Below are 69,702 nucleotides of genomic sequence, written 5' to 3'. Positions count from 1 at the left end.
TTGTTGTCAACTAAATTTTATTTTGGAAGCATGGTGGGTTTAGCAACTTCACTGTGTGTAGAAAGTTTGATAACCTTTAGTTACTTTTAGCCAGTATGATTCATATTTGAAAATCTTATCTTCAACCTTCTGTAAGACCCCATTCCCACATCAGAAAGGGACTAACACTTTAGGGTTAACTCGGGTTAACTTTGCGGTTCTGGCTCTGCCCCAATTGTTAGGCTAGTAGTCCACACAGCCCTAGGTCTTGACAGTGGAATCAGAGTAACCTACCAGTCTGAGTGCAGAACTAAGTGCTACACTGTGGAAATTGGTGGGATCCACCTCTAGAATCCATGGCTTGCCTGGTGGGCCAAGATTATGGGCTATTGACCTATGGTCTGGCCTTGGTGAACGGGATAGGTGATGACAGTTCGTGAGTTTGCTATCATGCTGTAGTTTGAAAAGAATGAAAAACCTTGTCATTCTTTCTGGGATTTTCCTTTGTTTGACCTTCCATGGTGGGACAAAAGGGTGTTAAAGTACATTGAAAACTGTTGGGGAATTATTCTAAACTATTTATTTAGTAGTATGTTTGTAAGTGTTTCACGGACTGAAGAATCTTCATGGTGGCTCTAAGCAGTATTTTATGGTAGCTAACAAGCAAGTAGCTTTGTTTCTTGGGTAACTTATTTTACAGATTGATGAGCAATGGCATGTTCATGATCGAAGTCTTGAATGACTAATGTCATACTGTCATTTCAGTTTTTGCCAATGTCCAATGACAAATTCATGATCGAAGTCTTGAATGACTAATGTAATATTGTCATTTCACTTTTTGCTACTGTCCTTGGGCCCATTAGTAGTGTAACGTATATAAAGCATGATATGCAACATATCAAATAAACATGATTGGCATCATCACTGAGATTTCATGGTGATATAGAATTGTAATTTGGCGTTGTATGCAGTTAATGCAGTTTGCATATTTCCTTAGTTTTCCATTGAGAACTTCATTTAATCCCAAAAGTTGCTAAAAGTGAATCAGAATATGACCAACAAATATTGAAAATAAAATTTGTATCTGAGGTTAAATTTATTGAATTTACGACGGCAATCATACTATTGGTTTACCCTGAGTATTGATTTGTTGGGGTTATCTAGGATGCATCAACTAAGAGGCTGGAGATTACAGCAAATACTTGCCAATCTTTTTCATCTCTTGACCTTGCTTTGATAGAACACAAGAATAAAGAGGTATAGTTTAACTCTTGTGATTTTTATTTGATTAGTGTGGATGAATCTTTACGCATATTATAATGAGACTTTGTACATATAAGCGCCACTTTAAAATTTAACACGTGGTGTGTATTTTCCTCATGCTTTTCTTCTTTTCTTTTAGGGCTAATGGAAAAATTAATTCAAAACTTTAGTCAATTTTTTTTTTTCAATTACATACACCAACTTCAATGTTTTAGCCAATAGTGGCATCCTGGAGGACCCCAACCTGAATGTGTTAATTATCAGGTTAAAAAAAAACACTTTGAACTTGCACCCTTGTATGTCCCGCTCTCTTGTACATTTGAATCTAACCCTGTACCAAGTCTCCCTAATCCACTTGCATCTTTCTTTCTATTGCTTGTTTTTGCCCATACCATTTGCAACTCTAGTTCTACCTCTCCTCACCTCTCTATCTACAATTCTGCGTCGCTTAATCCAATTGCACTTCAGTTGTGCTCCACTTGCACTTTAGGTGCGCAATAATGTGCACTCTGCTTGGTTTTGGTATTCTTGATCATAGCTGATTTTCTTAGCATAAACCAAATTGGTTTTCAGACATTTTTGTGTCAATTCTTAATGTACATCTATACATAACATAAATTGAATTTCTAGTATGATTTTACTAGGAGCTTAATGATGCAGTCAAGGAATATTCAATTCAGGAATTATTTTTATTTAATTTTTTGTTGTAAAATTAGGAAATTTAGATTTCTATTATTTAGGATTATTTAAATCTATTAGTCTTGGTATTTTCCTAGTTAGTATTAATTTAATATTTTCTTACTTTGGGATTCCTAATCCTAGTACTAGTATGTCTAGTTATTATACTATAAGTACCCATGTCATCTAGGTATTTTGGGAGAGTCTATTATGATTATTATTTATTTTAATGCAAAAATTGAGAATTGTTCTCATCCCCTTTTCGAGTATTCTATTGTGTTCTACTTAACTTACACTCTTATTTTGAGTATATATTACATCAAGCAGTACAAGATGAGGGAGGTTCAGCTTGGTTCGCATACCGTGATGTCCCATGGAGTTACAGTTGCTAGGACACACATGCATGATTGGCTTATACTTTTGGTTCTTGTGGTGATAGAGGTCATTCTATATGTTATTCATCCATTTTATCGGTATGTTGGGAAGGATATGATGACAGATCTTAAGTACCCCTTCAAAAGTAATACACTGCCTGTTTGGGCTGTCCCAGTAAGTTCCCTGTCAAATGTGAATGAAAACCTAGATTTACAAGCAAGCAACGTAAGCAACAAAATTGATGGGGTTTCTCTTTTTTGGATAATTAGATATTCGCCATTCTTTTGCCTATGGTGATTTTCCTCATTATCTATTTTCGTAGGAGAGACATCTATGATCTTCATCATGCCATACTAGGTACTAATATCTTCGGTTTCCTTATTTTGTATCTCTCAAAATTTCCATCATACATTCAGTTGTGGTTGTCACTACATAACTGATGCACAAGATTTGTTTACGAATGCAGGCCTTGTATATTCTGTTCTAGTGACAGCTGTCATTACTGATTCAATAAAAAATGCTGTTGGTCGGCCTAGACCTGACTTCTTTTGGCGCTGTTTCCCTGATGGAAAGGATGTATGGTTTTATGGACCTTCTGCTATTTGGTTCATTTGGATTGCAAAAGCTAATATCTAATCATTTTTAGGTATATGATCAATTGGGAAATGTCATATGCCATGGTGATAGAAATGTTATAAAGGAAGGGCATAAGAGCTTTCCAAGCGGACACACGTCATGTAAGTCTATTTTTCACCCTTTTGTGTTGACCAAAAGGAAAAGAAAAATTATTAACAATAAGAGGAATTTTACTCTACTTGGGCTATTAATATTATTATAAACTGAAAAATAGAACAATATTTGTGTATGGATATTGGCATTTTTTTGCTTGGAGAAGCCACTTATAAGTTGAATAAAGTCATGCTTGCTCAACCTTTTTGTTGTTCTGTTAACTTTGTGGCAATTATTTCCATTGTCAGGGTCCTTTGCTGGCCTGGGTTTCTTATCTCTCTACTTATCTGGAAAAATAAAAGCATTTGACCACAGAGGCCATGTTGCAAAGCTATGCATTGTCTTTCTTGCACTAGTAGTTGCTTGTCTTGTTGGCATTTCTCGAGTGGATGACTACTGGCATCATTGGCAGGATGTCTTTGCTGGAGGTCTCTTAGGTTTGTGCCTTTATGCTTTCATTTTAGTCATTCAGATGAAAGTACTGTCCTGTCAAATATGAATCTTAGTGACTTTTGAAGTGGCATCTTTTGCAGGGCTGATAGTGGCTACATTTTGTTACTTGCAGTTCTTCCCTCCGCCATATCATCCTCAAGGTGTGCTCCTCAAGACTCCCTCAGTTTTTGGTGTCCAATAGATTCTAGTATGGTATTGCACTATTTGCTAAGTGCATCATTGATGTCCTTGCAGCTCTTCATTTTATAAGAATTATGAAACGTGGTGGAACAATGAACCTGTTTATTCATTCTTCCCCACCTTTTTCCTCCCAGGAAAAAAATTGGTGAAGAAGTTTTCATGAAGTAGATTGAAGCTATATCCTTTTATCTTGGCTGCACAATTTCTTCAACAATGTAGTTTCCCAACATTTGCATGGATATATAGCAGTTTCCTTAACTGCATCAAGTTGTATGCCCTGTTCATTTTTTCTTCTACTTTGACATAGGTCATTGGTTCTTTTGCTTACCCTTTTGGCAATTTTCAATATGCTTAGGACACATGCAATTAGTACGTGAGAGTGTCAATGAAAATTTGGTATCTTGCACAGATAAATTGAATCTTAAATAGAGTTCTGTTGAATTCTTGCATGGTAAAGTGACCATTCTCTGGTGCCTAAATTTGACAACCTCCCTCTAGCCCCTTTCACATATATAGGCCTAGTTGAATGAACATGTTTGATAAGGAACAAAGCTTTGATTGAACAAATCCATTTGGTATCATGCATCTTCCCTGTTACAGTTTTCTTGTCACTCTAGATGTTGGCTATTATTACATAGGCTACTGCATGTATGCTTTTTCTTGATCTATTTAACATTTTAACATCAAATTAAGGTAATGGAGACCAGGAAATGGCTGATTCATTTTTTAATATTCTGTGGTAAAAGATGTGCTCATTACTGAGAGGTTCAAGGACTGCAATGAGGGTTCTAATGAACCAGGATTCAATCCTTGACAGATATGCCAATATGGCATGCATGTAAAGCAAACTGGCCTGACGCTGCATATTGGATTCCCATGTTTTTGTCTTCAATATGCGAAATTGATACATTCCCAAGTTGTCGTGCAATATTTTAAGTTATGGTATATTCAGTAGTGGTCTTAGTGCTCATGACATGATTACACGCCGTAGACAAATCACCTTGTTGATTCACACAATGATTGTTCTTAAATGGAGATAATCTGAGATTTCTGTATATATCTGTCTGTAGGTTGGGGGCCTTATGCTTACTTTCAGGCATTGGAGGAGTCACGCAGAAGTACACAAGCATCCAGTGCTATAAATCTGCTAAATTCAGAGACAATGGAGGCAGAACCTGGGAATGAAGAAGATGAAAGTAATGGATTTATGGGACTACATCTGGCTCGTAACTCTAGTTTGCCAATGGAAGACGTATAACGTGGAAGTAATTTTCATTAGTGATGTAAAGGCTCGGGATATGGAGTTGGCCAAGACTCTTCTTGTTGACTAGGCGGAGGAAGTTCATCATCGTGAGTTGTTTGCTATCACTGTCCAGAATACCAGTTTGATGGTAGTTCCAAAACTTTCGGCAGCCATAAAAAGCAACAAACGTACTGCAGAATTTCATTTTAATCCAACATTTTGGTTATTTATAACATGTTTGATAAGCAATGCAATAATCGAAGTTTCCATCCGAATTACATATGCTATTTGATTACTTTTTCCATGAGCAATGTGACGAGAGATTACATCATACCATTGTTTTAGTGGTAAACTTGTAGCGATGATTGTATAAGTGATCTAATAACCATGGGTAAATTGCAAAGTTGATGTCTTTTGCGGGATTAATTAAAATTTATATTTGCTTTTATAATAAAATGAATTAAAATAATCCTTAACTTTTGACAGTTTAATCTATTCGTAAAATTTAGCATTTTTTTTCAAGTCTATCACAACTTAGATGAAACAATATGGGAAGATTTAATTTTTCTTTTTCAGTTTTGAAAAAATTTATAATTTCTATTTTCATGGTTAACATCAAGTAATTTTAGATTGCATAAGCCCAGCTAAAGGTGTATTAGTTCATCATCATCTTTTAAAAAGTTTAAAATCAGATGAACCAATTGAATCAATCTATCTGAACTCCCTTTTTTAAATATTTCATTTACCATTATATCACAAATGCGCATTAATTTAATCAAGTCTAAATTCTAAAATCCATGTTATTGACTTTTATGTTCTTGCTAGTCATATCCTAATACCTCAATTTCATTTTCAGACAAATGGATGATGAACAACTGTGAAGAGTTAAAGAAAGATTGCCTTTAAGATTTCCTTCATAAAGAGAGAAAAGTTTGTTCAAGAAAGGTTATGGGTTAGCAACTCTTTGTGAGATTGATTTATGCATTATCGTCTTAGATTCAAAGCAAGGTAGCAAGCATGTCTAGCCAGAGAACTGGCCTGTGGATCCTCAAAAGATTAGGCATAATTCTCAAAAGCTACCAAATGAGAAGCAAGCAAAGAGACTCAATCGACAGTCATATCCTTGACAATTCGGAGGTAAGCAGAACGAGGTTGTTGCTGAATTCTCAGATTTGCGCAAGCAAATATGCCTAGCTGAATATCCCCCATTGGATGAACGCATCAACAGTTACTCAGAGAATGAATTGAAGCTACTTGTTGGCAAACCAGACTCTAAATTGCATAACCATGATGAAAGAAACACAAATTGTGATGCAAACATATCCAAGTCAAAATGGCGTGGAATCGTTTCAAAAAACTCAAAACATTGGTGATAATGTGGAGGACTACAAGCAAAGGAACAATAGCAATCTACATTCAACTGGGCACAATCTATTCCTGATACGAAGCAAATAGATAATCAAGTGCCCAACCACTTCAAAGATGTGTTCATAAGGGTTATCCTTGGATGCTTCCATCCAACCCATATTTTTGGGGAGCTGGCCGCTAACATTGTTGACTGACACCAAAAATTTCATTGAATCTTACTATCTGAGGCTGCACAGAGTAATGATAATCTCCTCAACTGAATGGACCTATGCGCTTGGGACCAGCACCCTGAAGTTGGGAGAATGATGTTCAATAATTTTAATCACAGGTTGAGCTACTTTCCTTCGCCCATGCAACCTATGGCACCTCTTTTGCAGTAACCTAAACGTTTGGTGTTTTTCCTCGAAAGAATACTTCTTAAAAGAGTAAGGCTACTGATATCCTTCAAATGAAGAACAAAGATGCAAAGTATCAGACATGGGATTCTGAAGGAATGATGGCAATATAAATCAAATAAAGCTAGTTATGCTCTATGGTTCCTAGTTAGTATAAATCAAAATGAGAAAGAAATCCCTATACAAATATAATAAGAAATCCCTATACAAATATAATCCCCACCATTAAGCCAAACTCAAATAGTTTTCAGGATTATAATGTTACAAGATTCAATCCCATTAGAGCCTCAAAAAATAAAAGCAAATGTAACGCACATTGGCATGACAATCGATCAAATGAAAAATTCGTAATTTATGTACCTCACCAAATTGCCTTGTTGCCAGAAGCTGACTTCCTCTTATCCATTTGAGACTGCAACGAATCCAAGCTACGACCATAGCCCAGCCCACACCCATATCCGAACCCGAATCCCACACCACAGCCCATGCCGACCCCAAATACTAGCTTAAGATGGTTCCACGGCCAGCCACCATAACCGATACCACCAACCAAACCGAAACCCACCCCAATGCCGCATCCAATCCCTAAGCCACCTCCAGGACCTAACACTGTTTCCTCCAGCTTACGGTAGTTGTCTTGGAGGAATTCAGTTACCGGGGATTGCTTTCCACGGTTCTTGTTATTGTAGTCGTTTACTTTCCAGTTCCAATTGAAGCTGGAATCCTCCGTCTTTCCGTAGCCGTAGGTATGTTTGGTTTTGGTTTTCATAGATGCAAGATGAGGAAAGGATAAGATTATTTGTCAATCGCCGTATCTCTTGTTCTCTACTATCTATTCAAGTGTTTGCTTCAGCACAGTAGCGTATGATATTAGTTGGAGTCTCGACCACGGGCCCGGATCCGACCACATATCACTGTATCGAGAGAAGTTAAAATAAAATTAAAAAAAAAAATCTGTCAATAAATAATAATTGATTAAGCACTTGGTTAATTGGTTTTCGGATGTTGACTAATGATTATTTTAATTAGCGTGACAGCCCACATATTGCATATTTGCATTCGTGCCCTTCATTCCTTAATAATTTAGTGTGTGATGCCAGCAGAACAATATCCAATTGGCGATTTGACAAAACTAGAAAAACCTTTTATATTCTTCTAAGCTCTATCCACGATAAGGCATGACGTTGCTTTTGGCTGTAATGCCTGTGTGATTTGGATTTTGACTATATTCATTTCTTTGAATTGCTTGGAAGACCAGAATTAATGCTTGATCCCTACTCTACATTAAACACTCCTGCCTCAGAGATAGTTAGATTTGTAACCCTTTTCTGCTTCTATCCTTGTAATTATTCAAAATTTTAACCTTAATACTGCATCATAAAAATGTTTTCCTTATAGTAATTTCCTAATCATTGTATGAAAAAATTAATTTCATTGCTTAACAATATCAATAACGATAAATTTTAAAAAAATTAAATTTGATTAAGAAAAGGTTACCACAAAAATTGCAGCTGATGGGAGTAATATTTTTTTATTTTTTAATTTTTTTTAGCTTTTCTTGGGAAGTTTTCACTTTACTGCTTGCTCCACCAAAGTCGCTGTTGATCTCCTTTTCTCCCTTTTCTTTTTCATTACATTATCTTTATTTTTTAAAGCCTATAATTCAGTAATGGATTATTGATTTTATAATAGTAGAAGTTGAAAATTTAAATTCTATTTTTAAGAAAATATAATTTTTTTTAATAAAGAAAAGGCATTTCGGACAGCATCAATATATTAAAAAAAAAAAAAAAAAAACATGAAACGAAATGATGGTTTGAAATGAAATGAAGAAATGATAGTGATTGCCTTACATTGTGACGAATGTGAATGCGTGTAAGCTTTTAAACAATGGTTGAAAATGGAAAATTTCACTCACATATCCTGTTGATGAGATCATCACCATTAATCATTCCCAATTGGACTTTCAGCATTTTTCCTTCAAACACACCTGGGAAGCCGCCGATTCGATCTGATTCTATAGATTTAAAATTGAATTGAATGGCATAATTTTATTTTATTTTATTTTAATTTAATTTAATAAATAAATTTTTTTACAAAATATCATTTTGAATTGAATTGACATCCTTTTAATTTGATTGAAGAGAAAAATATTTTAAAATTCAAGAAATTATAATTTAATTTTAATCTCAGATTAAACTGAATTAATTTCAATTTAAGTTTAAACTCAAATCCAACCATTACACGGTCTGCCTGCAAGCACAAGTCGTGGCTGTATGTTGCATTACAGTCAAACATCTAGAAGAACAGTTATTAATTTACTAATAGATTATTTGCTAAGCGACTTTATTTTAATCTAATAATTAATAACGTGATTTACTCAATTTTTCGAAAACATAAAGTCAACAAACTAATTTGATGATAGTCCCAAGTTCCCAATATTTGAATTTCATGGCCCAATCGGCTTTTGTTGACCCGACTGATCCGGGGCTATGATTCGCTACCCCAGTTTACTACCCACGTTAACATTTATAAATCCGCCACCAAATCAGTAATTCAGCTCTTCCTCCATAAAAGGAGCCTCTTCTTTCAACTCAACTATCCGCAACTCATCTCTCTCTCTCTCAAGAACTGAACATGGAGCTCATTTCTACACAGTTTACTGGCAGCTGGAGAAGATACTGGACAAGAAAGCGATACCAGAGGCTCGATGGCGGACTTACTGGCCGAAAGAATATGAAAGTCGTGAGGATTGGAGGTGGTAGCCCACGTAGGTCTGCTTGGAAGATCAGACCCAAGCAAAAAATATTAAAGATTGCAACTGCTTCTCCATTGAAGCTTTTGCGGAAGCTTAAGAGTGCTTATGTTGATATGATGGTTAACTTGGCAGGGAACGTCAGTTTCTTGAATAATGATAGTGTGTTTGGGAATAAACGGATTCCGAAAGCTAGGCCGGTTCCGATTGCTGCTTCTTCTAATGAAGAGTTTGAGACTAGGCTGGTTTATGAGATCTATAAGGCCTTGAAGGCAACTCAATGAGATTTGGGATTTGATTATCCCTGTGTAGAGTGATCATTTATTTCATGTCTTCATTATTTTTTAGGGTTTCAATTCCTTCAATTAGGGATTCCTGGTTCTTGAATCATCCCATTGAAAGTTGGGATGTCCTGTGCGCATCTTATTTCTTGTAATTTTCCATTTCTTGAAGTGTATTCAGAAAAGAAATTAGTTTAGCTGGAATTTAATTTCTGGTTAATTATTTAGAAAAGGTAGAAACTAAAACAAAAGGACAAGGAAGCTATCCCTGCACTCCGACGTCAGCTTGAGAAATCTTGAATCTTCCCTCCTGCAAATGCTGTGAAAGTCAAAACGCTCTGTCGATCTTGACGTGCCCAGGCCACGCAAATGTCTCATGCCAAAAATATTTTTTCAATAAATGAAATACTTTTTTTTTTAAATTTTGATTAGTTTAAGTTAATTTAATAAAACCATGTCTAATTTATTTAAATTAATAAAATTAAAAAGTATAAGATGGACCATCTAAATTAAGTTATTTTCTTGGATTTTAATATAATTTTATTTAAAAAAAATTAGAAAGTTTAAATTAAATCACAAAATTATCCTATAATAGTTTATGTTATTTATGTGACATATTATTGTAATTAATTAAAAAAAAAAAACTCGTAGCATACATTTAAAGGCATCATTCTCTTAAGTAATTATTAATAGGTTGAATGTTTATATGTTAAGTTTTCAATGAGTAATTGAACATTGATGAAGACGTTTGAACATATTCAAAATTCGTATTAAAACTTGTCCTTTAATAAACAAAGGGAATTGATTTTTTTATACTTAATTCATTTATCATTTATGAGTTTTCCACAGAAAAAATGTGTGTATAAATTTTTTTATTTCCACATTAATTTAAAATATTTATATTAAAAATATAAATAAATATAATTATATAAAAATTAAATTAAATATTTTTGTTATAAATAATTTATTTTAAAAGAATTCTTTGACGATCCATTTGATCAGTTTCCCAAATCCATATATATATATATATAAAGCAGACAGATTTTTTCTTAGTGCTATCACGTAGGATTTCAAAACCTTCATATTTATATCATGTGATAACATTTAAAGCAATCAAGTTTTCTTTTGAATTGCTACCTAAGATTCTAAAACTAATATATTTATGTCATATGGCAATATTAAATTGAATTTATTGCATTTTCATATATACCAATTATATTACTATATATATATATATATAAAGTAATGAGGTTTTCTCTTCCTATTACCATGTGGCATTCCAAATTTTAGTGTTACCACGTGACATTTACTATATAAAAATTATTATATTTTACAATTATAATAATTAATGTAAGTAATTATTATTTTTTATATTAAGTATTTAATTTCATTTTTTATTTAATTCTAATTTCCTTTTAAATATCTTTACTATTACTATTATTATTATAATTTTTATGGCTAACTAATTAAAAATGACAGATATATTTTAAAAATTTATAAATTTTTCATTTAAGGATTCTTAAAATTTTTATTATTTCATTTAATTTTAAAAATTTAAGAATTATACATCTTAAAATTAATAAAATAATTTAGAATTATACTATAAAAATTATCACATGGGGTTAAATATTTTGTTATCTTATCACATGGAGTTAAATAATTTGTCATCTCTCTCTTTTTTATATACTAGCATAATATATAAAATTATTATATATTTTTATCAGGTAAAATTAATAAATTAGTTTAATTAATTCTTAATTTTTTCTTTCTCTAATTAAATTAAACCTTTCAGATAATAATAATAATAATAATAATAATAATAATAATAATAATAATAATAATAATAATAATAATAATAATAACTATTTATTATAGTATTAAAGTGTAATAATTAAATAATTTGTAACTTATATATGTATAATTAAGAAAATAATAACTTAATCACAATTTAAAGAAATTATATAATTAAGTAATAAAAAATAAAACTTCAAGGGGGCAGGGCCACGTGTGTATATATATATATATATATATATATATTACTTCAATTAATTTTTAATTTTTCCTTTCTTTAATTAAATCCAACATTTTAGGTATTTATAATAATAATAATAATAATAATAATAATAATAATAATAATAATAATAACAATAATAATAACTATTTATTATAGTATTAAAGTGTAATAATTAAATAATTTGTAACGTATATATGTATAATTAAGAAATTAATAACTTAATTATAATTTAAAAAAGTATACAATTAATTAATAAAAAATAAAACTTATAATTTTTTTAAATAATAATAAAACAATATAATATGATTAATACTAATATTAGTTATTTATTAATTATATTATAAAAAATATAAAAAATAATAAAAATTAAATATTAACATAAATTTCTTATTTTTCATTACTGTAAAAATAAAATTTTATTTTATTTTTTCATAATTTATTATATATAAATATAAATATAAATATATATATATATATATATATATATATATATATATATATATATATATATATATAACATTCAATATATAATTAAAAATATGTTTTTATTAAATATGTGTCAAAACAAAATAAAATTAAGGTAAATTAAATTTTATTAAATATATAAAAAAAATAGAGACGATAAATTATTTAACTCCATGTGATAAGATGACAAAATATTTAACTTCATGTGATAATTTTTTTAGTATAATTGTCACGACCCAACCTATGGGCCGGACCGGCACTAGGACCTGGGCCAGCCTAAAGCCCCCGAGGCCCGTAGTAAGCCTTAACTGTTCATTAACCTAACTCTAAGGCCCATTGGGCCCAAATTCAAGAAAACAAACGGACAGAGTCCGGCCATAAAATGGACTTTCCAACGGGGAGTTTTCGACTCACCCGACCTGTAAACACAATAAACAATCCATTGGGGAGCTCAGCTCACCCTCCACATACTCATCAACATAATAATTGTCACGACCCAACCTATGGGCCGGACCGGCACTAGGACCTGGGCCAGCCTAAAGCCCCCGAGGCCCGTAGTAAGCCTTAACTATTCATTAACCCAACTCTAAGGCCCATTTGGGCCCAATATCAAGAAAACAAACGGACAGAGTCCGACCATAAAATGGACTTTCCAACGGGGAGTTTTTGACTCACCCGACCTGTAAACACAATAAATACTCAATTGGGGAGCTCAGCTCACCCTCCACATACTCATCAACATAAAATAAATGGGAGCTCAGCTCCCTCATCCAATCCATCAACATGCATAACATATTTAAGTTTACAGGTCCAACATGATAAAAATATTACAGACCAAATTCAAATAAATACTGCTAACACATGCGGAAATTCTAGGAGTAATTAAAATTACACAATATTGATAAACAACCTGCGAGGTAGAAAAGCAGGTTAACCCAGAACAAAATATCCTCCTGTGGCCTGTAAAAATTTTTGAACAGGAGTGAGCGTTCGACTCAGAGAGTAAAATATCAATCTTAACTATAATCTCTATAACTATCTGAACTAATGCAACCTGTAGAGTGAAATGCAACATCAACACCATATTCACAGCATAGCATCAAAAAGGTAATTTGGAGCACTCACACACCCTGTAACATCATTCATAATATATGGGAGCTGATCCCCTATACAGCTCTCTTAAATCCAATCTGGTGCCAGCGAAGAACTCAGCTCGGACTTCCACTTAAATACCAAATCGGGGTCCCAGCGAAGAACTCAAGCCGTGTCTACCCCGAAGGACCGGGTCCAATGAAGAACTCAAGCCGTGTCTACCCGTCCTATCCATAGTCCACACCACATCACACGCACGCCAACGCACGCTGCGCTCCAAATTACCACAACACCATTCATGGCACTTTATGATTATGAATGCAACATAAATCGTGCCTAAAGTTTAACTACATAAATATATGCATATAAGTGATGCATGGGCATGCTGAACATATAATAATATCGAAATTATAATTAAAATTAATATTTTACTCACAGACTTGACGACAAATCACTGTGGTGGCTGGGCGGAGGAAGAAGGTCATCGCTCACCGACAATCATATTACAATCATTTAATACAAATGACTCAATACAAATCAAGAAAAGACCCAAATACGTCCTAAGTCGTGCCGAAAATCCGGCAGAGTCCCCCCTATACCTAGGACCTAACCAACCTGAAAAAGGGTTCAAAACACACTTCTATACTCACAATCCATATATCCACAACTCAGTCATATCACACAGCCCCTCCTGGGCCCACCAAACCAATCATTCATCACAATATGTAAAATTTCAATTTAGTCCCTATAATTGAACATTTATGCAAAACGCCCAAATCAACTCTAAAAATTCTAAAACTTTGCCCCGCGGTCCTTAGCAATATTACTAAGCTATTGCAAAAAGAATCGTAATTTTCTAAGCTACCACGAATATTTTACGGATTTTTAATCCTATTTAAGCACTAGAAAATTACGAAAAAACAAGGTTCGGGTTTACCTTTGCCGATTCCGACTTCGGGGACGCGCTCGGGACGTCTGACAATGGGGGGGTAGGCAAAATCTCGGCCCAATTCGGAGACTTTTCCAGAACGTCCGTTCTGCGGCGAAATTTGCAGACCCGATCAACTGTCGAATTTCCGCGAATCGAGGATACCTACATGAAGCCCATAACACGGGGGTTAGTACATAAATTTTTCAGAATTTTCTAAGCTCATTTAATGCTCGAAAATACACTGCGAATTTCCGTGGGACCCACCGAAAAACGTTGTCGGAAAATTTTGAAATTAATATCCCGCGAAGCCCTCGTCGAGTGGAGCGTGCTGGTAGCCTCGGTTTTCTCGTGGGATTCACGGTTTTCGAGAAATCTAGTCCAAAAGTCGAAATGGGCTAAAATCTTCCCGAGCTAAAATCGGACAATCCGCTCGATGGATTTCGGCGTTCTTGGTGTCTATGGAAAGCTCTCGCCGAGTAGATGGTTTTGGACACAAGACCCGGTCCAATCGGTGACCGGATCGGCCGGATTTGGCCGAGGAAGCTGAAGCGGCGCGGCGCGCGCAGGGGGAGAATCGCGCGCGTTTCCTGCTCGTACCGCCTACCGGGCCGGGATGGTCGGGAGGCGCGCCGGCGAGGAGGGCGCAGGAGGCGCCGGCCGCGGCAGGCGTGGGGAGGAGAGAGAAAAGAGAGAGAGAAGGGGAGTGCGTCGCGCGCGGGAGGAAGAGGAAGAAAAAGAGAAGAGACCGGTCCGATTCGACCGGTCCGATCCGGTCCGGTTCGATTCGACCGGTTCGATTCGAAATACAAAATTTTTGAATTTTTACTCTGCCTCGGGACCGAAAACGAGGTCCAAAAATTCCGAAAAATTTTCTGAAAACTCAGAAAAATACGTAGACCCCAAATATATTTTTAGTTTTGCCACGTGGTCTTTAAATTAATTTTTAAAAATCATCAAAGTTTATATTTTCGGAAAATCGAACCCGATTTTTAAAATCCGAAAAAATCTCAAAAAAATTCCTAAAATTCAAATAAATTAAAATATCAAAAATACTCATAATTAATAAAATTTTGGGGTGTTACATTCTTCCCCCCTTACAGAAAATTCGTCCTCGAATTTTACACAAGGCAGAATAAAACACATGATTATACATTGAACAAATACGGGTACTTGCTACGCATGTCCCGTTCTGACTCCCAGGTGCACTCTTCCACTGACTGACTCCTCCACAAAACCTTAACCATAGGGATCTGTTTAGATCTCAGCTGTCTCACTTGGTAGTCCACTATGGCTACAGGCTGCTCCTCAAATGTCAAGTTCTCTTTTAGCTCTATCACATCCGGCTGCAGTATATGAGAAGGATCAGGAATGTATTTCCTGAGCATGGAGATGTGAAACACGGGATGAACGTGAGAAAGGTTGGGTGGTAGTTCCAACCGGTAGGCAACTGCTCCAACTCTATCAGTAACCTCAAAAGGTCCAATATACCGAGGTGCCAACTTGCCCTTCTTTCCAAATCTCATGACTCCCTTCATTGGAGAAACCTTCAGGAATACATAGTCGCCATCGCAAACTCCACATCCTCCGTCTGGGTCCGCATAACTCTTCGCTCATCGAAAGCCGTCCTCGCGATCGTTCTCGATTAAAGGAACTACTTCTGAAGTGTACTGCACTAGGTCTACATCATGCACCCTTGCTTCCCCCATTTCTGTCCAACACAGAGGAGACCTACACTTTCTTCCATATAGTGCCTCATAGGGTGTCATCCCTATGCTGGAGTGATAACTGTTGTTATAAGCAAACTCCACCAAAGCTAACTGCTCATCCCATTGACCTCCAAAATCCAAGACACTCATGCGAAGCATGTCTTCCAGTGTTTGGATTGTCCTTTGTTGTCAGTCCGTCCGTCGAGGGTGGAAAGCCGCATCAAGTTCAATCAGGTGCCAAGTGCCTCTCGCAACTTTCTCCAAAACCGAAGTGAATCAGGGCCCTCTGCCGAGATATTATGGGAGCCGGAACTCCATGCAATCTGACTATTTCTCGAATGTAGAGCCGGGTATACTGTGCCACAGAGTATGTAGTCCTTACAGGCAAGAAGTGAGCTGATTTGGTCAAGCGGTCTACAATTACCCATATCGAATCATATCCTCGCGTGGTACGAGGCAACCCAGTCACAAAATCCATAGTGATCATTTCCCACTTCCATTCTGGGATAGGGAGCTCTTGCAGCTTCCCTGACGGTCTCTGGTGTTCAAACTTCACCTTCTGACAAGTCAAGCACTTGGACACAAAGTCTGCTATGTCTTTTTTCATGCCATTCCACCAGTAGCTATCTTTCACATCATGGTACATCTTGGTGGAACCTGGGTGGACACTGTACAGTGTGTAGTGTGCCTCTCGCATGATTTCATTCCTGAGGTTGTCCACATCGGGCACACATATCCTAGAACCTTGCACTAGGGCGCCATCATTGGCAAATCCAAACTCACCACCTTCACCTTGCTGTACTCTTTCTATGATCTTCATCAATTGTTGGTCTCTGTGCCGGGAAACTCTAACTCTGTCCCTCAAGTCTGGCCTCACTGAAAAGTGAGCCAACAATACCCCCTCATCTGACAGATCTAGGATTAAACCTTGATCCATCAATTCATGTACCTCCCGAATCAACGGTCTCTTCTCTACCGAAATGTGCGCCAAAGCGCGGAAGATTTTCTGCTCAAGGCATCTGCCACAACATTGGCCTTTCCAGGGTGGTACTGGATGGTGCAATCATAGTCCTTCAGAAGCTCCATCCATCTCCTCTGTCTCAAGTTCAAGTCCCTCTGTTGGAAGATGTACTTCAAACTCTTATGGTCGGTGTATATCTCGCACACTTCACCATACAGGTAGTGTCTCCAGATTTTTAGTGCAAAGATTACAGCCGCCATTTCCAAATCATGGGTGGGGTAGTTCTGCTCATGCCTCTTCAGCTGTCTTGAAGCATAAGCCACTACCTTTCCATTCTGCATCAACACACACCCTAGGCCAACTCTGGAGGCGTCACAATACACGGTGTATCCTTCACCACTCACAGGTAGTGTCAACACAGGGGCAGTGGTTAGACACTCCTTGAGCTTCTGGAAACTCACCTCACGATCCATGTCCAAATGAATGGAACATTCTTCTGGTCAACTTAGTTAGGGAGCCGCTATCCTGGAGAAATCTTGCACAAAACGCTCAGAGTAGCGGCTAAACCTAAAAACTTCGCACCTCGATCGTTGTAGGCCTAAGCCAATCGATTCTGACTTCAATTTTCTTGGGATCCACTTGAATGCCATCACTAGAAACCACGTGTCCCAAGAATGAGATGCTTTCTAGCCAAAATTCACATTTTGAAAATTTGGCATATAGCTGGTGCTCCCTCAAAGTCTGCAACACCATCCTCAAGTGCCACACGTGTTCTTCCTCGGTCCGAGAGTATACCAGAATGTCATTTATGAATACGATGACAAAACGGTCCAAAAATGGCTTGAACACCCTGTTCATCAAGTCCATGAAGGCTGCTGGTGTATTAGTGAGTCCAAAAGACATCACCAAGAACTCATAATGACCATACCTTGTCCTGAAAGCCGTTTTGGACACGTCCTCATCCCTGATTCTCAACTGATGGTAGCCTGATCGCAGGTCTATTTTGGAAAAGAATCTAGCTCCTTGGAGCTGATCAAACAAATCATCGATCCAAGGAAGTGGATACTTGTTCTTCACAGTCACCTTGTTCAGCTGTCTGTAGTCGATACACAACCTCAATTACCCATCCTTCTTTCTCACAAATAAAACAGGAGCACCCCAGGGTGAAGTACTCGGACGTATGAAGCCCTTGTCCAAAAGCTCCTGTAGTTGCTCCTTCAGCTCTTTCAATTCTGCTGGTGCCATCCTGTAAGGTGGCATGGATATGGGGTTTGTACCCGAAATAACATCAATGCAGAACTCTATTTCCCTTCCTGGTGGCAACCCTGGAAGCTCTTCAGGGAAGACATCCATAAATTCTCTGACAACAGGAACATTTTCCATGCTGACACCTTCTACAGATGTATCTCTCACTAATGCCAAATACCCTTGGCATCCACGCCTCAACATTTTTCTAGCACTAATTGCTGACACCAAATTATATGGAGCCACGCTCCTGTCACCATCAAAACTAAACTCTTCCACACCAGGTATGTGGAAATACACCTTTTTGTTCCTGCAGTCTAAGGTGGCATAATGAGCTGCCAACCACCCATCCCCGAGATTACATCGAAATCCATTACTGGTAGAGGAACCAAGTCTGCTGGGAGGATCTTTCCATCCACTACCACTGGGCTACCCGGAAATACCATGTCTACTTCTATGTTGTCACTAAGTGGGGTAGCTACTGACAAAGGGCACTCTAAAGTTGTAGGGTTTCTACCCAACCTCATGGCAAACACAGGGGAGACGAATGAGTGCGTAGCACCCGAATCTATCAAAACACGAGCCTCATAAGAATGCACTGAAGAATACCGCCATAATCGCATTTGAAGCTTGAGCATCCTGGTGGGTCGTGGTGAAACCCGTGCTTGACCCTACCCCGAGTGGCGTAACCGACATCGACTTCTACCTCTGACCGCCTCCAAATCCACGTCCCCCTTGTCCTCGGCCATCGAATCGATCGCCTACCATGTTGGAAGCACCGGATACAATTGTCGAGGAACATTTGCAAGAACCACGTGACCCCATCCGTGGCTCATCAAAACGGGCGATCTCTAGCAAAGTGGCCCGGTTGGCCACACACTGGCATACTCGACCCCATCAAACAAGGTCTGAATGTCCTCTTCACACTGTGCACACGGTGCCAAAGAGGATCTGAACGAGCGAATCGCCTTGCCATGAATCGTTACACCGCTTGGATCCGTACACTCGTCCGAACCCTCGGATTTGTGTCTAAAACCACTCCTCTTATTTCTCGCTTCTTCCTCTGTAAGTAATTTGGCCACCACTATCCATAGTACCCATGTGGGGAACACCAAGAACCCTCTGCCTGCTTTTTCTTTGCTCTTCCGCTGTCATCCACAGCATAGCTAACCTCAATCTGTCTGGCTCGATCCACCACCACATCAAAAGACTGATCAGACATCATGGCCAGGTTCGCATACCTCCTGTCAAGCCCCTTTAGGAATCTTTTCACCTTCATCTTTTCTGTAGCTACTGCTGCAGGGGCATATCTGCTCAATTCCAGAAATTGCAGAGCATATTCATCTACTGCACCGCCATTCGCCTTAAGGCCTCAAAGGCCCACTGTTTCTGATCTCTGAAGCTTTCTGGCACAAACCGATTGATGAAAAGTTCCACAAACTGAGCCCATGTCAAACCCTCCATCCGGGGTAACACGTAGTCACTCATCCACTGTCTAGGCATAGGCCCCATGACGTGCTGCATACACTCTACCAATCTTCTATCAGTCAACTGTAATTCTGTTCCTGCCTGTCTGCAGGAATCTAAAAACCGATATGCGTCGTCTGACACATCATAAGTACCGGGCACCAACTTCTTGAAGTTTATGATCTGTTTGTAAGATTCCTCTCTTGGTGCGGTGGATCGCTGCTTTGTGGAGGATGGACCATATCGCGCCATCATGTCGATGGTTCTCTGCAGACCTAGAGTAGCCGCCATGGGGTCCATGGGACCACTGTGCCATAAAGGACTGATCTCAGATCGGGGTGGCTGCTCCTCTACTTGAGCGACTCTAGGCCTCCTACCCCGCCTCCTGGCAAAGCGCCATCCTGTGTCCGACACTTCGTCGGGCACATCTGTTCAGTGCGTGCAGCCTCTCCCGCTTCTACGCATTTTCTGAAATTCAAGACATCACCCACAAAATTCAAAACTGCACATTACACAGCTCTATAGACTCATATTTATACATAACATATGGAGCAGAAACTAGAAGCAAAGATGACAATGCAAGACGAATGTGGACCCTATATTTCCGCATGTGACTCCTATTAGACTCTTCCCAACACTTTAGACAACATTCCCTAAGAATCTGGAGCCTAAGCTCTGATACCACATTTGTCACGACCCAACCTATGGGCCGGACCGGCACTAGGACCTGGGCCAGCCTAAAGCCCCCGAGGCCCGTAGTAAGCCTTAACTATTCATTAACCCAACTCTAAGGCCCATTTGGGCCCAATATCAAGAAAACAAACGGACAGAGTCCGGCCATAAAATGGACTTTCCAACGGGGAGTTTTTGACTCACCCGACCTGTAAACACAATAAATACTCAATTGGGGAGCTCAGCTCACCCTCCACATACTCATCAACATAAAATAAATGGGAGCTCAGCTCCCTCATCCAATCCATCAACATGCATAACATATTTAAGTTTACAGGTCCAACATGATAAAAATATTACAGACCAAATTCAAATAAATCACGCTAACACATGCGGAAATTCTAGGAGTAATTAAAATTACACAATATTGATAAACAACCTGCGAGGTAGAAAAGCAGGTTAACCCAGAACAAAATATCCTCCTGTGGCCTGTAAAAATTTTTGAACAGGAGTGAGCGTTCGACTCAGAGAGTAAAATATCAATCTTAACTATAATCTCTATAACTATCTGAACTAATGCAACCTGTAGAGTGAAATGCAACATCAACACCATATTCACAGCATAGCATCAAAAAGGTAATTTGGAGCACTCACACACCCTGTAACATCATTCATAATATATGGGAGCTGATCCCCTATACAGCTCTCTTAAATCCAATCTGGTGCCAGCGAAGAACTCAGCTCGGACTTCCACTTAAATACCAAATCGGGGTCCCAGCGAAGAACTCAAGCCGTGTCTACCCCGAAGGACCGGGTCCCAGCGAAGAACTCAAGCCGTGTCTACCCGTCCTATCCATAGTCCACACCACATCACACGCACGCCAACGCACGCACACTGCTCCAAATTACCGCAACACCATTCATGGCACTTTAACAGTTATGAATGCAACATAAATCGTGCCTAGAGTTTAACTACATAAATATATGCATATAAGTGATGCATGGGCATGCTGAACATATAATAATATCGAAATTATAATTAAAATTAATATTTTACTCACAGACTTGACGACAAATCACTGTGGTGGCTGGGCGGAGGAAGAAGGCTGTCCCGGCTCACCTGACAATCATATTACAATCATTTAATACAAATGACTCAATACAAATCAAGAAAAGACCCAAATACGTCCTAAGTCGTGCCGAAAATCCGGCAGAGTCCCCCCTATACCTAGGACCTAACCAACCTGAAAAAGGGTTCAAAACACACTTCTATACTCACAATCCATATATCCACAACTCAGTCATATCACACAGCCCCTCCTGGGCCCACCAAACCAATCATTCATCACAATATGTAAAATTTCAATTTAGTCCCTATAATTGACCATTTTTGCAAAAACTGCCCAAATCAACTCTAAAAATTCTAAAACTTTGCCCCGCGGTCCTTAGCAATATTACTAAGCTATTGCAAAAAGAATCGTAATTTTCTAAGCTACCACGAATATTTTACGGATTTTTAATCCTATTTAAGCACTAGAAAATTACGAAAAAACAAGGTTCGGGTTTACCTTTGCCGATTCCGACTTCGGGGACGCGCTCGGGACGTCTGACAATGGGGGGGTAGGCAAAATCTCGGCCCAATTCGGAGACTTTTTCCAGAACGGGTCCGTGCGCCCAAATTTGCGAACCGATCAACTGTCGAATTTCCGCGAATCGAGGATACCTACATGAAGCCCATAACACGGGGGTTAGTACATAAATTTTTCAGAATTTTCTAAGCTCATTTAATGCTCGAAAATACACTGCGAATTTCCGTGGGACTCACCGAAAAACGTTGTCGGAAAATTTTGAAATTAATATCCCGCGAAGCCCTCGTCGAGTGGAGCGTGCTGGTAGCCTCGGTTTTCTCGTGGGATTCACGGTTTTCGAGAAATCTAGTCCAAAAGTCGAAATGGGCTAAAATCTTCCCGAGCTAAAATCGGACAATTCGCTCGATGGATTTCGGCGTTCTTGGTGTCTATGGAAAGCTCTCGCCGAGTAGATGGTTTTGGACACAAGACCCGGTCCAATCGGTGACCGGATCGGCCGGATTTGGCCGAGGAAGCTGAAGCGGCGCGGCGCGCGCAGGGGGAGAATCGCGCGCGTTTTCCGGCCGTTACCGGGCCGATGGCCGGGATAGGCGGCGGCCGCGAGGAGGGCGCAGGAGGCGGTGGCCGGCAGGGGAGGAGAGAGAAAAGAGAGAGAGAAGGGGAGTGCGTCGCGCGCGGGAGGAAGAGGAAGAAAAAGAGAAGAGACCGGTCCGATTCGACCGGTCCGATCCGGTCCGGTTCGATTCGACCGGTTCGATTCGAAATACAAAATTTTTGAATTTTTACTCTGCCTCGGGACCGAAAACGAGGTCCAAAAATTCCGAAAAATTTTCCGAAAACTCAGAAAAATACGTAGACCCCAAATATATTTTTAGTTTTGCCACGTGGTCTTTAAATTAATTTTTAAAAATCATCAAAGTTTATATTTTCGGAAAATCGAACCCGATTTTTAAAATCCGAAAAAATCTCAAAAAAATTCCTAAAATTCAAATAAATTAAAATATCAAAAATACTCATAATTAATAAAATTTTGGGGTGTTACAATAATAAATGGAAGCTCAGCTCCCTCATCCAATCCATCAAACAGACTTAAAAATATTAAGTTTACAGGTCCAACATGATAATAATATTACAGACCAAATTCAAATAATTACTGCTAACACATGCGGAAATTCTAGGAGTAATTAAAATTACACAATATTGATAAACAACCTGCGAGGTAAAAAGGCAGGTTAACCCAGAACAAAATATCTTCCTGTGGCCTGTAAAAATTTTTGAACAGGAGTGAGCGTTCGACTCAGAGAGTAAAATATCAATCTTAACTATAATCTCTATAACTATCTGAAACTAATGCAACCTGTAGAGTGAAATGCAACATACACAACATTTTCATATCATAACATCAAAAAGGTAATTTGGAGCACTCACACACCCTGTAGTATCAATCATAACATATGGGAGCTGATCCCCTATACAGCTCTCTTAAATCCAACCTGGTGCCAGCGAATTACTCAAGCTCGGACTTCCACTTAATAACCAAATCGAGGGTCCCAGCGAATTACTCAAGCCGTGACTACCCCTCGAAGGAACGGGTCCCAGCGAATTACTCAAGCCGTGACTACCCCGTCCTATCCATAGTCCACACCACATCACACGCACGCCAACGCACGCACACTGCTCCAAATTACCACAACAACATCCATGGTACATCAACAGTTATGAATGCAACATAAATCGTGCCTAGAGTTTAACTACATAAATATATGCATATAAGTGATGCATGGGCATGCTGAACATATAATAATATCGAAATTATAATTAAAATTAATATTTTACTCACAGACTTGACGATGGTCACTGAGGCGGCTGGGCGGAGGAAGAAGGCTGTCCCGGCTCACCTGACAATTTTATTACAATCATTTAATAAATTTGACTCAATACAAACAAAGAAAAAGACCAATACGTCCTAAGTCGTGCCGAAAATCCGGCAGAGTCTCCCCTATACCTAGGACCTACCCAACCTGCAAAAGGGCTTAAAACACACTTCTATACTCACAATCCATATATCCACAACTCAATCACATCACACAGCCCCTCCTGGGCCCATCAAATCAATCATCCATCACAATATGTAAAATTTCAATTTAGTCCTTATAATTGACCATTTTTGCAAAAACTGCCCAAATAAGCTCTAAAAATTCTAAAACTTTGCCCCGCGGTCCTTAGCAATATTACTAAGCTATTGCAAAAAGAATCATAATTTTCTAAGCTACCACGAATATTTTACGGATTTTTAATCCTATTTAAGCACTAGAAAATTACGTAAAAACAAGGTTCGGGTTTACCTTTGCCGATTCCGACTTCGGGAACGCGCTTGGGACGTCTGACAATGGGAGCTAGCCAAAACCTCGGTCCAATTCGAAGACTTTTCCAGAATTACGTGCCTAATTTCACAGATGGCCAATCAGCCGAATTTCCGCGAATTGAGGATACCTACACGAAGCCCAATAATAATATATAAAATCAGGGGTGTTACAATAATTTTAAATTATTTTATTAATTTTAAAATGTATAATTCTTAAATTTTTATAATTAAATGAAATAATAAAAAATTTAAGAATCCTTAAATAAAAAATTTATAAATTTTTAAAATATATCTGCTTTTTTTAATTAGTTAACCATAAAAATTATGGTAATAATAGTAATAGTAAAGATATTTAAAAGGAATTTAGAATTAAATAAACAATGAAATTAAATACTTAATATAAAAAATAATAATTACTTACATTAATTATTATAATTGTAAAATATAATAATTTTTATATTGTAAATGTCACGTGTCGGCAGTAAAATTTGGAATGCCACATGGTAATAGAAAGAGAAAACCTCCTTACTTTATATATATATAGAGAAAGATATAAATATATAGTTATATAATTGGTATATATAGTAATGCAATAAATTCAATTTAATATTACCATTTGACATAAATATATTAGTTTTAGAATCTTATATGGCAATTCAGGAGAAAACTTGACTACTTTAAATGTTGCCACGTGGCATAAATATAAATATTTTGGAATCCTACGTGGCAGCACCAGGGAAAAAACCTGTCTACTTTATGCACATATATATATATTTAATAAATTTTAATTTACTTTGATTTTATTTTGTTTTAACACATATTTAATAAGAACATATTTTTAATTATATATATATAAAATAAATTATAAAAAAATAAATAAAATTTTATTTTCACAGTAATGAAAAATAAGATATTTATGTTAATATTCAATTTTTATTAAATTTTTATATTCTTTATAGTATAATTAATAATTAATTAATATTAGTATTAATCACATTATATTATTTTATTATTATTCAAAAAAATTATATATATATATATATATATATGCACACCTGCCCTACTTGAAGTTTTATTTTTTTATTAATTAATTGTATAATTTTTTTAAATTATAATTAAGTTATTAATTTCTTAATTATGCATATATAAGTTATAAATTATTTAATTATTATACTTTAATACTATAATAAATAGCTATTATTACTGTTGTTGTTGTTGTTATTATTATTATTATTATTATTATTATTATTATTATTATTATTATAAATACCTAAGATATTCAATTTAATTAAAGAAAGGAAAAATTAAGAATTAATTGAATTAATATATACATATGTGTGTGTGCACTTGCTCCCACTTGAAGTTTTATTTTTTATTAATTTATTGTATAATTTTTTTAAAATTATGATTAAGTTATTAATTTATTAATCATGCATATATAAGTTACAAATTATTTGATTATTACACTTTAATACTATAATAAATAGTTGTTATTGTTGTTGTTGTTATTATTATTATTATAAATACTTAAAAAGTTCAGTTTAATCAGTGAAATAAAAAATTAATAATTAATTGAATAAATTTATTAATTTTATTTAATAAAAACATATATTGATTTTATATGTGTTACATTTTTACTTTCTGATAAAGAATTTGTCTATATTTTTATAAAACAAATTTAAGAGGAGGTATCATATTTATAACAATTGATAATTTTTAATTAAATTTATTGATGACTATTTTGATATACTTCCTCAAAGTTGTAATATATAATTATTATATAATTTAATTTTCTAAATACAATCCTCTTTTATATATATATATATATATATATAAAGTAGAAATGTATTTACAAAGAAATGACATATAACACTTTCCTTTTAAATATCTTTACTATTATCATTATTGCTATAATTTTTATGGCTAACTAATTAAAAATAGTAAATATATTTCAAAAATTTATAAATTTTTTCTTAAATTTTTTATTATTTCATTTAATTATAAAAATTTAAGAATTATACATCATATAATTAATAAAATAATTTAAAATTATACTATAAAAATTATCATATGAAGTTAAATATTTTGTCCTCCTATCACATAGAGTTAAATAATTTACCATCTCTTTCTTTTTTATATATTTAATAAATTTTAATTTGCCTTGATTTTATTTTACTTTAATACATATTTAATAAAAATATATTTTTAATTATTTATTGAATGTTATATATATAAAATAAATTATGAAAAAATGAAATAAAATTTTATTTTGATGGTAATGAAATATAAGAAATTTATGTTAATATTCAAATTTTATTATTTTTTTGATATTTTTTATAATATAATTAATAAATGATTAATATTAGCATTAATCATATTATATTATTTTTTTATTATTTAGAAAAATTATATATATATATATATATGCACACCTCCTCCTACCCATTGAAGTTTTTTTTTATTAATTAATTATATAATTTATTTAAATTATGATTAAGTTATTATTTTTCTAATTATACATATATAAGTTACAAATTATTTAATTATTACATTTTAATACTATAATAAATAGCTATTATTATTATTATTATTATTATTATTATTATTATTATTATTATTACCTGAAAGGTTTAATTTAATTAGAGAAAAAAATTAAGAATTAATTGAACTAATTTACTAATTTTACCTGATAAAAATATATACTAATTTTATATATATTGTATTTTCACTTTCTAATAAAGAAGTTGTTTGTATTTTTATAAAACAAATTCAAGAGGATGTAAGATTTTAAATCTATCATATTTATATATATTGATAATTTTTAATTAAATTTATTGATGATTATTTTTCTATATTTTCTGAAAGTTGTAATATACAATTATTATATAATTTTATTTTCTAAATACAATCCTTATATATATATATATATATAAAGTTGGAATGTATTTACAGGAAAATGACATGTAACACTTTCCTTAAAAAATTTGTCACGACATCACTTTCTATAAATATTTATTTTATACTAATTACTATTTAATTTTTTATTTATCTTTTAATTATCATTATTATTTAAAATACTATATTAAAATTTATGATTTAAATTATTATTTTTTTAAATTTAATTTTTTAAAAATTAAGACATTTTAAAATTAAATACAATATTTATAAATTATTTATATTATTCTGTAAATATTAATTATTATTTAATTTTTAAATTTTTTTAATTATTATTATTTTTTATAATACTATTTTAACATTTATTTATTAAAATATTATTTTTTTTAAAATATGATTTTTAAAAAATTAAGACCTTTTATGATTAGATATAATATTAAAAATTATTTATATTATTTTTTTATAAATTTATTTATATAAAATATTATTTATCATATGTTACATTTAGCGGTAATAATAATAATAATAAAAGTAATTGATGACCATTAATTTAAGGAAAATTGACTATTAATTTATGATTTCATAATTAATTATAAATAATCTCCTTTATAATAATTATTACTTAATTTTTTTATTTTTCTTTTAATTATCATCATTATTTATAATATTACCTTAGCATTTATGATTCAAATTACTATTTTTAAAAAAATCAAAATATTTAGTAATTAAATGTAATATTTATAAATTATTTATATTATTTTATAAACACTAATTATTATTTTTTTATTTCTATTATAATTATTATTATTATTTATAATATTACTTTAATATTTATGATTTAAATTATTATATTTTTTATTTTGATTTTTAAAAATTAGGATATTTTATGATTAAATATAATATTTAAAAATTATTTATATTATTTTTTTATAATTTCATTTTTACAAAAATATTATTTACCAAATGTTATCCTCAATAATAATAATAATAATAATAATAATAATAATAATAATAATAATAATAATAATAATAGATCATTGATGGCCATTAGTTAAAAAAAATAATCATTAATTTGTAATTTAATAATCAACTATCTTATAATTCAATCTTAAATTATTTTATATATTTAACAAATATTTTTATTGCATTGTTATATTTTTTATTATAAAATCATTGTTAAAAAATTTGAGAGATAAAAATGTATACATAAAAAGTTATAAAAATAAAATATAGAGATTTGACTTAATGAGAGTATTAGAGAAAATGTAAGAGTAGTGCCAATTGAATATAAGTTGAGAGAAGGGAGATTGAGGTGGTTTGGTCATGTGAAGCGTAGATATACGGAGGCTTCAGTTAGACAAGTAGAGCATATTAGGTTAGAGGATATAAAGAAAAAAATGGATAGACCTAAATTGACTTTGAGGAGAGTAGTACAACATGACTTAGAATCATTACATATATCTGAGGATTTAACAAAAAATCATTCAGAGTGGAGAAAGCGAATCCATATAGCCAACTCCAAATTTTTGGGATAAAAGCTTAGTTGAGTTGAGTTTAGTTGAGTATAATTAGTATATATTATTTTTTATGTTAATAATTTAATATTCTTTTTATTTTATTTTCTTAAAATTAATTAATACTTATTATTATTATTATCATCATCATCATCATCATCATCATCATTATGACCAACTTATGGCCATTTAATTGAAATAGCCAAATAAATAAGAAACATTTTATTTTTAAAAAATTGAATTTAAATATTTTTATTTCTATTTTTTAATTCAATAATATTTAGTTATAAATTATTTTTTTTATTTAAATGATTTTCATTTGTTTGTCAATATATAATATCATATGAGATTTTTGATACATATTAAGCACTATTTTTTCACCAAGTATTTTTATTTAACCTAAACGTACTCAAACATTTTTTATATTTTATTATTTCTTTCAAAGTCATTAGTTATCATTCTCAAAATTTATTTGTCTAAATATATCTAATTAATATTTATTTAATTATTAATTTTTAAAATTTTTTTATTTAATATTTCTTAAATTTGAATATCTTATTTCATTATAATTATATATCGAATAAAATTATAATTAACATTTTGATTATCTATATTTTATTATAATTAATTTTCATCAAAATTATTTTTAAATTTTAATTAAATATTTATATTTTAGTGCATAAATTATCTCTTAATTATATTTTTATATAGAAGTAGAATTTTAAAGATAAATTACAAATATAATAATATTGAAAATTTAGTTACAAATAAAAATGATAAGAACAATTAAAGTTACAATATTATAATCATGAAATCTGCCTTTTGAAAAATAGTATGTATTTATAGTATTTATTTTAAAAATAGAAAATTATGATATTTTAAATTATAACTTTTATGAAATATATTTATTTTATATTATAAATTTATGTAAAGTGATAACTATTTTTGTCAAATAATTATTTTATAATAAAAATTGAGATTAATAAAAAAAATTTACATTTAGATGTAGTAATTTTAAAAATAATATAATAGAATGTTATTTTAATTTTATAATAATATTATATATTTTTATTATTACTGAAAAAAATATTATATATATACATTTTTAAAATAATATTATTTTCTCATTAATTTAATATATTTTCTATAATTTATAAAAAATAAATACCGATTTATATAAATTATGAGATAAAATATAAAAATTTTATGATATTTAAATTATTTTTTAAATAAAGAACTTTAATTACATTTTAAACAAAATAACCATGAAAATTACTCTTAATAAATATATAAAAATAATTAAATAGGTATTTTAATTAATTATAATATAAATTAATTAAAATTTTATTATTATGACAAGTAAAAATTTATTCAAATTAAATTAAATAAGAAAAAAAATTTTAATTTAAAATTAATTTAATAATAATAATTTATTTTATTTAAAATATAATTAAAAATTAAATTAAAATATAAAAATTATAAATAATTCATGCAGAGCAGCATGGGTGTTTTGCTAATTTGTATAAAAGCAAGTGTAATTTCGAAGTTGGGTTTGGAAACCCAACATGGAATCGAGGCCTATCAATAGAAAGCCGCCTTAGCCCACTCCCCCTCACATCAGACTTCAACCGCATGTACAACAGGATCATACAAAGATTTAGAAGTTAGAACCCTAGTTATCTGTCTCCTCCTTCTTCTTCTTAGCAAGTGGGACCTCCTTCAGATCAGACTGCTCACAGAAACCTCATGAGTTTCCACTCGAAGGGCCACTCTTCTGCTGATCTATGGCTTTCAGGGCATCGACCAAACTTCAAATTTATAACGGTCCTAGTATTTTTATATTATTCCTCATATTGCACTGAATCTGCAAGACTAAAACGAGAGAGAGGTCGGATTTGATCATCAAGGGACAATTAATCTGACCGAAGAACTAACAACACTATAGGTATCTGAGTGAAGCAATCTGATCCAGTATCATTTTCAAACCACCACTTAAAAAAAAAAAGGGGGTGGGGTGGTGAGGGGAAGAAATGGGTGCGAGAAAGAGATGGTTGGTTATATAACAAAGACATTACGCATTTTAAGTCTGTTTTTGAATGAAAGGGGAGAGGAGGGCCATAGTTAGTTAAAGTAGTGATAAGGAAGCAACTACATATACAAATAAAAAACCAATCATTAAACCTTACTTAAAATAATATAGCTTCAAAATTATGCCTTAATCCACTCATGATAGCACTTTCAAACCTTCTAAGTTGAAACACACGCACTCTTATCTCTCTATCTCTCTCTCTCTCTCTCTCCCTCTCTTGATCCTTGTTCAGGTGATCATCTCTCTATTCTCTAATGGAGAAAAGCGTGTCTCCACCATCGGATCTGAAAACCGTCTCCCCGCCATCGAAATCACCACCGCTTGCGTCTCCTCGAACGTCCGATCATCTTCACACTCAACAGTTTGCCTCCAATTTCACCACATTGTATCATTCCATTTTCCCGCCAAAACCATCTCCGCTTCCTTCTTCTATCTCCTTTTCATTAACCCCTTCCACCTCCTCCCCGTCCTCCACTGCCACCACTAATGATTTTAATACTGAGCACCGCCTTCACCAGGCGCGTCTTATTTTGGAGTATGAAGAGCTTTGCGACCACTACGAGCTCGCTGTCGCTCGCCTCCAAGTTTTGACAAACGAGATCGACTCGCTTCGCCAAGAGAATGCCGATCTCAGATTCACCAATAATGAGCTGGTTAAGATTCTCAGCTTATCTTCTCAGGCCGCGATTCAAAGCCGCTTTACCAGCCGCGAGATGGTTGAGCCGAACCGTTTCGAGAGGAATACAGAGCGAGTCTCGTTGCCGAAGAGCATTTCTGTCCGGTCTAGTGGTTATCTTAAAACAAATCGAGCCAGTGCAAGCAATGGTGGCGGTCAGAGTAGCACCTCAAATAGGCCGCGAGTTCCGAGTCATCTCGATCAATTCGTCCCTGGATCGGTGAGTTAGATATTTCCTTTCGCTCACTTACAATCTCACTGCACCCCCACGTCCCACATGAAACTTTCTTTTTCCTTTTTATTCCGTCTGGTTCGTCCTGTTGAGCTCTGATCCGTTGCTACCGTACCGTATTAAAACTGCATATGCTTCCAGTTGTGATTTTCGTGACAATTTATCTCCTCCGGTTTGTTAGGTTCGCCTGTAGGTTTAGAACGAGGCCAATTTTGATAACACTAGATAGCCAATAGCAATTTTTTTATGGCTCTACAATCTATTCCTGTCATTCCATCAGTACCGTTGATCAAAAAGGGCTTTTTTACCATGGATACATGCAGGCGCAGCATCGAGTGTGCGTGCCAGGACGAGGGAAGAAGGAGGACGCAGCCGTGGAGTTAGACGTGTACAATCAAGGGATGTGGAAGACAGAGCTGTGCAACAAATGGCAGGAGACTAGCACGTGTCCTTACGGCGACCATTGCCAATTTGCTCACGGAATTACAGAGCTGCGTCCCGTTATAAGGCACCCAAGGTACAAGACTCAGCTTTGCAGGATGGTTCTCGCCGGTGAAGTATGTCCCTATGATCATAGGTGCCACTTTCGCCACTCTCTTACTGAGCAGGAGAGGCTAATGGGTCCACGTTGATCTGTTTTTCTTGATGGGGAAAGGGAAATGTAAAGATTAAGGAAATGCCAAAGGGGATGTATAATCAATATATGATGTAACTAATAAAAATGGGTAAAACAAGAGAGATGAGAACTTATAAATGAGGAGGATAAATATATTAAGAAGATATAATAATTAGTAAAATGGGGTAATAAGAGTTAAAACTTTTCTCCGAGAGGTTTAAGTCGCAAGTCAGAGAAATTGGATATTCCTGATTGTTGTAGGAAATATTTCTGAATTCTGATGTGAAGCTGGTTGGGATAGGTCATGAACAACCTCCAAAACTAGACCAAACTTCAAGCCTGTAATGATGATATTTTGTTGTGCAATGCTAAGCAACCTTCATTTCAAGTTAGTTATGTTCTCCCTCCTTAAACTCTCACTCTCACACACCGACACAGTCACCAAATTAGATACACCTTTGGTCATTGTTGCATTTTTTTCAATTGTGAATTTTGTGATGCTGATGCCTGATGATATGTATAACCGATGAATGTTTCTTTTAAGTACCCTCTAATTTCACACGTAAAATTAATTTTGATGTATTTTTTTTTTCTCAAAGATAGAGTTATCATTAATGAGAATGAAAATACATGGGCCAAGTCCAATTATAAGAGCTAAATAAAATAGACCAAGAGTCTAGACCATATTGAAACCCAGCTCAAATACATACAATCCATGGTTAACCAAAGCTTTACAAGCTCAACACAGTAACCCAATCCTATAAACCAAAACCTAGCTATGACAAAAGGAAAACAGCAGCCTGCTGCTGTCATCGCCGCCACCATCTTCATAGGCTGTCACTGGGATCAAAACACAGGGAAGCACGAAGGGTTCAAACACTACCAGTACAAAGCAAACCAAGGATGTGCCAGAACCAAAACGTAGAACCCTAACCATAGGTGTGCCAACAAAAGATGCAGCAAAGGTGGCAATCAAGCTTCACAGCTGTTCAAAGCTTAGAAAGTCGGCCACTTTAGATGTGGGAAAAGACTCTTGTGTCGCCGCCAGCTCAAGATCAACCTTCACTGAAACCAGCACCAAAAGCCTTTCCCATTAACACCACCATTTGGCATTGTTCTCAACACTAACAACAGAGACATAAACAAAAAGAAAACAACTAACACAACACGAAACTCTGCAAGGTTGCACCTAAGCCCTTTCCGATGAGAATCAAACCTGCACACAGAGAACCCAGAAGTAATAACCACGAAGCTATAACAGCCACGACAAAACCCTCTTCGATTCTCCTCCAACTGCTTTTCAACCCAAGAAAATACTATATACAACTCACCTGAGGCAGAAAGGAACCCACAAACTGGGAGGGCAGCCTCCCCCACCCAAAAGGGCAGGGAAAAATCGCCAACTATAATAGAATAAAAATATGAAACCTTAAGAGAAAAAATCAAAAGATAGAGAGAATTTTTCTCTCCCTAAAAAGTAGAGAGAGTTACGAGATCAAAGGAACACAATATCGATTTAACTATATTAAATTAATTATTTTAGTTACTGAAAGAATCAATATTTTTTTTTCTTAAAAAAAGAAAGAACCAATATAAAATTAATGCTTATATAAAATTATGTTGATTTGTTACGTATAATATATATATATATATATATATATATATATATATATATATATATATATTTTTTTTTTCGGAACGTATTATGTATAATATATACTGTTTGTGCAATTAATTGTGTATTTTTAGCTTAAATTAATTCTTAGTTATAAAGTAAATTTAGTTATGAAAAGCAGTATAATTTTAATAACTTAGATGTAATTATCCCTTTAAATGCGCATACAACTCAACTCAACTTAACTAAGCCTTTATCTCCATTATCTCAAGAATTTGGGGTCGGCTATATGGATTATCTTTCTCCATTCTAAACAATTTTGAGTTAAATCCTCGGAAATATGTAATGCTTCTGAATCATGTTGTACTACTCTCCTCCAAGTCACTTTAGATCTACCCCTTCTTTTCTTTCTATCCCCTAACCTAATGTGCACTACTTGTCGAATTGTAGCCTTCGTATATCTATACTTTACATGACTAAACCACCTCAATCTCTCTTCTCCAGCACCACTTCTACCTTTTCTCTAATATTCTCATTGTGGACTTTATCTAGTCTAATATGACCACTCATCCACCTTAATATTCCCATCTCCGCAACTCTTATCTTAGATACATATGGCTACTTCAGTGCCCAACACTCACTACCATATAACATGACCTATCGTATGGCTGTATAGTAAAATTTTCTCTTTAAATGCACATAATGTAATAAAATAATATATTTTATTAAAAAATTTTTAATGGTCTTTTAACTTAGTTAATAATGATTTACTAATTATTTTCAAAGAAAAAATAATAATTTTCTAATTAAAAGATTATCAAAATCAACTATTTATATAAAATGGAAATTAACGTTTCTTTTTATTTCTTACTCTTGAACCTAGACGATTTTCATAAGTATTAAAATATATTTTTATAAATTTTAGACTAATTATCTGTTTGACATTACTATAGCAACTATTAAGAAAAATGCCTTTTAAAATATATTAGTTATAAGTATTAAAATTTGATGTAAAATTAAATTTAATATATTTTAATCACAATAACTTTAAAATAATAAAATAATTTTATTTATTTCACAAAAAATATTTTTCATATTTTTTAGTATTTAGGATACTAAAAAAATAAATCAACGGAAAATATTTATTTGGTCAAAGGAAAAACTAAGTTATTTTAAAAAAAATGACTTACTCTTTTTAAAAGATGAAATTATTTTTCATTTTCTAGATTTTAATAATTTTATTAAAATATGAATATTAGTTTAACATTACAATTAAATATTAAAAAATATTTTAATTGAAAATATTCTTTTAAAAATATTTTCTGTAAAAAATATTTTATATATATAAATTATTCTCTATATGAAACAAATGAAATTTAAATTAGTTTTTAATAACACTTAAATAGTTTTTTTTTTTTAAAGCGCTTTATTGACATTAAACCCAACGCCAAACAACTCTAAATTAACTAAGTTAAAATACCAACAAAATTTTGTTTTAAGTTGAGTTTGAAATTTCAAATAGCATAATTAAATTATAATTTTTTATTTTTTATATTTATTTCAAATTTAATTAAAATTTAAATTCATATTTTTTATACTTTTTTAAATAAAGTAGTTGGTCTAAATTTATATAAATAGAATCAAATTTATGAATTCAAACAAAGGAAAAAAAATTAAAACTCTACCATTAATGGCCTCTAAGTGGGGTTAGAATTTCAGATTCTTTTGCTATTTAAATGGTATGAATGACAAACAATTCATTCATTACTCTGAAAAAAAGATAAATCGAAAACAAATTAAATGCCAGTTAATTTCTCAAATCAAATTCTCAGATCTTTCAACTTCTCAATGGAACTGATTGATTTAAATAGAATAGAATTTAAGAGCGAGGATTCGAGCTACTTTTTAATTTTTATTGCATGTATATATAATCTTAATTCCATATGAGTTTTCATAATCTTAATTGCAGTATAAATCTAACCATCTATGGGCATAAAATTTGAATGAGACCCACGTAAATTTTTCTCATCTAAATAATTTTTATAAAAAAATATTAATTATTAAGAAATTTTTTTTTAAAAAAAAAATACTTAAATTAAAAGATACATTTATCATTATATTAAACATATGAGTCCAAAATTACCACTTTTAAAAGTTTTTATTCTATCTCGTGTTGTTATACTTGCTATTCTTCTTTTGAGAGTTTCAAGTTTCAGTGTTTTCACTTTCATTCCCAATACTATCGAGACCTTTGTACTTAGAGAAATTCTTTTTCAATTGAACAGTTATCATGTTAGTTGTGTAGGTATTAAGATGGACTCAGAGCGTTATTGATGCTATTTATTCTTTGCAAGAGGATCTCTTAGAGCTTGATCAAACTATTTTTTATTATAAGTAATTATTATCATAGAGGTCTAATTGGTGATTTGGATTCGAAGACAAATTAATGTAGCCACTCACTCTCTTGCTAGGGTGGTTACCTTATATGCTAGTCTCTCCTGTTGATCTGAGTCTTTAAACTTATTATATAATAATCTTTTTTCTAATGTTATTTGAGATTTTTTTCACTTAACATTTTATGTTCTAGGTTGGATGTATTGGAAAGACATGCTAGCCTAAGTCTAGAATTAACCTCATAAGTTTCCTTGGTTTTTATTAATAAAATATTATATATTTAAAAAAAAATATAACATTATTTATAATTTTTTTTATAGGCAAGTGATTTAGGTAATTAACAATCAATATTTTTAAATGGGTTAGTGATGATAATCATTTTTTTTCTAAATATGGGAGGTTTAAAGTCCATTTTTTTTAAAAAAAATGTATAATTAATAAATGACATGCTAAATAAAATCCAGGTAAAGGTTATATCACACTAAATGCATACAGTTCTTCTCTCATAGCTTTAAACTTAATGCTTACCTGCTTTCTCCTCATATGGGCCCTCTTCCTCTTCCTTTATATTTAAGGATTGTGTTTGGACATAGAAAAAGATAAGGCAGAAAGGGCATATCTATCTATGGATTTGAATCAGTCAATTGAGTTCAATCTTTCTTCATCCATATCTCCACAGCTGCACAACTTCATGCCAATGTCTTGTTTCTTGCTTCCTACTTACCATCACTCTACAGAGGAGGTCAGCCTAAATTCTCTTCAATTCTGTGCTTTGTGAATTTAACTATTAATTCAATTATATATCAAAATATTTTTACTATTATATATTTCTATTTCATGCATTCGTAGGGTTGTGAAGAGTCCAGGAACTCTCATTTTATGCAAGTGCTGAAGCAAAATTTGGCCATTTTTTGGAATCAACAATTGCTGGAGATTCATAATATTCCAGGTTAATTTCCTTTGGCTTAATTAATTATATAAGTATTTAAATATATATATTTACTAATTTGTGCCCATTTTGGTTGTCTTGTGACTGATCTAAGCGTTTAAGAGCCATCATCAACTTCCTCTAGCAAGGATCAAAAGGATCATGAAATATGATGGAGAAGTGAAGGTTTGGAATTTTATTCCTTCACTCTTTTTTTTTTTTTTTGAAAAAAAAAATCTTTAGCGAATTACCTTATCTGTTTAAAAAAAAAAATCTGTTATCTAGCTTAAATCTTGTTTGAACATGGGGAAGAATTGATTAATTAGAAAAAAAAAAAAAGAAAAAAGAAAATTTCCCCTTTGGTTTGTACACTTCTGTGCATGAGGAATTGGATCAGGAACTGTGTTTGTTCAGAAGAATATTGAGGAATTTTTTTGCTAGCTAGCTTGATCACAATCTCCTATTTAGCTTGTTATTATTTGGTGCTTGTTGCTCATATAGCTTGTTAAAATGTGTATATATGATTAGATGATCAGCGCAGAAACTCCTCTATTGTTCTCAAAAGCATGTGAGCTCTTCATCTTGGAGCTCACTCTTCGCGCATGGCTTCAAACTGAAGTATGTAAGCGCCGAACGTTGCAGCGCTGTGACATTGCTAGAGCTATAAGGACCAGTCATACTCTTGATTTCTTGGCTGAGGTTGTTCCTTTTGACCATCACAAGGTGTTTCTTCAATTTTCTCTCTAAAACCACATATAAATTTTCGTTGTTAATTACATTTTTGCATATGTGCTGTATCATATATTTAGCACTCATTTTCAATCGAATTTTTGTTTTTGTTTAGTTATTTTTCTAATAATTATGTAAACAATTGGGAATTATATCCTTAATATTCTTCCCTCTTCTTTTCTCTTGAACTTGGAAATAAATTTTTTTGTTATAGGAGATTGGGAGAGTGGGGATTGGAATATAAATCTATCAGATGAATAATATACTTTTAGCCATTAAATCAGACAAGATAGAAATAAACATGTTATAAAAGCTATTGTGTGTAGTTATAGATGCTGCATGTTTTGTAGTTTATTTTTGTGTAAGAGGTTTTTCATCAACAGAGATTGTAATAGATAGGTGGGTATATGGGATTGAAACCAGTTGGTTTCGGGGTCTCTATATTGATTTTTCCCTTACCCCTTTTCCTCTCAATTTTAAAAAAATTATTGCTTACAAAAATAATTACAAAAACCGTTTTGAAGTTGAACTAACTTTTGTAGTGTGATATTAAATCAGGATGGTGAGACTGAAAACTGTAGTGATGAACTTGAACCTCTTCCTGCAATTCAAGTTCCATTTCCTGTTATAGACATTAATGAGGTGAGTGAAATGGCTCAAGATATTTGCGGAATGAACCTGCAGTAGACTGCAGCATGGTCTGCTAGAAACATTAACGGGTTAGTTTCGTTTCAAGCTCTAGCATGAAATTGTGTACGTGAATGAATTTTTCAGGATTTTGTGTTGACGAATCATGGAATTGCTCAACAATTCATGATGAGGACATCAACGTCTCCTGTTGAATTCAATTATGAATTTGACTTTAAGGTGAGAGTTATCCACATCTCAATTTCAATTGTACTCATCAATAGAGTCTTAAATTATTTACAATTTTTATCATTCATGACCTTTTGCCTTGCATGTTTAACTGTAAGCCATTACAGAAGCATAATTTCTGAGAGCCTTGCTGAAATCAAGGGTGGAAAGAGGGTAGCTGGTGGCAAACAATCATCAAATCTTATGATTAATGATCCATAAAACAAACAGACTAATTCATGTCTTTTACATGAGATTTTAAATATATTTTCTTTTTTCTCATAAATGCCATGAGAATTTGAAGTATATTTTGTTTTAATTTGATAGATCTTAGCTAATTCCTTCAAACCAAATCAAGCTAATTTAGTTATATTTTTATATTAAAACTTAATAAATTATATATGTAATACTGTATTTATAAGGGATGAAGAAAAGAGAAAAAAATGTGAAAAATGCAAATAATGATTCTCCTTCTGCACTCACATGATTCATGAAGCTAATAGTATTAACTCTGTCGCAATTTTCTAATTATAAGTAAATATTACAACTTTATTGTAAATTTACAAAAAGAAAGAAGGATGATATGCTGTCTAGCTGTGAAGCAAATGAAAATTGATAGAATCTGAGAAGGAAAAATATTCGCAAAATCCAAAAAGTAAAAAGAAATATCAAACATCTTTGCATGAAATTCTTAAAGTGGAAGAGCTTCTTACAAAGTGTTTGGCCAATTAGTCAAAAAGCTTATTTCTCACGCAGGCTCACCCATCTTTTTCTTTTGCTTACCTCACATTTCTTAATTGCTTTGCTTTGCGCATTCAGTCCCTCTTATTTTCAATTTTACTTCTACGCCCTTTGTCTTCTTTCATTTGCAATGTTCCCCTTCTTTCTCATTTTACAAATTCTATATTTTATTTATTCCTTAAAAATAATAATCATAATAATAATCAATGCGTACAACATAACACTTGTGGTCCAGAAAGCAAAAACCCGCAAGTGTAGGAGCATGTAGGCAAATTAAAAAGAAAAAAAAAATGGTATACAGGTAAAAAGGCATATAAGTTAGGGTTAGGTAAAGATTGATTGATATATAAATAGGGCTAAATTGAACTTGTGGAGTGCATAAGCTTTCAGTGTTTTGATAGAAAAATAAGAAGAGAGTGAAGAATAATGAGAAGAGGGAGAGGGAGATTGAGAGCTACTGGAAGTTGTAGGAATGGGCGGTTTGGGAAAGAATTTTATATACGATAAGAGAATTAATTATATATATGTTATTATTCTCTTGAATAAGTGTATAAATGTTTCTTCCCAATGTCGCCCATTCCGATGATTTCCAGAAGCTCCTCCCTTTCCCTTCTTTTCTCTGCTGCGGTGTCCCTATTCGATCATCCATCACTTTGTCAAGTATTTAATCATCTTTTGTTTCCTTTTCTTTTATTAATTCTTCTTGGCTTCAGCCTCCAGGCAATGTTTTCCTTTGATTGAGTGCATGACTAGATGGATGCTGCAAGCAACAGGAAACAAATTCTTTACCATATATATATATGCCTTTGATTCTAGGCACAGGAATCTTGGTGTTTTAGTTTTATGACAATAATTTTTCAGAAATATTTTTAAAAGAGTTCATTTAATTATAAATTTATTTTAATTTTTGTTAGGAGATATCATCATATATAGTTTAATGTTATATTCAATATATTGCTTTGATTGATTAGTACTAAAGATTAAATAATTTCGGATGATAAGAGGGTTACAATTTCTATTAGCACCCTTTATTCTTCAATCCCAATTAAGTATAATTCTATTAATTATTTATAGAATTAATAATTGTGAATGATTACTTTTTGCTCAATGATTCTACTAATGTTTTACTTGCTTAAGCAGTAATCCTAGTGAAAAACTATTTACAGAGTCTCTCATTAGAGAGTGTATTTTGCTGAGGGTCTTGCAAAGAAGGGGCATGGATGCCTGTATTTTCTCTGAATATCTATTATGATGTTGAGCTGGTTCTTATTTAATTAGTTATGATCTTATTGTAAGTTGGGTCCTTTTATTTCTTTGGATTTCCTCTTTGTACTTTCTATATGAGATAATCAATTTTCATAGTGAAATTTATTTTGTTGATTTGATTTTGAATTCAAAATTTTATAAATTGCCTTCAGTGCCATATCATTAAACTAAAACAGAACCAGCGATAATTTCAATTAGAGCCAATTATATCAAAAAGAAACAAAGCAGAGCTAAAGTTTAAGTTTATCATATTTAGCAACATAATCTAATTCAGTCTTTTGCATATAACCTTGGGCAGCTAATAGCTTATATCATTCTGAAGTGGTAAGTACCATATCAGCCACTTGCTTATCAATTTAGCACCATCTTGATTGCGAGTAAATGTATAAGAAGGAAACAATATGAAGAGGAGATAAAGAAGTGGAAAAAGTAGTCTTCTCTTCAGCAGAAGAAAAGTTAGTCTTCCTCAATCTTTCTTCCCGTAATAGTATATATAGATGTGCCGGTTTACTCCGAATCATAAATAATGATAATAATAAACACTTAAACGCAGCTTTATTGCCCAAAGAAGGTACGGGCCCTTTTCTTAGGCCATTGCCCATCTTTCATCTTTCTTTGTTTTGCGAGAGCCCTTCCCCTCTCTCCCAATAGTGATTACGATTTAACATAAGGTCTTATTTAATTCAAAATACTTTACTTTTTAGAAAATTTATTTTTTCAGCAAAAATGATATAAATATTTTTGATATATATATTGACTCTTAGAAAGTAGGTTGCTTCTTGATGGGTTTTCAATTAAAAAAAAGAACATCACATCTGGTTTCATGATTTTAGTGCATGATTCTTGGCGGGATTTGTGCTATCTGGGTGAGAATAAAATTAATCTTTCACCATTGATAACATGGAATAAAGGGACTCGCGTGCTGAGTTTACTTACCCAATTCTCAGTACTTGGGTGCATGGAAAGTCCATTTCTGGATTCCAACCAAATATGTAATTTCACTTGAGCTATTTTATAAGGAGAGGCAACTTTACATTCTAATGAAATTAGGATTCAGTTTTGGAGTTACCTTTACTCCAATAACGAATTTCAAAAAAAAAAAAAAAAAAAAGTATAAATATATGATCATTAAGTATGTAAATTTATCTAATTTTTGTGATTACTTTTACATAAAATTTCAGGTATTTGATTTTGTTAAAAAATTTAATATTTTAAATTTATTAAAGAAAATAAGTATTGTCATTTTGCCACAAATCCAACTCCTAACTATATAAGAAAAAAAAATGAGGTCTTTATCATAATTTAGTCTCATATGTTTTATGAAAAATATTAAAAAATATTTTTTAACGTTTGAAATATTTAGGAAAATTATTTTACGATAAAAAAATTAATTTATTTTTAAGAAAAATAATTTCCTCTTTTGAATAAAGAAAATCATTTTTTTTTAATTTTGACAATCTTATTAAAATATGAAAATACTTATATATATATTACATAAATATATAATATTAGTTTAATATTTCAATTAAACAATAAAAAATCTTAAAAAATAATTTTCATAGAAATATTTTTTATATATAAATTATTTTCTGTAAAATAAATAGAGCCTTAATTATTAATTGAAATGAGATATTAAAAAATTAAAAGCTAAATTATTTAAATTAAAATTTTATCATTAAATTATTTATTGAATAATCATAAAAATAATATACTCTAACTTTAAACCCGTAAGATGTTTAATTTTGGCCAAAAGAACTCAAAAGAATACAAACTTATGTGTTCAACATTAATATTCACCAATATTTTTGTTTTTATTAAATTTAATCAAAATTGAGAAATCATTTGCGATTATAATCTGTTGACGATTAATTGTTTATCAAAAAAAAAAAAAATCAATTGTTTATTATTATTATTATTACTATTATTATTATTTTAAATATGGTGTTTATTAATTTTTAAAATGTCGAAAACATATAAATACTATATTTGAAAACGGACCCATAGTTTAAACATGGCCTAAATATTTAAAAGATTTCATTTTTTCCTATTTAAAAACTATAATTTTACAAAAAAATTTAATCTGATTAATTTTTTAAAATTTACGTTTAGAATAAAAATTTTAATTTTTTAATTTAAAAAAAAATATTTTAAAGGAAATAAAATTCATGCATTATTATGTAAGAATTCTTTTATTTCAAAAGGAAGTCTTTAAAATTTTTTATGTTGGAAATAATTTGCCCATTTTTAAACTGTAATACATTAAATGAAAAATATTATAAAAGATCAAAGATTGAAACTACAATAATTTTTAATGTATGAAATGAAAAGCAGGTAAGTTATTTCACACTTGAGAGCGTCAAAGCTACACTCATTGTACTCATTTGTATTAGTATTAAAACTTATGGTTCCTGTATGAATAGCATTTTTTTTTTTTAACAGTGAGAGTATTTTGAGTCGGATTTTATACATTGAAATTAATTTTTTTAGATGATTTTAAAAGTGCATTCTATTATATCTACTTGATGTATTCATAATAAATAATATTATTGAAAAAATAAATAATATTAAAGATTTTTCAATGAAGAACCATAATTGGTAAAAAATAAGGTAGGATGAGCAAAATTCAATTCAAATTAAAAAAAAAAATGGTCGAACCTATTTTATTTAAAAATTCAGTTTTATTTTTTGTAGTAATTTAGATCGGTATCGATTTCAAAAAATTCAGTGCGTATTCAGTATAGATTGATTTGTTATTATTAGATCTCACATTATAGTTATAAAATATACAATATAACTAAAATTAGGTCCGAAATGAGATTAAATAAGTCTAAAAAAGCTTAAGATGAAGTCCAAATTGATAAATTGAACTGAAAATATTTAGTTTAATTTTTTTCCTAATTCAATTTAATTTAATTTAATCCATTAAAAATTTTAGTTTATTTAGTTCGACTCAATTCGATTTTCCCCCTAAATTGAGTTCCTTTAGTTTGATTTGTTAAAAATTTTAAATTTTAAATTTTTTTAGACCGAATCAAATTAAACTAACCAAACACTTAGAAAGGGATATTCTTATCCCTACAGCTTGAACTATAGTCATGTTGACTTGTATCTGCATGTGTTCTATTTATCAATGAAAAAACAATTAACTTTAAATATACTTTTGAATTATTTAATCAGAGTCCAACCAACTTATTATTCATAATTACAATAATTCATATAATTAAATGCATTATTAATTTTATTTCAAAATTTGGAATATATGATTAATTTTGTAATCATCCTTATTTTTTATAAGAAGATTATTTTATTAATATTAATATTAAATTCAGAAAAAATTTAGTATAGGTACATTCATTCTAATCCTAGCCAATATACCACTCCTGAACATTCAACTAGGATGGGCATTCTAAGTAAACAAAAAAACCTGAAGAAATTAACACAACAAAAATGCAAAACACAAAGACCAAAATCTAGTACATTCCAAGCTGCAAAATGCAATTGAAAGCTACAAGATACAATGAAATAAGCACAGATGGTAGCAGCTTTCAAAGAAAAGCACCCTTAAGAGAGCATCAAATCGACAAAGATAAAAGAAAGGTCTGCAAGTATTAATAAGAACCAAATGTCAAATCCAAACAGCTGCAGCGTACAACGAGATAACCGCAACAAGAAACTGATCACATAATTGAGAATAGAAGTAAAGACCAGATGTACAAATCTCCACAATTACAACATGCCAGAGCAATTAGCCAAGTTAAAATCATCCTTATAATTAAGGCTGCACATTAGTGACTGATAATAAATTGAATTATAGGATTGAAACACACACATATATATATATATATATATATATATATATATATATATATATATATATATATATATATATATATATATCAAATACTTTTCAAGTAGGGAATTGAGATTGTGGAGACTTGAATTTGAGTTTGTCAGATGAGTCATGTACCTTCAATTACTGAATAAAGCTAAATTAAACATATATATCAAATACTTAAAACATCTATTTTGTGGCTGATTCATGATTCCCTCTATATTATTTTTATATTTTTATACATAAAAATGTTTAAAAGTATTAGAAAATGAAGTGAAGAAAATTGTGAAAAACTGATTCATTGATTTTTCGTATAAAGTGGTGTACACTATTCCTTTTATATACAAGAAATCTGCTAACTAAAGAAACTAGCAAGAAAAGAAGAACTAAGTAACTACCTAGCTGACTCAGCTAGCCAACAAACAAAATTATAACAAACTAACAAAAATAAGTTACATTTGCTCGTTCACACTTCTGATTGATTCAGCCATGATCATTTTTCTGTGGTAAAACCCCCGCAAGCTGGAGAATGAATGTTGATCATTCCTAGCTTGAGCAAAATAGCACAAAAGGAAGTAACACCTAAAGGCTTAGTATGAATATCTGCTAGCTGAGCCTCGGAAGGAACTGGCATAAGCTTGATAAGACCCTGCAGAATTTTATCACGAACCAAATGACAATTTAACTCAATATGCTTGGTACGCTCATGAAATGTTGAATTAGCAGCAATATGCAAAGTTGATTGGTTATCACAAAAAATGATAGCTGGTTGATCATGATCAATATGAAGATCTTTGAGAATATACATGATCCATTGAATTTCACAAGTTATAGAAGCAAGTGCCCTATATTCAGCTTCAGAAGAGGAGATGAGAGCTTGTGAAAATTTGGAAAACCATTGGCGGCTAGCTTACTTGAGTCCATATAGGGACTTTTGGAGTTTGCAAACTTGGTTAGATTTAGAAGATTGAAAACCACGTGGTAAGATCATATAAACCTCTTCATGCAAATCTCCATGGAGAAAAGCATTATTTACATCAAGTTGTTGTAGATGCCAGCCATTTATGGAAGCTACAGCTAAAAGAATTCGAATGGTAGTCATCTTGGCAACAGGAGAAAAAGTATCAAAGAAATCGATGCCCTCAGTTTGTGTGTAACCCTTTGCCACAAGCCTAGCTTTATATCTTTCTAAAGAACCATCGGACTTGTACTTGATTCTATAGACCCATTTGCAACCAATAGGAAACTTTCCAGGAGGTAAATCAACAAGAGTCCATGTGTGGTTTTGCTCTAAAGTAGAAATCTCATTAGCCATAGCTTCTCTCCAAATATCAAATTTGATGGCTTGGTTGTAGTCCTTTGGTTCAATATGAGTAGAAATGGATAATGTATAATGAAGATATGATGGAGAAAGTGAATGATAAGAGAGAAAGTGAATGATAAGAGAGAACATAAGATAAAGGATATAAAATACCTTTGGAGAGATGATTGGTATCAGCAGATGACATGAGACTACAATGATAGTCTTGCAAGTAAGTTGGAGGTCTCCTTGATCTAGTAGACATTCTGGTAGGTTGAGAAGAATGAGCAGATGAAGGTAAGATAGATTGAGATGAAGGAGTAGGTGAAGAAAAGTCTAATGTAGGTGAAGTAGGTGAATAATCCATGTAAGAAAGATCTGTTGGTTGAGGATAGGATGAGATCTGATGTGCAACATTGGGAAAAATATTTTCTTGAAAAATCACATTTCTTAAGATGAAAATTTCTCTGTTATGCAAATCCATAAGTAAAAAACCTTTTGTACCATCTTTCAAATCAAGAAAGAGAGACTTCCTTGCCCTATGATCAAACTTATTTCTGCTAGAAGTCAAAGTAGAAGCATAACATAAAGAACCAAATACTCTCAATTGAAGATAATCAGGAGGATGAATATATAAGAGTTGAAAAGGAGATATGTTGTTTAAAAGGGGAGTAGGAAGTCTATTAATGAGGAAAATAACATGAAGTATGGAATATGACCAGAAGGTTTTAGGTAATTTGGATTGGAAAAGTAAAGCTCATGCAACATTTAAGATATGCTGATGTTTTCTCTCAACAACAACATTTTGTTGAGGAGTTTCAATGCAAGTGGTATGATAAATAATACCTTTTCAATTATAAAAATCAATCATAGAAAATTCAGGACCTTTATCACTTCTAATAATTTTGACTTTAGTATCAAATTGTGTCTCAACCATCTGGATAAAAGATTGCAACAAAGGCCTGATTTCAGATTTATTTTTCATCAGAAAAACCCAAGTGAATCTGCTATAATCATCAATAATTGAAAGGAAATATTTGTGTCCATTTATTGAAGTAACAGAGAAAGCTCCCCAAATGTCTACATGAAGTAATTGGAAAGAATGAACTGACTTAGATTGACTTACAGGAAATGGTAACTTCCTTTGCTTTGCTAAAGGACATATATCACAAGAATGAACATGATCAGTGACAAAAATATAAGGAAAAGTTTCATGAAGAACAGATAGTCTAGATTTGGAGAGATGACCGAGCCTATAATGCCAAATATCAAAACTAACAGTTGTGGTGTTTGTAGTTAAAATGGTGGGAAATCTAGCTGCAGGTTTGTGTGGAACATACAAGCCATCCTTAGTCTCAGCTATATCAATCATCTTCCAGGTATTGATTTTCTGGATAAAGCAGTAATTATGTTGAAAAATCAAGCAACAATTGAGAGATAAAGTCAATTTTGTAACAGATATGAGATTAAAGGTAAATGTGGGTATGTACAGAACATCAACAAGAAAAAAATCATCTGAAAAATGGATTGTTCCTGAGTAATGAGTAGTAAGTTGATTTCCATTTGGTAACTTGATAAAAATAGGTTGAATTTTCTTATATGTAGTGAACAATGATAAGGAAGAACAAATATGATCAGTGGCTCCTGTATCCAAGATCCACATAACTGGATTTGAAGAACAATTCAGTGTCACAACATTACCTTGGGTTAAGGAAGATGAAGTATGGGTAGTACTGACTTGGTTAGTGGTTGATTGTGGTGTAGCTATCAAATTTTGATGTTGAATCAAAGCCAAAAGCTGCTGGACTTGCTCTTAAGTAAAAGGCACACTTGGAGTCATAGTTGAATTGACTTGAATCGGCTCATTGGTCTCAGACACAACTTCTTCAATAGAAATGTAACATCCATAATTTTTAAACTTATTATTTTATGGGTAAATATTAATATTTCATTTTACTTAAATTTTAGGAAATTATTTGAAATTTTTTAGATTTTAGAAATCGGTTTCGATTTTTCGAAAATATAAAACTTTGATGATTTTTAATAATTAATTTAAAGACCACGTGACAAAACTAAAAATATATTTGGACTCTATGAATTTTTCTGAGTTTTTTAGAATTTTGTCAAAAATTTTGGGCCTCGTTTTGGGTCCCAAGGTAGAGTAAAAATTTAAAATTTTGTATCGAATCGAACTGGACTGGTGGAATCAGACTGGTCTTCTTCTTCTTTTTCTTCTCCCCGCGCGTTCCCGTCGCTGATCCTCTCTCTCCCATTTTCTCTCTCCTCTCTCCTCCCCTCGCCGCGCCGCCGCCACCCAGCCCTCTCTAGCTCGTCAGCCCACCTCCAGGCCTCTTCCCTGCAGCCGGCAGACGCTCCAGGCGGTCGGAAACGTCGCGCAAAGCTCCCCCTGCGTGCGCGCGCTGTTTTGGCTTCCCGGCCAAAATCTCGCCACCGTTTAGGTCGGGTCTTGTGTCAAACCACATCTATACCTCGAGAGCTTTCTATAGACACCAAGAACACCAAAATCTATCGAGCGGTTTGCCCAATTTTTGTTCAGAAAGTTTTAGCCCATTTCAACTTTTGGGCTAGATTTCTCACAAACCGTGAACCCCACGAGAAAATCGAGAGTATCGGAGTGCTTCACTAGTCTAGAGCTTCGCGACAATATAAATTTCAAAATTTTCCAACACCGTTTTTTGGTGGATCCCACAAAACTTCATAGTATTTTTTTGAGCACTAAATGAGTTTAGAAAATTTCGTAAAAATTATATACTAACCCCCGTGTTGTGGGCTTCATGTAGGTACCTTCAATTGGTGGAAATTCAATAGTTGCCCGGGTCTGTGAATTTCCGGCCAAACAGACAGGCTACCAAAAAAGTCTCAGAATTGGGTCGAGATTTTGGCTACCCCACCGTTGTCAGACGTCCCGAACGCATTCCCGAGGTCTGAATTGGCATAGTATCGACACCATATTTTGGCCGACCTCCGAAATCAAGGGACTTTAAAATCGACTTTATTGTCCACTCTCAGCCGATGTCCTTCAATCACAAATGACTTTTCCGAACTTACCGATTGCTTGACCTTGAAATAAACCGATCCCATAATTAGTTAATTATTTTTCGATCTCTTATCAGATGGGTTCGAATCAATGTTAGGTCTCCGGACCATCCAGTCTCGCCTCTGATCTCCCTTCACAAATATTGTGGAAATGTTATGATCGGGCTTATCACTTGAATGCCTCAGATATTCCTTAAAAGGAAGTTAAGGTTTCTATCCAGTCTACTGACGATCCCGATCTTAAGAATTCAAATCAATGTCAAGTCTTGACAATTCTAATGTTCTAAAGTTTTATTCGGTGTTTGATCGTGGCTTAGTCCAATCTCATGCTTACGTGTAATGTTTTCCCGATCTCTTATACTTGGGTTAATGGTTGCTTTCAAGTTTAATGTTCCAATGCGTTCAAACAATTAAGTACTCATACAATTTAGACGCTTTTCAATCTCATCAAGAAATTGAACAAAAAGGATTTCCATTTATTTTAAAGTGAAATAATATACATGTCACTCAGCAGGTGGGTCAACCCCAGTTTGCTCCCCAGGTACATCATCCACTCTCTGATTCTTTCCCTCTCTCTCTCTCTCTGTGGCTCCTTGTCGCTCTCCTCTTTGGCCTTTGGGGCGAGCTCATTCATCCAGGAGAAGTCTTCTTCAGGATATCGCTTCCTCAGCTCGGCCAGAAGGTCATTATGGGTGTTCACATAAGCCCCGGCTTCTTTTGTTGTGCTTTCCTCTTCCTTAGCTTAGAGCTCCTCATCCTTGGCTCGGATCTCCTCATCCTTCACTCGGAGCTCCTCTTCCTTTGCCCGAAGTTCCTCCTCAAAATGAGCGAGATCAGCAAATCAACCAACCTGGGTAACTTCAAGCTCCTGTTCCACTTCGGCTATTTTCTCTTCACAGCGCTTCATCTGATCTTCCAATCTGGTGATGTAGTCACTAGCAGAGGATAGTTGAGCCTATGCGGCAGAGGATAGTTGAGCCTATGCTGCTGAGGCGTCCTGGACCGCCTTAAGGATCTCCCTCCTTAAGGCGTGGGCCTTCTCTCTGATTACGTGTTGATTTGCGATGGCCTCCAAGCCTAAACTCATAGTTTGAGTTAGAATATCATCAACGCTCTCCTCTGTCAATCTGTTCCGATCCTCTTGGAAGTAGATGGAGGCACCCATAACTTTGGCTAGGCCAGGATTTCCTCTGGTAGAGTGGTTCCTTTCCAGCGATTGGATCAGAAGTTGAGCGCCCCAGGAAAGTGTCCTAACTGTAGGACCCGAGGACTCCCCTTCCACAGTAGAAGAGATCGGAGGATGCGGGGGAGGCAGAAGTTCGATCTGCTGAGGAGCAGGAGCAATGACCTCTACCTCTGGGATCGGCTGCTCCTAAGGTCGGGGAGGAGATCTCGGCACCTCTACTAATTCATGTTGAGGGGTCTGAGCATCAGCAACGGTGGCCCCTTTCATTGCTCGCACTGTTCGGGAGACCTCCCTCTTTTGCTTGCGGCTCTCCTTGGAAGTGTCACTGCCCGCCATACCTGCATAGAGAAGAAGTCAGTGAGTTCGCTAAGATTCAAAGGCCAGAGGTATGGCTAGTACCAGGGCCGAGGTCAGAGAGCTGAAGCTCGTAGTCTTCGTCCGTGATCAGCCGCATCATCCAACACTTCAGTTCGGCCATAACAGCGTCTAAGCATGAGAATTTCTGGGTGGACGCCTGAGACTTTAACTCTTTCACCATGGCGTCTTTGTCCTTATTCAAGGTGAGCTTCTTAGGGAGTTGGGGGACCAAATAACTCCAATTGCGCAGGATCCCTTCAAAACCGTTTTGATCCTTAGTCCTGAGGATGAAAAACAGATCCTTCCAGTTCTTTAGTGAAGGAGGGAGGTCGGTAAAAAGCGCACAGTTCGGCTTTGCCTGGAAGAACCAGAATTCATCATCTTTCCTTTGGGCAAGCCTATGCAGCTCGGCAAAGACTTTAGCAGTGGGCTCTAGTCTCTTGGCTCGGCAGAGGCCCCTAAAGGCTACTAAAGTCTGCCAAGAGTTCGGATGCACTTGGGCTACTGAGACATGGTGGAACTTTAGGATGGCCTTGTAAAATTCGTCCAAGGGAAAATGGAGCCTAGCCTTTAGCTGCTCTTCATATACTATGATGAGATCGCCTTCATCAAAGAAGTGATGGGCCCGATGGTCGCCATGGCACTTGATCAGTTCGAAGGAATTGATCCGCAAATTGTACTCCTGACTTATGGACTGGAGATCAGTTTCCCTCAGAACGGATGGCAGCTCATCAACTAGTAGGCTTTCCCTCCTTGAAGAGGTTCCTCGCTTCGGTTTGGTAGCCAGACCAGTAGCCGGAACGATGGCCGTGCTGGTTTGACCGCTTGATCTGATCACGTTGCCTTCTTCCGAGGTCCACAAAATATGGACGGAAGGCGAGCTTGCAGCTCTCTGACCCTTAGCGCTGCTTATTTTTAGGGAAACAAAAGAAATTAACAAAGAAAAGAATCAAAATCCTTACCAGAATGTGATCGATGCTGGAAAAACTTGAGAAAATGAGAGAAAACGCTGGGATAACTAAAGAGGTTCTAAAAATGATATAAGGAAATGATTGACTCACCTCGCCCCTATTTATACCAGTCTGAGCATTAAATGCTCGCGAAGTCCTAAGTGACGCATCGGTTAGCGGAACCGGCCAATTTCTCGATACATCACAAGAAGGTTCTAGAAACATAATAAAAAATGAATAAATGAGATCGGTTAGCTGAGGACTTCGGATCGAACAAACTTCCGAAATCATGGATCGGCTAATGGCGATTCATTTAGGGATCAGATCGGACATGTATATTAGAGATCGGAAAAATAACTAGTGCAATAATAAAATAAAAACCTTCAAATAAAATTTCATTTCATTTCCAAATGATCGGATTACATCATTTGGGCGATCTCAAGAGATCAGATTACATCGTTAGGGAAATCTTTAAAATGGATCACATCATTTGGGCGATCTCTAAAGATCAGCACTACATCTTACCTAATAATGGCCTATGTCAAAGCCTAGTCTTGTGGCTAAATCAAAAGATGTGTTTAATCAGAAAGCCAGTCACAAGTATTGGATAGATGTGCAGCTCAGATAAGGTGACTATGACTCTCATGATAGTAAGCGGAGTCATCGTCGATATCATTGACCAGAACCGAGCTGGAGTCAAGACGCCCAATGTGGTGAGGGGCCAAATGAACTTCAAGAGGCGGTCACCGACATTAAGATTGAAATTAGCAGTCCTCTTGCCCGAGATCGATCCACCAATTATACAGGTAGACTGATTCGAGATCGTTATGTTCGTCACTTTTGATCTTGATCGATAAATTAGTTTGATTCCCTCACTGTCATCAGATAATGTCCTCATGGTTCTCCGATCGCCAGAGTCATAAATTTTCAGTGAAGGGCGAAGAAAACAGTCGCAAAAAGATTAAAAGTAGCCACCATGATCAGAATTATTACCGGAGAAGCTAGAATTGGAGAATTGGAGAAACTGAACGAGGAAAATTAAGTGTGAAGGGGATTTCTCCGTTGGTGCATATATATAGGGTCTAGGCATTTATTGCATACACAAACCGAAGCGGATGCAACATGATCCCGTAGAATACCTAATAAATTACCGAACTTCACCTACTGATAACTTATTAAGTATCCTACAAGGGATTTTAAAATCATTTTCTTACTTTTTAGAAGTGGTGAGCATTTTCTAATAGGTATTAAAATATTTAATTAGAGTTTGTAAACTAGTTAAAATTTTTGTCTCTTTTTATTTTTCCGTAAATTTTAGAAAAATTTCGGCAGAGTGCCGTCTGTATTTTGATAAAACAGTTCTTCAAATACCTGAAATAAAAAAAAAAAACACTTTCAATAGTTTATCTCATCAACTCAACAACTTCAACATCCACCACAACAAATTTCAACATCATTTCTCAAATTCCAAAATTCAAATCAATAATTTCCAATTCAATATCATCCAAAATAATACTAAGTAATTTCATTCAGATTAAAACAAAATAATTTCATTCCTAATTTCATTAAAGTTAAAACAATTTATTCAGCAATCCAGAATTTACATTAGAAAAATCCAAACTAATATTATTACAAACTTTATACAACTGCTCATGACCAGTTTATACATATACATACATTTACATACATCAAAATAAATATTACAATCAGGGTATAAAATATATCCGACAGAACTTCAGGGATGGTGGCTCCACAATCTTCAGCAGCTCACTCTGCTGCTCCTCTAGTCTCTATATCTGCGACAGCAATAACAGCCATCTTTGAATACTATGACTCAGTGGTGCACAACATACTAAAATAACCTTTATGCAGAATTTAAATCATACTTATTCAAAAACTGAACTGAATATGAGAAATAAATACAAATATGATTTATAAATTTTTAATTCAAACAATTTTATTTCGAAAGTCTCAAAACAAATTTCATAAAAACACAGTTATATCATGCCATTCGAAATAATAATCATCTCAATAGCCAGAGGCTTATGAGAAGTCACATCACAAGGCTAGCTAGCTCAAATATATGGATATCCATTCAATTTTTTCTTCTACTGGCACACACCTCAACACTTCAGCCAGAGAAGGAATTAAAATTCGAAACTAATTTCCCCCACTAGTCATGCTAGTAAGGCATTCAAGGTCATGACACTGTGATTTTAAAACTATCTTAACAATTTATCAAATATTTATTGTCATTTCAAACACATACAAGTAAACTTTCAATAATTTAAGTCACAATTTAATATCACAATTCATTCAAAACAATTTACAGAAGAAAATTTACAGAAAATTCTATGCTGTGCACAAACCTTAAGTGAGTTACCTCTTGGCCTTGACTTGATATCTCGGGTTCTTTTCTGGTATTCTTTTCAACTGAAACACATAATTTCACAGTGTTTTAGTATCATAATTTATCATAAATCCAAAAAAGAATTCAAATCTACTTATACTAAGCTTAAATATGCTAAAATTGACGTTTTTTAAAATTTGTATTTCGGGGTTATTATTCATGATACTATTCAAGTTAATTTGTTGACTTTCTAATGCTTAATAGGTATGGGAATTCTAATTTCACCTACATACTACATTTTGATTACCTAATTTGTTGGTTTTGGTTATTTTCTCAAATCTTAAGTCTTTAAGGCACTAATTTCAAATTTTTAGTTTTGGTGTCCTATTTTGTACTATTCCATTTGTTATGTTTCTGTTAGAATTTGGCTAAGTTTTCTTCATAGAAGTTGTTCCTTATTGTCTTAACTTTATTTCCCTTTTTGAATCACTCCATTTGGAGTTTTGTAGCCCAAGTTATAGCCATTTGAACATGACTGGCCATATTTGGTTTTTACCTATAATTCTGGGCAAATTCTGGGTTTTGGCAATTTTTGTGGTTAACTGCAGGTGGATTTTCAAATAGGTTATAGTCAAAATTTGAGTTTGTTTTCTTCATGAAAGTTGTAGGAATATGTCTCAGCTTTCTATTGGTAAAATTTCAGGTCATTTGGACCTTCCTAGACCAAGTCATGGTCATTTGCGTAACTACTGTTCATTTAGTCATTTTTGTACAGGTCAGTGTGCCCAATTCCGGATTTGGCTGATTTGTTCACTATGCTATGGTCACTTTCTGGGCATGATTCCTAAATGAACAATGTGCCATTTTGTGTCTAGTTTCATTCCCAATTGGCCTCACACCCTTGGTCATGTTGCCTGCAGAATGACCATAACCAATCCGAATTTAAACTTAATTCCAACACTTCCTACGCACCACAATTGGTCACACATAACCATTTTTCAACTTAAGTAAGGTCAGCCACATCATTAACTAATTCTCACATTTTTCTCTCCCAAACCCTAGGTGTCAAAGCCCTAATTTTCATGCTTAGCTCAATCAGTAAAATCTAAATGCATAATTAGTACCTACACACTCAATTTCACTTAACTGCTTCTTTATTTACATCAAAATCACTCAACCCTAGATCACTACCTCTAGGCCAAAATTCATGTATAGTCCACATACTTGATTTGTTTCAATAGTTTATCAACTTCTAGTGTAATTTTAACTACTTGAACATGGATTAAAAGAGAGAATTCAGAAATCACCACTAACCTCTTTCTTTTATTTTCTCCCTTCTTAAGCTCTCCTTCTTTTTGTTGTCAATCTTTTTTTCTAGTGTAGATTAGAAGTTTTCTTTAGGGTTTAGGGTTAGAACTTATAGGACAAATCTAGGTTTTTCAAGCTTGAAGAGTTCTTCAATGGTGGACATGAGAGAGAGTGAGTTCGGCTTGTGAGGGAAGAAGAAGATGCTAGCTTTTTTTTTTTTTTTTTTTTCTTTTATGTATTTTTAAATCTTTAGTAAGACACAATTATCCTAAAATTTCAATTTTTTAATTATTAGGTTTATTCCATCATGTCACACTTTACCCCTCTGTAAGGCATAATATGATCTCGTAGAATACCTAATGAATTACCGACTTCACCTACCGATAACTCATTAAGTACCCTACAAGAGATTTTAAAGCAATTTTCTTATTTTTAGAAGTGGTGAGCATTTTCTAATAGATATTAAAATCATTTATTTGAAGTTTTAAACTAGTAAAAATTTTTATCCTATTTTATTTTTTCTCAAATTCTATAAAAATTTCGGCAGAGTGCCGTTTATATTTTGAGAAAACAGTTCTTCAAATACCTAAAAAAAAAAACTTCTAATAATTTATCTCAACAACTTCATCAATTTCACAACCATCCCAACCAATTTCAACGTCATTTGTCAATTTCCAAAACTCAACATCATCAAAATACTATAATTCAATTTCATTCAAATTAAAACAAAATATTTCCATTCATATTTCATTAAAGATAAAATAATTTATATACATCATTACAAAATTTTACATTAAGAAAAATTCAAACCAAAATTTATTACAAGCTTTATATAACTGCTCATGACTAGTTTAACATGTCCATACATTTACATACATTTACATACATCAAAATAATTTTTACAATCAGGGTATAAAATATATCCGATAAACTTCAAGGCAGGTAGCTCCTAAATCCTCAGCAGCTTACTCTGTTGCTCATCTAGTCTCTATATCTGCGACAGCAAATAACAGCCATCGCTGAGTACTAGGACTCAGTGGTGCACAACATACTAAAATAATCTTTATGCAGAATTAAAACATAATTATTCAAAAATTTAACTGAACATGAGATATAAAATTCAAAACATGATTTTAATCCAAACAATTTCATTTCAAAAGTCTCAAAACAAATTTCATAAAAACACACAGTTATATCATGCCATTCGAAACAAATATCATCTCAATAGCCAGAGGCTAAAGAGAAGTCACAACACAAAGCTAGCTAGCTCAAATATATGGGAACCCATTTTTTTTCTTCTTCTACTGGCACACACCTCAACACTTCAGCCAGAGAAGGATTCAAAATTTGAAACTGATTTCCCCCACTTGTCATACTAGTGAAGTTTTTAAATATATGGTCATGACACTGTGGTTTCAAAACTTATCTTAACAATTTACTAAACATTTATTGCCATTTCAAACATACACAAATAAACTTTCAACAATTCAAAGCAAAAGCATAATACACATTTCATGCACTTTGTAAATGAATTTTAAAGCATATTGATGTTGTGCACAAACCTTGTATAAGTCGCCTCTTGGCCTTGATTTGATGCCTCGGGTTCTTTTCCAGTATTCTTTTCCACTGAACACACAGTTCATAGTGTTTCAGTATCATAACTCATCATAAATCCAAAAATAAATTCAAACTTACTTTTACCTAGCTTTAATATACTAAACTTGATGTTCTTTAAAATTTTGTATTTCGGGGTTACTATTCACTATACTATTCAAGTCAATTTGTTGACTTTCTAGGGCTTAATAGGTATGGGATTCCAATTTCATCCACATACCACATTTTGGTCACCAAATTTGTTGGTTTTGGTTATTTTCTCAAAACTTAAGTCTTTTAAGCAAAATTTGCAAATTTTCAGTTTTGGTGTCCTATGTTGCACTGTTCCATTGGTCATGTTGCTATTAGAATTTGGCTAAGTTTTCTTCATAGAAATTGTTCTTTATTGTCTTAACTTTATTCTCCTTTTTAAATCACTCCAATTGGAGTTTTGTAGCTCAAGTTATAGCCATTTGAATCATGGCTGCTGGATTGGACTTACCCAGATTTTCTGGGCACCAAATTTGGGTGGCTAAATGACTTGGTTAAGGGCAAAATTTGGGTTTGTGTTCTTCATGAAAGTTTTAGGTCTATATCTCAGCTTTCTACTAGTAAAATTTCAGGTCATTTAGACCTGCCTAGCCCAAGTTATGGCCAAATGAACAAACACTGTTCATTTGGTCATTTTTGTACAGGGCAGAACACTCACATCCGGATTTGGCCAATTTGTTCACTATGCTATGGTCACTTTTTGGGCATGATTCCTAAATGAAAAATGTGTCATTTTGTGTCTAATTTCATTCCTAATTGGCCTCACACCAATTGTCTTGTAAATTTTCAGTTTGGTCCCTGAAAGGGACCTTGGTCATGCTGCCTACATACTGCCCACATCCAATCCAAATTCAAACTCAATTTCAACACTTCCTACACACCACTATTGGTCATAAATGACTATTTTTCAGCTCAAATTAGGTCAAACACACCATTTGACCAATTCTCTAATTTTTGGCTTCCAAAACCCTAGGTCCAAACCCTAATTTTTATAAAATTCAAACCTAATGCATTCTAAACATCTATCCATTATCTACACACATAATTCAACTTAAACAACCATTCAAATGCATCAAATTCATTCATTCTCAACCCTGCATACTGCTGGCCAAAATTTATATAGTCCTTTAACATATCATTTTATTTCATTTTTCAACAAATCATCACTCAATCAAGTTGCCTAAGTATAAATATAAAGTTACAAAAAAAGAAATCAAACTAACCTTACTTAGAATTTTTCACCTCTTCAAAACTTCCTCCTTCATTTTTCTTTTTGTTGTCAAGCTCTTTATCAAGGTTTGAATACAAGGTTTAATGATAGAAATTTAAGTTTTTATGGTGGGATTTAGAGTTTGATCAAGCTCAAAATGAGCTTTAATGGAGTTTTAAGGGTGAGAGAGCTTTGAGAGAGAGAGAGAGAGAGAAGTGGACGAGAAAGTAAAAATGGAAGATGACCAATTTTTTCTTTTCTTTTTGTGTATTTATCTCTTAATTTGACTTAGTCAAATTAAATAATTAAATTAAAATTAAATATGAAGTCATGCATGATGTCATCTTGATGAGGTCATTAATTTATTTTCTTTTCTTTTCTTTTTCTCTTGTTTTTCCATACTTCTTTAATTTAATTCTATATTTTAAAATTTTCATTTCTTAAAATTTATTTGACAGTTAGGTCAGGAGTCAGCTCTAGGGGTCAATTGACCAAATTGCCCCTCTCCGGTTCGACCCGGTTTGTAAATAATTCAATATTTTTTCCAGATCCCTGACCTAATTATTTGACCTACTTAACAATTCTTTTTTGTGATTTTCTCTTTTTCACTGTGTTCGCAATAGTCCTAAGGATCGCGGTGTCACATTTTATGGTTCAAAATTTGAGTTTAAATCGACCTCGCAATCCTTCCCGAAAAGGTCACCCATTGTTGTGACTCTCGGCTCATTTAACCTCTTATGTTCTATTTTTCTTATTTATACTTAACTAATTGACCATTACTAATTATTTGTGTTTAAGGTTTATCTAGTTGTCTTAACTGTGGTTCTAATCCTCTTACTTGTTTGGACCGACACCGGTCACCGGAATAGTGAAATATACTAGGCTATGCAAATAGGGGTGTTACACATCATGCATGATGTCATGCATGATGTAATTAACCTTTTTCAACTTTTTCTTTTTTTTTTTATTTTTCCTTAATTTAATTATTGATCCTGAAATTTTCTTTTCTCTGATTTTATTGGACAGTTAGGTCAGGAGTCAGCTCTAGGGGTGAATTAACCAAATTGCCCCTCGCCGGTTCGATCCGGTTTGCTAGTTATTCGATATGTCTTCTGGATCCCTGACCTAATTATTTGACCTGCTTAACAATTCTTTTTGATGATTTTTCTCTTTTTCACTGTGTTCTCAATGGTCCTAAGGATCGCAGCGTCACATTTTACGGTTCGAAATTTGAGTTTAGACTAACCTCGCCATCATTCCCGAGAAAGTCACCCATCACTGTGACTCCCAGCTCATTTAACTTTTGTGTTATGTTTTTCTTTTTTATACATAACTATTTGGCAATTACTAATTATTTGTGTTCAGAACTTAAATAGGTGTCTTAGACGTGGTTCGAATTCTCTTAATTGTCTGAACCGATATCGATCACCGGAACAGTGATATATACCAGGCTATGCAAATAGGGGTGTTACAGGATGCATCAGTAACTGAAGAATGCGTTGACCAAGGCAAGTTAGATAAAGAGGAACAATCTAGAATGGGTGAGATTGGGAAATGAGAGGAGACCCGATACGAGAGAGATCGAAAAGGAGAGGGTCATAATAGGGAGATCAGAAGAAATAGAGATTGGAAAGCACGGAGAGATTGAATAACTTTCAATCAACTCTCTTCATAATCAGAGCCGTGTTAGTTAAAGCATTGCGGGCATGATCAAATCTTCACCACATGCCTCATTTGCAGAAACGCTTGCCTAGCTGACAGATGCCAAAACAGTTATGGCAGTTGTCGCAAAAGGTTTTGCGGTCGCCTGAACGAACCCTCACCGAAGTGGGAAAGAGTGAGGAGTCGCCACCTTAGTTTTGAGGGAAACTAAAGAAAACCATTTATGAAAATAAATTGAAATGAAACCACTTCAAGACAGAGATTCTAGGTTCGGGGTCCGTAAACGGGTGGGGAAGGTGTTAGGCACCCCACCTCGTCCCTTAATAAGGGTAAGTAGATTTAACTTTGTATTAGTTAGGAGGGCTTAAATGGACATGTTAATCCTTTTGTCAAAAGGAGATTTTAATTTTTCACTAAATTCGGATCACCCAGATACATAAGTAAATGAGACAACCTTAGTGAATTGACGTCGCATATCATTTTTGGTTTTGGGTTTGTTTTGCGTGTAGGTTAAAATTAGGTGTGAGAATCGGATAAGAACTCTCCTCCGATCTATCTTAAATTCTGAGAGGAGATCGGATAAGAATCCTCCTCCGGTCTCTTTTGGGGTATTTAAAATTTAGGATTGAGGATCGGATAAGAACTCTCCTCCGATCTCTTTTAAGTCATTAAAAATTTTGAGTTGGAACCGGATAAGAACTCTCCTCCGATCTCTATTTAATGTTTATTAAAATTTTGGTTAGAGACCGGATAAGAACTCTCCTCCGATCTCTATTTAATGTTTATTAAAATTTTGAGTTGAGACCGGATAAGAACTCTCCTCCGATCTCTATTTAATATTTATTAAAATTTTGATTAGAGACTGGATAAGAACTCTCCTCCGATCTCTATTTAATTAAAGTTTTGAGTTGAGAATCGGATAAGAACTCTCTTTCGATCTCTTTTAAATTAACAGGAACCTGAATGGGATCTTTCCGATCTCCAGAATTTTAATTTCAGCTACATGTCATAAGGTCCTAAAGCTAAGGATTCTGGCGTTCTAAGGTGCTGGGGATAAGGCTTCTTTTAACTAATTGATATTTTGTGACTAAATAAGAGAAGCTGGACTAAATTTTGCTGACCTCCCCTAAGGTCACTTTACCAGTACCTATTAATGTCCGATCTATTCTGTTTCGTTTACTTTGGTTTTATTCCACTTTATGGCATCTTGCCGAATTGCCGTTTACGTCAGCCTAATAGTTGGGCTATTTTCCTGACGTGTTATTCAGGCTCTCTCTCTTAAAAGAGACCCGTAAGTTGCAGTTATCTACATTTTACCTAACCACTTATACGCTACTAGGAACTAGAAAATTTGCATTCAGAAACGACGAAGGTTAATAAAATGATAGACTGATCACTAAAGAAATAAACTCGAGAGTAACATTCTTTAAGGTTCTTTGGCACTAAATGAACTTGGAGAAAATCACATGCATAAAAAAAAAAAAGCAAAGAAAATGCGAAAAGTAAACGTAAACACTTAACAAAACGGCAATATGAGCTCTTACCTGTAAGGAGCCAAATCTATTGAAATAACTATGGGGTGACAAATAGTAATAAGACAGCGGACTGATTAGCTTGAGGGCTAATGTTCGTTGTGAAATGAAGGGTACTTAGCTAAAATGCAATCAGATTAAGATAAAAACCGAGTGAAATGAAGTTGAGCTTGGATAATGGGAATGAAGACAGAGATGATAAAGGGCTGAAAGTGAGAGTGTGACCAGATAATGAACAAACTGAAAATGTAGAGTTCCAGTATTCAGAATCCTTTTCAAGAAAACACTTCAGAAAACTAGTTTCAAAAGTCTTTCTAATCAAAACTTCAAAGTAGCAGAGTAACAAACTGAATCAAGTTTCAGAGTTCTTCCGCTATAATAACTACCTCTCTTTTTTGAAGGAGCGGAAGCGTGAAAAACACAAGATTATACCATTGAATTCAAAAATTTTCACCTAGGGTCACATGCACCATGCAAGATTTATTTTTATCTATTTGATTTCAATGATAAACAACATATTAAAACTCTTTTAATATGTTTTTGGATCTGTATTTGCCATTTAAGATTTTAAAATTAATCAGATTAATTTTAGAACCCTAGATTAAATCAAGAACGATTACACTAACCTCTTGATGTGCTGCAGTGTGTCTGCGCCTTTGAGATTCGTCTTCAGGACACCAGATGTTGTCCCTCTAGCTTGTCCACACCAAGAACACCTATGGCAGCCCTTGAACAGCTTCTAAAGCCTTTTCTATTAATTAGAAATTCAAGTTCTGCCTTTTAAGAGATTAGAGATGTAAACAGGACACTAGAAACAATTTCTAGTGTTCTTAATTCAAGAGATTGATGGCTAATCTCTTTGAATTGATGAGAGATGAAGAGAAATAGCTGGAGAGGCTCAAAATGGCGTGACAATTGAGAGGAGAGGCTGCTGGTTACGTTTTCTTTTCATAACCACACTTAAATAGCTAGGTTAACACATTAAACCCTAGCCACATGTCACCTTTTGATTAGCTCTAGGTTTAAGTGACCCAATCACATTGTGCCAAGTGTCAAACCTATATTTAATCTTGATTTTAATCATCTTACATGATTAAAAAAAATATTTGGCAAGCTTATGTGTTATGCCATGTGTCACCTTCTCATGGTGCCACGTATCACACTGTGAAATGATCAAAATGCCCTTGTGTCTTAATTTTGAGTAAACCCAAAATAATTATTTTCTTCTTCTAATTAATTTATATCAAATATAAATTAATTAATTAATCTCTATTAATTAATTTCTCATCAATTAAATTCATATTTAAACACTTTAAATATAAATTTAATTTATACTACACATCCAATAATCTAGATTTGGTTTCAAGTCATGCTAGGGACTTTGCAATTTAATTGCAAACCAAATCTATTTAATTAATCAATTAAACTCTTTAATTAATTAATTAAATCATATTTAAATAGGTGATAACTTGTGTATATGTGTGACTTACTAGGCTCATCACTAATTGGCAATGAGACATGATATCAACTCTTAATATCATCAGAACTCTTTCTTACCATAAATGATTTCTCTAAATCATTTTATGAACCTTATAGACCATGGTTAACACCTAGCATAGCATGCCATGGCCACCCAATTAGTAATGAGATTTACCTTAAATGAACCTATAATCATATGTTACCATGCACTAGAATCTCTCTGTTACAAAATCCCAACTCAAGCCGAGTCATGGTTTATGTCAAACTCCATTTGCTATGAATATTATGTTCTCTTTTAATTCCATTCTTGATTAAAAGATTTTTCTCATCGAAACTCTTTCGAATAAATCTATCTGTCCTGCCAGAACTTGAAACATCAAGAACAATTAAATGAACATAGGATTTTAACTCTATTTACTTAGAGGAACAGATTCCATCTTGATCAACACCTACCTCCATATATAACTAGTAGGAGCCAACAGATGCCCATATACCCATACACAGTACAAGTATGAAAGCAGTATCAAACTCAAACTACCTATATACAAGATAACTGTGCTATCTCAGTCTAAAGATTATATGCAGATATGATTTATGACAAAACATTGACAAGAGTAAATTCCATGTGCTTGTCATAAGTGTCACCGGTTCGACCTACTTATCATGTATAAGTGCCTATCATGTTTGTTATATGGCATGAGACTCACCATTCCATCTTATCTATATCTCATATAAATAACTTGGGAACAAACATGAATACAATCTTTGTGGATAAGTCATGTCCTTATTATGAAGTATCCTTGATTGTGAACCTATTTATGATACTTTGTGCTAGAAATATTGTCACTCATATTCTTAACAACTTAAGAATAATATTTCTAACAAAATATCAATGGACCTTTTCTATTACACATAAATATATTATGTAAACGGAAAAGTGGAAATGCCTTTTATTAATAAAATATATACAAGATACATACTAAATGATATGCTCTAGGCATACTACTAACAATCTCCCACTAGCACTAGAGCCATTCATTACAATAACTTAGACCCATCTTCTCAAGATGTCACTAACTGAGCTTGTGACAAAGGCTTAGTGAATGAATCACCGATTTTCACCGATGCTATTTATCTGCATGGCTATATCGCCTTGCCCAACTATATCTCTGATAATGTGGTAGTGCCTTTCTATGTGTTTGGATTTTGGGTGAGACCTTAGTTCCTTAGCCTATATGACTGCTCCATTGTTGTCACAGTGTAATGGAACTGCTGACTCAATGGAAGGAACTACTGTAAGTTCTGTCACGAACTTCTTCATCCAAACAGCTTCTTTTGCAAGATCCGATGCGAATATACTCGACCTCGAGTGGAATCTGCAATGTGCTCGCTTGGAACTCTTCCAACCGATCGCACCTCCATTACAAATGAACACATATCCAGAGGTAGACTTTCTATCATCGATATCCGATTGGAAATCGTAATCAGATAACCATCCAATTGCAAGTCTCCACCTCCATAAATCAAGAATAAATCCTTAGTTCTTCTCAAGTACTTAAGGATATTCTTGATACTATCCAAATGTTCCAAACTGGATTGGATTGATACCGCTAGTCAAACTAACAAGATATGCGATATCCGCCTAGTACACAACATTGCATACATTAAACTTCCAATAGCTGAAGCATATGGAATCCTGGCCATCTTATCTCTTTCTTCAGGTGTCTTTGGAGACATCTCTTTAGAAAGGTGGATACCATGTCTCACTGGTAACAATCCTCTCTTGGAATCAAGCATGTTAAACCTCTTTAACACCTTTTCTAAGTATAGACTTTGGAATAAACCAATTATTCTTTTCGCTCTATCTCTATAGATGCGAATCCCAAGAATATAGGTTGCCTCCCCTAAGTCTTTCATGGAGAATGTATTTGACAACCATACCTTTATAGTCGTCAACATACCTGTATCATTACCCATCAACGAGATGTCATCCACATATAAGACAAGGAAAGTGATAGCACTCACTAACCTTCTTATATACACATGGCTCATCCTCATTTTTGATAAAACCAAAAGATTTAATGGCTTCATCAAAACGGATGTTCCAACTCCTCGAAGCTTGTTTCAACCCATAAATGGATCGCTTTAGCTTGCATACCTTGGAACCATCTTGGGATTCAAATCCCTTAGGTTGTTCCATGAAAATGTTTTCTTCAATGTATCCATTGAGAAAAGTCGCTTTGACATCCATCCGCCAAATCTCATAATCATAGTATGCACTATTGCTAATAAAATCCTAATTGATTTAAGCATGGCAACAAAGTAGAAAGTCTCCTCATAATCTATTCCTTACCTTTGGCGAAACCCTTCGCTACTAGCCTTGCCTTATAGGTCTCTACCTTTCCATCAGAACCAATTTTCTTCTTGAAAACCCATTTGTTTCCTATAGGTACAATACCTTCAGGTGGGTCAACAAGATCCCAAACTTGATTCTTATACATGGAATCAATCTCGGATTTCATAGCATCAATCCATTTTGAAGAGTCTATATCTGATATAGCTTCTTCATAGGTAAGTGGATCATCCCCATGATCTACTTCTTCATGAGTAGACAACTCTTGTTCTTCTTCATGAAGAAAACCATATCTCACCGTGGGTGAGATACCCCGGTTGTTCTACGAGGAACAAATTGTAGATGTTTCATCAATGGGTATAGGTTGACTAGATGGATCTATATCCATCCGATGCTGGTTGGTCAGAATTCTCCAATTCTAACTCTATTTGCCTTCCTTTGCCTCCTTCTTGAACAAACTGTTGTTCAAGAAATGTGGCATCTCTACTTATCACAACCTTTTGTGAAGTAGGCAAATAAAAATAATATCCAAAACTATCTTTTGGATATCCAACAAATCGACCTTTTTCTGATCTGGTCTCCAATTTATCAGTGTTCAGCTTTTTGATATAAGCTGGACAACCCCAAATCTTAACATGCTTAAGACTTGGTTTTCTTCCATGCCATATCTCATAAGGTGTAGAAGAAACTGATTTTGATGGAATCCTATTCAGAATATATAAAGCTGATTCTAATGCAAATCCCCAAAAGGAGATTGGCATATCAGTATAGCTCATCATACTACGTACCATATCCAATAAGGTACGATTTCTCGTTTCAGATACACCATTCAGCTGTGGCGTTCCTGGAGGAGTCAGCTGAGAAACAATGCCATGCTCTCTCAAGTATTCATCAAATTCAGTACTCAAATATTCACCTCCACGATCTGATCGAAGAGCTTTAATATTCTTTCCTGTTTGATTTTCTACTTCAGATTTAAATTCTTTGAACTTTTCAAAAGATTCATGTTTGTATTTCATCAAATACAAATACCCAAACCTTGATTTATCATCAGTAAAGGTAATAAAATAATGAAAGCCCCCTCTAGCCATTTCTTTAAACGGACCACATACATCACTATGTATTAGTTCCAAAATATTTTCAGCTCTTAACCCTTGTCCAACAAAGGGTGATCTAGTCATTTTGCCTTGAAGGCAAGATTCACAAGTTGGAGTAGGCTCAGAGCCCAATGAGGATAGAATCCCCATTTTCTCCAATTTTGCAATCCTATCTTCTGCAACATGACATAACCTTAAGTGCCAAATATATTTTGAACTTGAGTTGTTTTTCACCATGGCATTGCATTCATTTAGATTGCTATACTCTGGCCAGTGGTAACACTTTCTTACTGGCAATGGAAACACTTTCCTGTTAGCAATGGAAACACTTTCCTGTTGGCAGTGGAAACACTTTCCTTTGCCTTTGTCAGCTTTGGTCTTCCCTTTCTGTTTAGCTATTTTCTTGGAAGGACCAGGAATGTGAAGTTTCTTTTTCTTATTGCCCTTCTTCTTGTTGGACTTTCCAGCGGAAGAAGATGCAACAAAGCTACCTCTTTTCCTTTATTGCCCAAAGATATTCTTTTGGGCAATAACTAGCATGTTGAGTAAACCAGTTAAGGTGCATTCCTATTTAGTCATATGGAAATTTGTCACAAAATTCCCAAAAGACTCAGGAAGGGACTGAAGGATCAAATCCGTTTGTAGTAGGAAATCCATGTTGAAGTCAAGATGTTCCAACTGCTCAATCAGCCGAATCATCTTGTGGACATGATCCTCAACATTCTGTCCCTCAAACATCCTCATACGGAATAGCTGTCTAGATATCTCATACCTAGCATTCCTGCTGTGCTCACCATACAACTCTTGTAGGTGAAGGAGGATCTCACTTGCACTCTGCAAGTTTTCATGCTGCTTCTGTAACTCATTACTCATGGAAGCAAACATGTAACGCTTAGCTTTCATATCATGCTCCTTCCACTTGTCCAAAGTTTCATGTTCCTCTCAAGTGGCCTCTGGAGGTAAGGGACCAGGAACATTTGAATCTATAACATATCCTATATGTTCAAGGTTCAAGACAAGTTTCAAATTTCTTAGCCTATCAGACAGATTAGGTCCTGTCAACCTGTTGTGATCAAGTATGCTTGTAAGGATATTGGATGGTGGTGATTATTTTGTGCTCATTTTTATCAGAAAATTAACTGCAGAAAATAACCAGATTAATTAGTAAATGTATCATGTAATTAACCAAATGATTATGGTCTTTTAATCAAATTGGTCCTCCCACTAACTTAGCGAATCCTACACTTCCAAAGTAGAAAACGGAAATCCTAGTTGGATGGATTTCTAGTGGGTGATTGAATTCTTATAATTCTATTGATCATCCTCAGGTACATCCATTATTGGAATTACAATAAACTATAAGTGAGCAACTCCTTGCCCATCACATCTCATGTGAGGTTCAATCCTTTACCTAGCCCCTAATGCTCAAAATCTCAGGTACATCCATTATTGACTTATCTTGCATTAGTTAAGTTGATCCCATTGAGCCAGTAATTATGCAAATAATTTTAATGTCCTCAGGTACATCCAATATTGGCCACTAAACCATTTACATATTTACAACATCTCATGCTTAACAATTATTCTTAAGAAAATCTCTTAAATAAATTGCATCTTATGCAACTATTTAAAATTTCTTAAAATAATTGCCCCAATGGAGGGCCTATGTTATAATTACTTTAATTATAGCATTTCCAACTTAATCATTTGTTTGGAAGATTTTATGGTCATTCTATTTACTATTAAGGTCTCACTTTGCACATTATCCATTTAGCATGCATATATCATATAATTGCATACATTCCCATACATCTCATGCATTCATGGATAAGCAGTAAATATGGAATGATCATGGACTTTCTAAGGGATTCAATTCTGAGCCACCAAGAAATGAATCAGGGCATTCCTAGGTACATTTCATTCATTCATTTTACAAGAGTTGCTGAAGTACATAATCAACACTTGATCTTGAATTCCTCCCATGGTCCCACCAATGCTCTTGACCTCCTTGAACTTCTTGCAATCCAATATTACATAGTAATCCTTGGCATACCAAGGCGAATTTACAAGAACTTAAATAAATGAAATTACAACCCAAAAATATTATAAACTTAATAATACATGCCCAAAATAAATTAAAATAAATTAATTAATTTACAATCCCAAAGAAACATAAAAGAAAGAAATCCAATCACATTGGTCTTTTATAGTCCATGATCATCCATCATGCATATCACTATTTAACAATTAAATAAAACATACATACTTAAATTAAATTGAATATATCATATTCAACTTAAAAATCCAGATTTGAATATGATTCAAATAAATTTAAAAATTCAGATTTGAATCTCATTCAAACAAATTTAAAAATTCAGATTTGAATCACATTCAAACAACTTCAAAAATTCAGATTTGAATCACATCCAAACATTTTTTAAAAAATCAGATTTGAATCACATTCAAATATTTTTAAAAAAATCAGATCTGAATTTTATTGAATCAATTTTAAAAAATCAGATTTAAATATGATTCAAACAACTTTAAAAATTCAGATTTGAATCACATTCAAACAACTTTTAAAATTCAGATTTGAATCACATTCAAACAATTTTTAAAATTCTGATTTGAATCATAATTTAATTGTGTGATTAAAACAACTAATTAAACACTTTAATTAGTCAAAGAATAGGCCTTAGATCATACAACAATTGCAGAATTAAAAGCCAAACCTTGAACCACCCATGGAACCATTGTTGCATACTAATGGTGGCTCCACCATGTGTGCCGCCACACCTCATGATCCAACCAGCAATGAATCTCTTGATCTCATGATCAAACACACAATTAAATTATATAATCAACAATCTAAATGGCAAATATAGTGGCTCTGATACCAATTGAAGGAGCGGAAGCGTGAAAAACACAAGATTATACCATTGAATTCAAAAATTTTCACCTAGGGTCACATGCACCATGCAAGATTTATTTTTATCTATTTGATTTCAATGATAAACAACATATTAAAACTCTTTTAATATGTTTTGGATCTGTATTTTCCATTTAAGATTTTAAAATTAATCAGATTAATTTTAGAACCCTAGATTAAATCAAGAACGATTACACTAACCTCTTGATGTCTTTGCGGCGTGTCTGCGCCTTTGAGATTCGTCTTGAGGACACGGATGTTGTCCCTCTAGCTTGTCCACACCAAGAACACCTATGGCAGCCCTTGAACAGCTTCTAAAGCCTTTTCTATTAATTAGAAATTCAAGTTCTGCCTTTTAAGAGATTAGAGATGTAAACAGGACACTAGAAATAATTTCTAGTGTTCTTAATTCAAGAGATTGATGGCTACTCTCTTTGAATTGATGAGAGATGAAGAGAAATAGCTGGAGGCTCAAAGTGGCGTGACAATTGAGAGGAGAGGCTGCTGGTTACGTTTTCTTTTCATAACCACACTTAAATAGCTAGGTTAACACATTAAACCCTAGCCACATGTCACCTTTTCATTAGCTCTAGGTTTAAGTGACCCAATCACATTGTGCCAAGTGTCAAACCTATATTTAATCTTGATTTTAATCATCTTACATGATTAAAAAAACATTTGGCAAGCTTATGTGTTATGC

The 69,702-nt window shown here is 33.7% G+C and overlaps 6 protein-coding genes and 4 long non-coding RNA genes across 27 annotated transcripts in view; 4 read left to right on the top strand and 6 right to left on the bottom strand.

The window, feature by feature from the left end:
• LOC110666821 (putative lipid phosphate phosphatase 3, chloroplastic) overlaps positions 1-5,231 on the top strand; it is a 7,119-nt gene extending 1,888 nt beyond the window's left edge. For 2 of the 13 annotated variants that reach the window (XM_058137471.1, XM_058137465.1), the window contains exons 2-9: positions 1,144-1,236; positions 2,248-2,469; positions 2,565-2,652; positions 2,762-2,871; positions 2,942-3,032; positions 3,273-3,461; positions 3,558-3,617; positions 4,728-5,231. In XM_058137471.1, the coding sequence (XP_057993454.1) occupies positions 2,254-2,469; positions 2,565-2,652; positions 2,762-2,871; positions 2,942-3,032; positions 3,273-3,461; positions 3,558-3,617; positions 4,728-4,915 (942 nt within the window). In that variant the 5' untranslated portion in view covers positions 1,144-1,236; positions 2,248-2,253 and the 3' untranslated portion in view covers positions 4,916-5,231. Of the gene's footprint in view, positions 1-1,143; positions 1,237-2,247; positions 2,470-2,564; positions 2,653-2,761; positions 2,872-2,941; positions 3,033-3,272; positions 3,462-3,557; positions 3,670-3,711; positions 3,965-4,727 lie in introns of all 13 variants that reach the window. The other 11 variants (XM_058137470.1, XM_058137466.1, XR_009144683.1 and 8 more) reach the window with 10 other exon arrangements.
• Positions 5,232-6,154: 923 nt separating this feature from the next.
• On the bottom strand, positions 6,155-7,612 carry LOC110666825 (uncharacterized). Of its 3 annotated transcripts, none has more exons than XR_002497211.2 (2): positions 7,024-7,612; positions 6,155-6,710 (listed from the first exon to the last, which is right to left on the bottom strand). XR_002497211.2 is itself a non-coding variant. In XM_021827462.2 (2 exons), the coding sequence occupies exons 1-2, from the start codon at positions 7,430-7,432 to the stop codon at positions 6,603-6,605; spliced, it is 504 nt and encodes a 167-aa protein (XP_021683154.1). In that variant the 5' UTR covers positions 7,433-7,585; the 3' UTR covers positions 6,155-6,602. The 3 variants fall into 3 exon arrangements, 2 of the variants coding, with proteins under 2 accessions (XP_021683154.1, XP_021683155.1); XM_021827462.2 differs by having other exon boundaries at positions 6,155-6,702; positions 7,029-7,585; XM_021827463.2 differs by having other exon boundaries at positions 7,029-7,584.
• Positions 7,613-9,300: 1,688 nt separating this feature from the next.
• On the top strand, positions 9,301-9,702 carry LOC110666827 (uncharacterized). The gene has a single exon (XM_021827464.2). It carries the CDS (start codon positions 9,301-9,303, stop codon positions 9,700-9,702), a length of 402 nt encoding a protein of 133 aa, XP_021683156.2.
• Positions 9,703-12,874: 3,172 nt separating this feature from the next.
• On the bottom strand, positions 12,875-13,753 carry LOC131174479 (uncharacterized). The gene is made up of 2 exons (XR_009144791.1): positions 13,707-13,753; positions 12,875-13,138 (listed from the first exon to the last, which is right to left on the bottom strand). It is a non-coding gene; the product is annotated as an uncharacterized LOC131174479 (long non-coding RNA).
• Positions 13,754-20,477: 6,724 nt separating this feature from the next.
• Positions 20,478-21,922, bottom strand: LOC131174764 (uncharacterized). The gene is made up of 3 exons (XR_009144992.1): positions 21,821-21,922; positions 21,314-21,372; positions 20,478-20,741 (listed from the first exon to the last, which is right to left on the bottom strand). It is a non-coding gene; the product is annotated as an uncharacterized LOC131174764 (long non-coding RNA).
• Positions 21,923-22,927: 1,005 nt separating this feature from the next.
• Positions 22,928-24,235, bottom strand: LOC131174494 (uncharacterized). Its single transcript, XR_009144808.1, has 2 exons — positions 24,187-24,235; positions 22,928-23,739 (listed from the first exon to the last, which is right to left on the bottom strand). It is a non-coding gene; the product is annotated as an uncharacterized LOC131174494 (long non-coding RNA).
• A 6,579-nt stretch (positions 24,236-30,814) lies between these two features.
• On the top strand, positions 30,815-32,673 carry LOC110659005 (zinc finger CCCH domain-containing protein 14). The gene is made up of 2 exons (XM_021816827.2): positions 30,815-31,600; positions 31,936-32,673. Exons 1-2 carry the CDS (start codon positions 30,959-30,961, stop codon positions 32,242-32,244), a joined length of 951 nt encoding a protein of 316 aa, XP_021672519.2. The 5' UTR covers positions 30,815-30,958; the 3' UTR covers positions 32,245-32,673.
• Positions 32,674-32,796: 123 nt separating this feature from the next.
• LOC131174536 (uncharacterized) lies at positions 32,797-33,708 on the bottom strand. Its single transcript, XR_009144892.1, has 2 exons — positions 33,560-33,708; positions 32,797-33,515 (listed from the first exon to the last, which is right to left on the bottom strand). It is a non-coding gene; the product is annotated as an uncharacterized LOC131174536 (long non-coding RNA).
• A 3,011-nt stretch (positions 33,709-36,719) lies between these two features.
• Positions 36,720-40,870, top strand: LOC110659004 (nuclear transcription factor Y subunit C-2). 4 transcript variants are annotated; one of them, XM_058138088.1, is made up of 7 exons: positions 36,720-36,979; positions 37,087-37,186; positions 37,281-37,351; positions 37,694-37,864; positions 38,453-38,536; positions 38,669-38,761; positions 40,657-40,870. In XM_058138088.1, the coding sequence occupies exons 1-7, from the start codon at positions 36,863-36,865 to the stop codon at positions 40,684-40,686; spliced, it is 666 nt and encodes a 221-aa protein (XP_057994071.1). In that variant the 5' UTR covers positions 36,720-36,862; the 3' UTR covers positions 40,687-40,870. The 4 variants fall into 4 exon arrangements, with proteins under 4 accessions (XP_057994071.1, XP_021672515.1, XP_021672517.1 ...); XM_021816823.2 differs by having other exon boundaries at positions 36,722-36,979; positions 37,694-37,888; XM_021816825.2 differs by having other exon boundaries at positions 36,723-36,979; positions 37,694-37,888; positions 38,878-40,870.
• A 4,007-nt stretch (positions 40,871-44,877) lies between these two features.
• Positions 44,878-46,519, bottom strand: LOC131174485 (uncharacterized). The gene is made up of 2 exons (XM_058137974.1): positions 46,063-46,519; positions 44,878-45,237 (listed from the first exon to the last, which is right to left on the bottom strand). The coding sequence occupies exons 1-2, from the start codon at positions 46,370-46,372 to the stop codon at positions 45,179-45,181; spliced, it is 369 nt and encodes a 122-aa protein (XP_057993957.1). The 5' UTR covers positions 46,373-46,519; the 3' UTR covers positions 44,878-45,178.
• Positions 46,520-69,702: the final 23,183 nt, after the last annotated feature.

The sequence above is a fragment of the Hevea brasiliensis genome, chromosome 16 (assembly GCF_030052815.1).
Source record: "Hevea brasiliensis isolate MT/VB/25A 57/8 chromosome 16, ASM3005281v1, whole genome shotgun sequence".
NCBI classification, from domain to species: domain Eukaryota; kingdom Viridiplantae; phylum Streptophyta; class Magnoliopsida; order Malpighiales; family Euphorbiaceae; genus Hevea; species Hevea brasiliensis.
The sequence above is the reverse complement of the archived record's forward strand: the minus strand, read 5'-3'. Positions and strand labels throughout refer to the sequence as shown.

Bases quoted from the DNA above. Each gene is read 5' to 3' on its own strand.
- LOC110666825 (XM_021827462.2), bottom strand. From the start codon at position 7,432: ATGAAAACCAAAACCAAACATACCTACGGCTACGGAAAGACGGAGGAT. The intron at 6,703-7,028 runs GTGAGGTACATA...GAAGGATATCAG, and splicing joins TCTGGCAACAAGGCAATTTG to TAGCCTTACTCTTTTAAGAA.
- LOC110666827 (XM_021827464.2), top strand. From the start codon at position 9,301: ATGGAGCTCATTTCTACACAGTTTACTGGCAGCTGGAGAAGATACTGG.
- LOC110659005 (XM_021816827.2), top strand. From the start codon at position 30,959: ATGGAGAAAAGCGTGTCTCCACCATCGGATCTGAAAACCGTCTCCCCG. The intron at 31,601-31,935 runs GTGAGTTAGATA...GGATACATGCAG, and splicing joins ATCAATTCGTCCCTGGATCG to GCGCAGCATCGAGTGTGCGT.
- LOC110659004 (XM_021816823.2), top strand. From the start codon at position 36,863: ATGGATTTGAATCAGTCAATTGAGTTCAATCTTTCTTCATCCATATCT. The intron at 36,980-37,086 runs GTCAGCCTAAAT...ATGCATTCGTAG, and splicing joins ACCATCACTCTACAGAGGAG to GGTTGTGAAGAGTCCAGGAA. The intron at 37,352-37,693 runs GTTTGGAATTTT...ATATATGATTAG, and splicing joins AATATGATGGAGAAGTGAAG to ATGATCAGCGCAGAAACTCC.
- LOC131174485 (XM_058137974.1), bottom strand. From the start codon at position 46,372: ATGGATTTGCATAACAGAGAAATTTTCATCTTAAGAAATGTGATTTTT. The intron at 45,238-46,062 runs GTATTTTATATC...AAAATTCTGCAG, and splicing joins TACCAATCATCTCTCCAAAG to GGTCTTATCAAGCTTATGCC.